At 53.0% G+C, this 71,102-nt stretch overlaps 1 protein-coding gene across 1 annotated transcript; it reads right to left on the bottom strand.

Moving 5' to 3' along the window:
* Positions 1–11,569: 11,569 nt before the first annotated feature.
* On the bottom strand, positions 11,570–45,950 carry CUNH14orf132 (chromosome unknown C14orf132 homolog). The gene is made up of 2 exons (XM_036247522.1): positions 45,828–45,950; positions 11,570–11,794 (listed from the first exon to the last, which is right to left on the bottom strand). Exons 1-2 carry the CDS (start codon positions 45,852–45,854, stop codon positions 11,570–11,572), a joined length of 252 nt encoding a protein of 83 aa, XP_036103415.1. The 5' UTR covers positions 45,855–45,950.
* Positions 45,951–71,102: the final 25,152 nt, after the last annotated feature.

Here is a 71,102-nt window from a genome sequence, read left to right as displayed (position 1 = left end):
TTGTAATTACCCACGATTTTAGATGTCCCCTGGGGTCTTGGGCTGTATCCCCCAAGGAGAAGGGGGCCCACTGTACCTGCTGGTCTGTGCGTGTGTACCCTACGCAAGGCCAGTGACATCACCTCAGGAAATCCACAGGACACCCCCCATTTCACAGACAGCTGTCCTTGCCATTGCCCTGGGGCCTAAATGTGCAGACACCTATGGCCATCTGGTCTCAAGAGTACCAATCACCCCGCTTAGGGGAGGGCACAGAATTCTGGGGTCCTGAGTACTGAAGTGTGGTCTAGAAGAGGACACGAGGGATCCATGTGGTCCTGGCCCCTCGGCCTCCTTGTCCCGCAGTACGCGGCCTGTAGAGGACAGGGAAGCCCCCTTTAAAATGTGGGGCTCAGGGCCGCCTCTCGCCTGGGCCTGACGTCTCCCTCAAGCCGCAGGGACCCCCGCTCCCTCCACCCGAGGGCAGGCAGCCGCGGGAGGACCCTTCCATCTTGTCGAGAAATCCAGATTTTCCATTGCTCTTGTTGGCAACAAATCCAGTCGAACCGTCCAGCACTGTGCAGGCCGAAGGGGTTTCTGGATGAGCTGAGAATGTTTGCGTCAGTGACCCGAGCCCTTGGTTTATGAATGTGACAACTCAGAAGATTTACAGAACTGTACACGTAGGGTATGTGCATTTTTTGGTCTGTATGACATACTTCAGCAAAAAGCTTGCCTGAGACAGAACAGAGGCATGCCCAGGCCCTTGGAGAAGAGGCTGAGGGCTGGGTTCAGCCCGGGACCCACCATTGATTTTGTGGGGCGGGGTCTGGACGCATACAAGGACCTTTTCATCAATCGCCTCTGTGGTTTAGAGCTACGCCCCGTGTGGGGACGTAAGTTAGCAAGATACCATTTCAGAGCCTCTGCTTTCTGTAGGAGGCGTTTCTCATGCAGTGAAGGGCAGAGATGGGCCTGGAACCCACCCAGCCCCATTGGCACCTGGGCCTGTTCACATTTCTAATGCCACACTGCCCCCTGCTGGCCAGGGCTCACTGTTTTCCCAGGTCCCGCAAGTCATGGTGCCCTCTGGGGGCAATTTTTAGGAATGAATTAAATGCACTGTAGGTTTCTGGGCAAAGCACACTTTTGAATGGGTTTCTAGAGAGGGAGCATCAGTTTGTTCTCTGTATCTATGGTCACTTTCTGTTTTGTTTACTCTTTTGTTGTAAGAACACTTAACACAAGGTCTACCCTCTTAGCAAATTTTAAGTATATAATATAGTGTTGTAATAGACACTTATATATTTCTTACTATGTCACAGATACAGCATTATTTAACTATCTCTTTATCTGCTCTGGTCTATGTTTACCACCAGAAGGTGGTAGATAGACTTTCTTTTGCTTAGTTATGCAGCCCAGTGTCTGGATAGTGCTTGGCACATAGGTGTTCACTCATTAGTACTGAATAAGTGAGTACATGGACTCGTTTTCTTTTCTAAAGACTTGAGACTTTCCCTGGCCAGTTTGGCTCAGCGGTTGGAGCATCGGCCTGTGGACCAGAGAGTCCCGGGTTCGGTTCCCGCTAGGGGCACGTACCAAAAAAATAAAATAAAATAAAGACTGGAGACTTGGCCCGGCTGGTGTGGCTCAGTTGATTGAACATTGTCCCGTGTACTAGGAGGTCGCTGGTTTGATTCCTGGTCAGGGCACATGCCCAGATTTCGATCCCCATCCCCAGTAAGGGGCGTGCAGTAGGCAGCTGATCGATGTTCCTCTCTCATTGATGTTTCTCTCTCTCCCTCTTCCTTCCTCTCTTTGAAATCAGTACAAATATATATATATATATATATATATATATATATATTTTTTTTTTTTTTTTTAAAGGAAAAGACTGGAGACTTGGCCTCTGGCCCGGGTTGCCAGCCTGCTTGGGAAGCCCTCCCTTGGTTCCCCTCGCCTCTGGCCCCCAGGCTTGTCCACACTTATACCCTGTTGTCTTCAGCTGACAATTTGTACCATCACTTTCCCCTGAGAGGGGCCCTGCCTTGTCCCCTGGCATCTCAGTGCCCCGCCCACACAGGCGGTGTGGTAGGCCAGGCAGATGTGGCTGGGAGAGGCCAGCACAGGACCCCTGTCCAGAGGATCAAGGCTGGATGGGCAAGTGCTTTGCAAAGCCTGAATGCAGCTCTGACAGGTGCCGGCCCTGGTTACCGTGGTAGCTAACGCTGTTTGTGTGGTTTGCAGCCAAGGCCCCAGCAGCCGGCTGGTATAAACATGACTCACCAGGCCGTCTCTGCTGCCTGCTCAGGTCAGCTCGGCAGGGGCCGGGGTGACTGGGGCCTGATGAGGCCCTGTGGAAAATTACCCACAGGCCAGGCTCCCAGAATCACTAGGGGGCTCATCATTGTCCTGGGAACCTGTTCCTCTGCCCCTCCTCCTCTTGAAGCCCTCTGGGCTCTGGCAGCTCCCAGGCTCTGAGGGGCGGGGCGGCTGCATGTGCCATCTCAGCTCCTCTTATTTTTTCTTAATTTTTTTTTCTTTATTGATTTTAGAGAGAGCGAAAGGGAGAGGGAGAGATAGAAACATCGATGAGAAAGAACATTGATTGGCCGCCCCCTGCACACCCCCCACTGAGGTCTTGGCTCACAACCTGGGCATGTGCCCTGTCCGGGAATCAAACCAGTGACCTCTTGGTGCGTGGGACGATGCTCAGCCACTGAGCCACAGCGGCCAGACCCTCTTATTTGTTCATCCACCCTTTTGTGTGAAGTGTGAGGCTGTGCCATGCCAGGGCGGGGCATCGTGGGGACACAAGGGTGATCCTAAGGGGGCCTTTGCCCCTAGTGGGATAGGCAGGCTTGTCCAGGAGAGGGGAGCACACCCGCCCCACCAACTCTAGCAGCTCCTGGTCCAGAGTAAGAGCCGTGGCTGTCTGGTTATTCACTGGCCGGCCCCATGCTGCCTACTGACAGTCTGCTCCGGGAAGCCACTTCCAACCACCGAAATACCAAGGCTCGCCGGCAGCAGGCAAGTAGAGCATGGTCCTATGCAATTGCAAACTAAGCTTATGAAACCCCCGGATCTATTAGCAGTGCCAGCAGGGAGGGTGGCGGTGAGGAGCAGGGACGTTTCCGGTGTGGACTGGCCCGGCTGCCGCATCTCGAAACAAACCCAGCGCGCTGGGCTGCGGCTGCGCCTCCTTCCCGGAAAGCCACCAGCCTCCTGTGCTCTTTCAGGACGATGCCCTCAGTCTTGAGAAGACGGTCTCGGCTGGGTGAGGGGCCGCGTGCTGGCAGGCAGCCCCGGGTCTGAGGGGGTCAGGGGCACTTGTCAGCTCCCCCCGCCTCCCTGCTGCAGACACTGCGTGGGTACATCTGACGGCAGCCCACAGCCCCCCTGGCTTCCCGCACTGACATTCGGGACTTCAGCCTGGTCTGTTTTTCTTTTTAATCCTCACCTGAGGATATTTTTCCATTTTTGTTCAGATAGAGTAGGAGGGAGAGAGAGGAAGAAAGGGAGAGAGAGAGAAGAGAAACGTCAATGTGAGAGGGACACATCGACTGGTTGCCTCCCGCACAACCTGACCAGGGCCGGGACGAACCGCAGTCGAGATATGTGCCCTTGACCGGAATTGAACCCGTGACTCATTGGTCTTTGGGCTGACGCTCTAACCGCTGAGCCAAACTGGCCAGGGCTTAGGCTGATTTTAATCACTGCCTTGACCTCCAGGTTCCAGCCTGGCTTCCCACCCACCAGCCAGTCCAAGGCTGCAGTGGTGGTGGTGGTGGGGGTACATCTGCAGTCCAAGACTTCCTGGTCATCACACCCTTGACACCTGACCCGTGAATCTCTGGACTGGCACACCCCTCCCGCACCTGCCCGGAGGCGGACCCCTCCCACAGTTTAGAGTGACCAGTCTTCACGCTCCAATCTCCACTGGCTGTCCGCTCCTGCATACGCCACTGTCCCCATCAATCCTTTGCACCCCACCTTCTCCCTTCAGTAGGTCCTGGCCCCCATGGCGGGCCTCCTTTGGGGCCTGGTATGGATTCTTCAGAAGAGACCCTGGGGCAGAACCTAATACTTGGGTCCCTATCACTTCAGCGTGAAACACCCGACAGTGACATTATCTGTGCCCCTCTCTCACGAAAAAGTGTTCCAGGGTAGGGGCTGCTTGTGGGCCCAGCGTCCCTGCTCCCGGCATAGGGCCCCCAACAGTCAGTGCCCAACAAAGGCTGAGGGGGCATGTTACAGCCATCGGAACGGGATGCCGAGCCAATCCTGGGTTCCAGCTCTGGTCCTGCTCTCACCAGCTGCACGGTCTCGGGTGAGACACCGCTCCGTGACTCAGTTTCCTCATCTGTGAACAGGATCGCAGCAGCTCCTCCTCCACGCAGTGTTGTGATCCAGTGGGTCACCATGGGTGTGAAGAGCTCGGAGCGGCACAGAACACCCAGTGAGGGCTACCTGCTTGCTGCGAGCAGGAAGCACATTAATAAGATGAACCGGACACTGCCTGCCCGGCTTGGGTCGCGCTGTACTGAGCAGGTCTTGCAGACGTCATTCATTCACTCCCGGGGTGTCTGCTGGGTGTTTACTGAGAGCCAGGCACTGTACGAGCTGCAGGGGACAGCAAGCGGACTACGCAAACCTGGCTCTCAGATGACTCGGAGGGTGGGGACGATGGGTGACGGGGAGGCGAGTGGAGCTTCTGGGATTTACTACAAGAATGACGGGGGGCTCAGGAGGGCACAGGGGACAAGGGGGCTGCCCTGCCTGGGGTGGGGCAGAAGGGACCGCCGAGCGCAGGTGATGCTGAGCTGCGCCTTGCTGAGGTGTGTGGACTGTCTCCTGGAGATAAAGCACAGGCCGGACTCAGACACTTTCTTCCCTTTTAATTATCACAATAGAAAATGACCACAACAGCAACAGTGTAACAGTCAAAGGGACGCCATTCCACAGCCACAGTTTTACATCCGTGAAAGTTAAAGATTCTTAATCAAAAGAGCACATGGAAAACCTACGTTAGAAATAGCCTTTTCACCGTAGTAAAAGTCAGTGGTCTCATCTGAACCGGGGGCTCGAGGAGCAAAGGACTAGGGGAATAGTTAAAATACCCTTTTATTCAGTCAACGACGCACATTTACAGTTGATTATGAAAATGTTAGTAAAACCCCAAACACTGCTGATCCTCTGGGAAGAACTGGACTCTGGAGGGTGATTAGTTACAAGAATAAGTTTTGTGTAAAACCAGACAGTGGAGCGACGATTCGTGAGCCCTCTGCTGGGGGAAACAGGGCGGGGCGTGGGGAAAGGGTCAGGAACAAGAGAGGTGTAGGTTCCCCCAAAGGCTGTCAAGCAGCCCCCGCTCCCATCCCTTCTAAGCTTTCCCCCAAACCGAGCTTCGCAGAGACACCGGGGGGCAGCTAGGTCCCTCCAGGTCCCGGAGACACAGCACAGGGAACAAGTTCAGCACCCCCCCCCCCCCCCCCGCTTGGTAGAGTTTTCTCCATCCAGGCGGAGATGCCCCATGAGAGTGGAAGACAGCGGCAATGAAGGGTCCCAGGGCTTCCCCGAGCGCTGACCTGTTGGAACCGAATGGACATGGCAGCAGCCAGGGTGGTAGCTTCGCTCTGAAGAGCTTGATGTACTCAGCGACTAGCAGAAGGGAGAGAATGGGCCTCTGGGAAACGGCATCGTTTTGGGATCAGAGACAGTATGGCCTGGTGCCAGGTCTCCCCACCTCAGCACTATTGGTGTTCGGGGGCCAGAGAATTCTGTGGCAGGAGCTGTTTGGCTGCGTTGCTGGCTTCTATCCGCTGGATGCCAGGAGGACCCCGCCCTCCTCCCCTGGAAGTTGTGAAAACCTAGTTTGCAGACATTGCCAAAGGTCCCCTGGAGGACAAAACGATCCCCCGTTGAGAAACACTGGCCCAGCCGTTCAGAAACTTTGTAGATCGATGCCCTGGGCTCAAGACCCCACTCTCTTGCTGACCAGCCTGGCCTGCCAACCCTCCCCCAATCTCTCAGACACTCAGTTTCCCCAAGAGTAAAAGGTTGGAAGCCCCCTACCTGCCAGTTTACCCAGCCCTGGTCAGAACTGTCTGGATTGTTGAGACAAGGCTTTGAACGGTTAGTCCAGTGATTGCCCAGCAACAAGGCTGGGGAAGATGGCTAATGAGACAGACGCTGGGCCACTGGTGGCGGCTCAGCCAGGAAAGAGGGTCTGGATCCCCCTGGAGAAGGAGCGGTCCGGGCAGGACCCGTCGGCCCACGCACCATGCATCCCAGGTCCCGTCCACTGTGCAGCCTGCCCGAGGGCTTTCTCTGCCTTTATTGTGTACCTTGATACAAATTTATAATTTTCACAGTGACTCAGAACGAGCGACACAGACTCATATTCCAAATTTTATGTAGTCAGTTTTATGTACTTTCGACCATTCCATTCCGTTCCTGATAGCTAATGTTTTCTCACTCTGGGGCAGTCTGTTCTGTCTTCAATCTTTTTTTTTTTCTTTATTGATTTTGAGAGAGAGCAGAAGGGAGAGAGAGATAGAAACATTGATGAGCAAGAACATCCACTGGCCGCCTCCTGCGTGCCCCCACTGGGCAACGGGCCCACAACCCGGGCATGTGCCCTGCCTGGGAACCGAACCAATGACCTCTTGGTGCATGGGTCAGCGATCAACTCGTGAGCCACACCAGCCAGGCCCTGTCTTCAATCTTCAGAGTTTGCATTGTTTTATTCCCTGCCACCCCACCCATCCCTGACCCCCCCCCCCCCCCACACACACACACAAAGGGAAATGCTCAGGGTCTGATCGCGGAAGCGCTTCGCTGGGACCATCTGGCCTGTGTTTAGTTCCTGTTCCCTGTTTCTCCAGGTGGCTTCTTCTGCACAGACTCTGTGTCCTAGGCTCTCAGGGCTTAGCTGGCCCACCCCTCCTGTCTCCTCACTGGATGCCCCGGGCCATCGGCCGTGCCGCAGGTAGGACGGGGAGCTGGGCTGGGCGAACACAGTGCGCTCTGGCCCCGGCTGCTCCGTGTGGGCGCCCCTCACGGCCCAGCCCACTTGCTCTAGGGACAGTCTGGCTCCAGCTGCTCCGTGTGGGCGCCCTTCACGGCCCAGCCCACTTGCTCTAGGGACAGTCTGGCTCCGGCTGCTCCGTGTGGGCGCCCCTCACGGCCCAGCCCACTTGCTCTAGGGACAGTCTGGCTCCGGCTGCTCCGTGTGGGCGCCCCTCACGGCCCAGCCCACTTGCTCTAGGGACAGTCAAAGGGCCTTTGCCAGGACCCGGAGAAGGGGCCAGGTGACATCTGGCAGAGAACGTGATGCCTGACCCAGCTGGGGCTGGTAAGCCAGGGTCACCCTGCACTCCCCGCTGAGCGCCCAGCTGGCTAGGCGGTGTCTGGGCCAGGTGTTCGGAGCCCTGCCAGCCCTCCACTAACTTCCTGTGTGGCCCCAGCTGCCCTCCCCCAAATTACAGTCCCGGGTAGAAGCTCTCCAAGGCCTCTCGGCGATGGGACTGATAAACACGCACACGCTGCCGCCGGCCCTTTCCAGCTCCTCGGCGATCCTTCTCCGGGATCAAAGCAGCAGCCTCAGAGGCCCAGCCTGGGACAGAGCCCCAGAGGGCTCATCACGCAGGGCGAGGACGCAGGGCGACCTCCGTGCCCACAGAGTCCAGTGCCAATCCCGCACCACGGGTCCGCGGGCACATCGCGGGGCCTCAGATTCTCAGCGGGAAAGTGGGGCCATGACAGTAACGGAGCATTTCTCTGCACACCCTCTCCTGCCCAGCAGGGGGCGGCGTGCGGGGCGAAAATGAGATGCAAACGGTGCTGGGGGGTAAAGGGCAGCAGGAAGCACCTTTCTTGCAGGACTGACTGCAGGAAGGTCATGCTCGGAGCAGAGAGCCGCTGGCGGCAGGGATCTGGAGGCCTCTCCAGTCTCCGGGGAGGGAGCCCGGCGTCGGCTAGAGGCTCGGCGGGCGCCCAAGCCATCCAACTAGAACGGGCTGCAGGATGCCCTCCCCCGGGTCCCGGATGGTGCCTGAAAGGATACAGTCATCTCTCTCTGGGGGCACAGAGGGTCAGGGGAGCCTCATTCACCTCTTGACCTTGACCTCATGGGAAAGGGGAGGGGCCGCCGTGACACCCGGAGCCGGCGGAGGGGTCACCTTGCTCAGGCCCCAACAGGAGGTGGCATCCGCTTAGGGCACGCCAGGCTAGGGGCTTCAGTGACAGGCCCCACGACCACCAGCAGTAGGCGTTGCTCTGTCCAGCGAAGTGTCCCTCACGCAAACAGACCCTGGTGTGGGGCCCTCGCAGCTTGCAAAAGGGCAACGGAGTAAAATGTGCCCAGAAAATGTAGGACCCCTTCTCTGAGGAGCAGCCACTGAAGAGGCCAGACTCTCTTCCTCAGCACTGGTTCCTCAAGTCAAGGCGGGCTGTGGGCCACCTCACCCAATGGAAGCCCGAACGGGAGCCCCAGGCTACGGTGTGAGAGAGGGGCACCTGTCCCCCCTGCTCGGGGGAGCCCTGGGGCTCAGCAGGAGGCCCGAGCCCTGGCTGGAGCACAACCGGCCACAGAGACTGTCCCATACCCTTCTCAGCAATTCCAGCGGCAGAAACCCCACTGCTTGGGGCCCTCTATGGAGCTCCCCTCTGCACGTGTCCTGAGAAAGCTGGTCTCTGAGGACTTCTCGAACCACACACAGAGGTGTGCTCAGCTTGACAGAGGGGAGCAGGCTGGAGAGATCCCCACCCTGCAGCCTGGGCAGAGGGCGTTGGGCAGAGGGATGAGTGTGCCCCATTCCAAGGACAGTCAGCCTCCTACCTGTGGAAGCCAGAGCCGGCCCAGGCCACACCACGATGTGGGACCTTGGGAAATGGCCTCTGTACATCCAGGGCCTGGTTGAAAGGTGCCCTGGATGCACCACCCAGCCACTGAAGGCAGCATGGTGTTGCAGAAAGAGCTTGGCTTTGGAGCTGGGTGGGCCAGTCCCATCCCAGCTCATCCCTTCCGTGCTGTGTGGCCTCAGGCGAGTCACCCCACTGCTCTGAGCTCCCGGTCCCTGTCTACGTGTTGGAGCAATGATGCCGAAAGGTAACTGTAAGCACGAATGACTTCATGTGAGTCTGGCGCGGAGCCTGGATAGAGTCTCAAACAATGATGTCCCATCTCTTTTTGTCTCCTACCTAAGATTCAAGACAGAACGCCAACTCGCTAACTTGGACGGGAAGGACAGCTCACAACACTCTGGCTACAAATGTACCCCACACAGCGATCCTCACACCACGGCAGGCTGAGATGAATGACCCTAAGCAAGTCGCTGTCATCTGTGTAATGCAAATCTGGGACCAAGTGTGGTCCCTACAGCTCCTGACTACCCATGGTCTTGATGCTGAAAAGAGATAAATACATGAGAGTTGAATTTAACTGACATTTATGTCAGGGGAAAAAACCTTCATGGGAAGACCCCATGCCCATACCCAATGAACAGCAGCCCTGAGGGTTGCCCGGGAGGCTGAGCCCCCGTCGTCTCTCCCCTCCCCGCCTCATGGCAAACACAGAACTCCCTCTCCAGTGCCAGCTCCACAGACCATCTGGGGACCAGGGCACTGACACCTGCCTCCACCAGGGCTGCAGGCACCCCAGGTCAGCAGACAGAGAGCCAGCGTCCCTGGGCTGCTGTGATCTCCATGACGACGCACACAGCCCCCCTCCCCAGCCTGCCGTGACCTCCCTCTTTGGGCTCTCTGTCTAGGAAAGACCTTGCTCGTGGGCGGACACGGGGAGGCGTTTGCTGGGGCGACGGGCACGCAGTGGCTAACCAGCCACCCAGTCTCCAAGCCGGTCCTGCAGCGGGCAGGGCCCCGTCGGTGGTTCCAGAAGGTGTCCAGGCAGAAGGTCCACTTCCCTTCTCCTCGGCGCCGTCTCATCAGCTCCCCGAGCCCCTGACCTCCACGAGGGCTGAAGGGTGGCGGTTTGGCCGCAGTGACGGATGGGACAAGTGCTGGCTGTCTGCCGGCGCTGCCTGGAGGCCGGGCTGGTCATCCTGTTATCACGGCAGCTCAGCTCCCGTCTCCCAAAGGCGAGTGGCCGCCTCTGGACAGTGAAGAAGTCCCTCTGCTTGTCACCAGACACTCATTTCTCTCGAGGCCACAGTGACCAGTTCGGTCTTGTTGCAATTGTGCCTAAACATGCACAGGGCTTCCTACGCAGTGTCTAGTTTCTCAGCCACGCGGGGGGAGGGGGGGGTGCCGTCTCTTCTGTTTTGCACAGCGCAGGGAGAAAGCAGGGAGACAGCCACCCCGGCCGGTAGGGGTGAGCCCCCCACTACCACTGCACCGCTCAGGAGGCCGCCTCCGGAAGGGCGCCCCGTGCACTAATGACCTTCCCTAAGGTCAGAAGGAAAATGAGCCCTTTCCCATACTGCTCCCCCTCGAAGGTCCCGTCCTGCTCTGGTCTTCACGGGGGGCTCCTGTGTGGCAGGCCCCCAGCCACTGACTTCTAAGGATGGAGGGAACCGGCGTGGGCAGAGCTCACTCACGCCTGCAACGGAGCACACGGCAGCCAAGCCGAGTTTACAGAGCGGGTGTCTGAACGTCCTGCCACCTCGCACACAGTCTGAGACCCGGGGGATGCCGTCGCCCACGGGGAGAAGGCAGGAACCTGCTGGAGAAGAGGGGAGAGCGAGCCCCGAGCAGAGTCAGGGAGCACCCCTCCTGACCTGCCCCCCCCCCCTGAACTAGACGGGCACCGCGGGCAAACCACGCCCCTCCCACCCGCCCATCGGTGATTGGGTGGACGGAGCCCTGCCGGCCCCTGCAGCTCTGATTTCTCCGAGAACAAAGGGCATCTTTGTGTGGGTGGTCTGAAGGGACCTGACCGCAGAGCTAAGTTTGAACGGTGCCTTCTGCTCTTTTTAAAAAGAAGAGAAAGTCCATCCAGCAGGTGAGAAGCCCCCTCTGGAATCTCACCACGGCACAGTGATCTCCCCATCCTTGGGTTTCCTGACGCCTTTGGGTCTCATAAGGGGCCAGGTGACAAAGGTACCATTTGCAAGTGAGCCGAGGAGTGTCTCCAGCCATTCTGGTGACCGCCACCACCATTCCTGGGGGCTGAGACTAGGGGGGACGGCACTCAGATTCTGAGGGGCCTCTCGCCGGCACCCCATGCACCAGGCGTAATGAGTTTGTGTGAAGACAAGACACCTATGTGGTCATTTGTTGCCAGCGAACCATTGTCCAGCTATGTCTGCATCTCGAACCTACTGGCTGTTCCCTCGGGTCTCGTTCTCGGAAAGCAGTGTTAAGAATTCCCCAAAGTGCCCCCTGGAGGCCTCGCCCCGTCCGTCAAGCTTCGGGGGGATGGGAGCTCAAGCTCCCGTGTTTTCTGGATCGGCTTGACCACAGCATGGAAATCAGGGCGGCTCGGGGAACTTCCAGACGCATGGTCGCCGTCCCTGGAGGGCCGTGCGTGTGGCCGAGCTCCGGGCTCTAGAACGTGGGCACAGCCAGAGGCCAGCAGCCCCGGGCTCTGTCCCGAGCCTCACCCGCGGTGACCGGCGCGGGGGCGTCCTCAGAAGGTGAAGGCGTACACCACCCCCACCACCACGATGTTCCCCAGCGTGGCTATGATGGCGATCCAGAGCAGGACGGCGTCGTTGGAGGACCGCGGCGGCTCCTCCGGCTGGCCCTGGCCGCTGGAGGCCGCGTGGATGTTGGTGGAGGAGTTGAAGAGGGAGTACTCCGTGCCGAAGTCCTCGTTGGGCGAGTCCATGAAGGCTCCCCCCATCATGGGCAGCTGTGAAGAAAGAGAGGAGAGTTACTGGGGCCGAGGGCTGGGAGAACTGCCCTGCACGGGGACGGGGGCCTGGCCAAGCCACCCCATGCAAAGAAGCAACGAACAAGGACTTGCTTTTGTCCTCATAACTGACTGTGTGTTTAACCTGTAACACTGAGTGTTCACAGACCGTCGGAGGCATTAAGGCCACGAGCCGCTCAGCATCTCCTCCGACCGCCGGCTGGCATGGTCCCTGAATGCCAGGCCCCTCCATGTCACCAGAGGTTGTAAAATGCCTTTAACTTCCTTCCGATTTTAAGTAATATGCACTCAGCAGAGAACATTAAGAACGTATAAAAGAGGATATGCCCTGGCCAGGTAGCTTAGCCGGTTAAGGGGTCCTTCCGACGCACCGAGGTTTCAGGTTCGATCCCTGGTCAGGGCACATACAAGAACGAAGGCATAAACAGGTGGAAGAGCAGATATCAGTGTTTCACTCTCTCTCCCTTCCCGTCTCTAAACTCGAAAATATAAAAGAGGATAAAGAGCCTGGCCCGTGTGGCTCAGTGGATTGAAAGTCATCCCATACCAAGAGGTCACTCATTCAATTTCTGGTCAGGGCACATGCCTGAGTTGCAGGCTTGATCCCCTGTAGGGGGCATGCAGGGGCAGCCGATGGATGTTTCTATCTCCCTCTCTCTTCCTTTCTCTAAAAACCAATAAAAACATATTTTTATTAGAGGGTAAAGAAAAAAAATGAGACTCATAATCCCACCACTTTGGGATGATAACTGGTAATATTTTGATATTTTTCTTTCAAATCCTGTTTTCTCCATGTGCTTGCACATGTGTGCGTGTGTGTAAGAGAACACATTTAGAGATGTGTACAAAAGGTCCATCAAAATACCATTCTAATAGTTGTATACTATCCTTTCATAAATACAAGCCATAATTTTTTTTTTTTTTTTTTTTATCCTCACTCGAGGACATTTTTCCATTTTCTGTTCAGACAGAGTGGGAGGGAGAGAGAGGAAGGGAGAGAGAGAGAAACATCGACGTGAAAGGGACACATCGAGTGGCCGCCACCCACACAACCCATCCAGGGCCGGGGACAAACTGCAACCGAGGTACGTGCCCTTAGCGGGAACCGAACCTGGGTCTCTCCGGACTTCAGGCCAACACTCTAACCGCTGAGCAAAACCGGCCAGGGCAATATAAGCCATAATTGAACTATTCCCCTGGAACTGGAGATGTGGCAAGTTAAATTTTTCCTGTTGTGCACAAAGCACCAGCAGACTTCCTGTCCATACGTTTGGGTGCACACATGAGCATGCACAAGGCACCAACAGACGTCCTGTCCCTATGTTTGGGTGCACACATGAGCGTGCACAAGGCACCAGCAGACGTCCTGTCCCTACGTTTGGGTGCATACATGAGCGTGCACAAGGCACCAGCAGACGTCCTGTCCATACGTTTGGGTGCACACATGAGCGTGCACAAAGCACCAGCAGACGTCCTGTCCATACGTTTGGGTGCACACATGAGCGTGCACAAGGCACCAGCAGATGTCCTGTCCCTACGTTTGGGTGCACACATGAGCGTGCACAAGGCACCAACAGACGTCCTGTCCCTATGTTTGGGTGCACACATGAGCATGCACAAGGCACCAGCAGACGTCCTGTCTGTCCCTACGTTTGGGTGCATACATGAGCGTGCACAAAGCACCAGCAAACATCCTGTCCCTACGTTTGGGTGCATACGTGAGTGTGCACAAGGCACCAGCAGACGTCCTGTCTGTCCCTACGTTTGGGTGCATACATGAGCGTGCACAAAGCACCAGCAAACATCCTGTCCCTACGTTTGGGTGCACACATGAGCGTGCACAAGGCACCAGCAGACGTCCTGTCTCTATGTTTGGGTGCACACATGAGTGTGCCCAAGCATTTCTTTTCATGGGGCACACTCCAGGCACAGAGCTTCTGAGCCAGTGCTACAGAGACAAGCTCCCAGAGACAGATTCTAACTCCCATGCCCCCCATGGCCACCGAAGAGAAAACAAACAGAGAGCTCAGTCTCAATGCCATCGTCTGAATGTTGGGAAGAGAAGCCCAGGAGCTGACTCATGGCCAGGACAAGGGAATGAAGAGGGAAGTCGCCTGGGAAATAGATTGTAAGAGAGAAGCATCTGGAAGGTCCCTGGGGATTCCTTCTGCCAGCCCCATCTACTTTTTAAAAAAAATCCTCACCCGAGGATATTCTTCCATTGATCTTCAGAGAAAGTGGGAGGGAGGGAGAGAGAAATTGAGAAACATGGACGTGAGAGACACATCCGACTGGCTGCCTCCCCCACGACCCCACCCAGGTCCAGGGACTGAGCCGCAACAGAGGTACGTGCCCTTGACTGGAATTGAACCCGTGACTCTTTGGTCCTTGGATTGATGCTCAACCACTCAGCCACACCACCCAGGGCAGCCCCATCTACTTTTAAGCCACGTTTTGAGATGTCATCCAGATGGCAACTGGGTATCATCACATCAGTGGCCAGGTGTAGTCACTGGCCCAGGCATGGAGCAGACTTGGGGCACAGCCCCAACATCAAGCACTGGAAAGGCAGCCGGCAAAGGAGAGTGTTGCCCGAAGCCGCAGAACAAGAGATAAGTCTCCTCTTGCCGAGTCAGACACACAGTGACACGGGGCGGGGGAGGGGCGGGCGCGGGGGGGCCTCATCACCCCGTCAGATCATGTCAAGATCGGAAAAGCATTTGTGGACTTGCTGAAGGGGGGACACCAGGACACAGCGGACCTACGGCCAACGTTCAAGGTCAGTGCTATCAACCAAGGCTGTGCTTCCCGAACACGACTTCCCTTTCCCCACGGTGTACCCGGTGCCTAGAACCGAGCCTACACGCAAAATAAAGTATTTGGTGAACGAATGAATTCTAGGACCGTCAGCCAAGAACCCTAAGGACGTGATGAGAATGGTCCCAGAGCCAATGCATCCTTGCTGTGTGATCCAGGGCCACTTCTTACCCTCTCTGAGCTCAGTTTCTCTCTTTGAAGTGGGGACATGAGCATAACCTGCCTCAGAGAGGACAGCAGTTTCACGACATGCAAAATGCTTTCTAGCGGGAGGGGGCAAGTCACAAAGCAAACCCAGTACCACTCCGGACGCTGAAAACACGCCTACACAGAATCCTCTGCTGCACACGCATCCACGCGCAAGTGGGCTGTGAGCAGACCCGCCGGCTCGTGACAGCAGCTGCCCCTGAGACAGGGGGGCGGGCGGGGCACGGGACACTGGTTTGACTGTAATATTTGATCCTAAGAGAAGATGAGCAAACTTGATGAAATACTTTTTAAAAAAGATCTATGCTGGTCAGTGGGCACAGGAAATGCTTTGAACACTGGAGAGCGCCAGGCGAGCCGGTCATGATCGCCACAATAGGACCAGCTGCTCCCCGAGTCCGGGGTGGTGCCCTGGCCACGGGGTCCCGCCCCCCCCCCCCCCGTGTCGGAGTCGCCACGTGGCGCGCGGTGGTGCAGGCTGTGTGGAGGGTTCCAGGAGGGCACGGTTGTCGTGGACACTGGGGCATCGTCCCCTCGAGGCCACACAGTCTCCACCCTGCCCCCCACAGCAGAGCCGCTCAGAGAAGGAGGTGGCCTCCTGGTCCTGGCTGTTCCCACTGAGGAGGCAGAGGTTACAGACATCCCCGAGCTGGGTCTCTTCTGAGCAAGGAACAGGGCGGGCTTTTCAAAAGGGAATCTTCCAAAACGTGGCTCAGGCACCTTCCCGAACAATGACCGTGCTCCAGAGGAGGGAGGAGAGAAGGGGCTCTTCCGTGAGGCGGGCTTGCCGGCCATGCCCTGGTGCCCACCTGCTCCCCGAGGAGGCCATCCGCAGGGCCCTGGCACAGCAGCCTGGCCACAACTCTGCAGGAGGAAAATTGTTCGTACAGTTCCTGGTTTCCTTGGGGCCAGGAGAGGGGGTTCTGGCCCCAGTGAGCCCTGCCGCCCTCCCAGAGCGTCGCTCACTGGACAATGGGCTCTGGGAAGGATCGCCAAGGTCCAGCCCCGTGCCGGGGTCCTCGCCAGCTACGGAGAAGGCAGCACCCGCTACAGCTGGCCCTGCGGTGGGAGTCGGGTGGCAGGGATCGTCAGATAAACCCTTAGATTCCATCCTCAGAGAAAAAGCAGGACACCCAGCTAAGTCTGAACTTCAGATAAACAACATGATTTTTTTTTAAATCCTCACTTGAGAATATTTTTCCATTTATCTTCAGATAGAGTGGGAGACAGACAGAGAGAGAAAAACATCAATATGAGAGAGACACATCGATTGGTTGCCTCCTGCATGACCCCGACCAGGGCTGGTGACAGAACCAAGGAAGGTGCCCTTGACCGGAATTGAACTCGAGACTCTGTGGTCTGCAGGCCGATGCTCCAAGCGCTGAGCTAAACCAGCTAGGGCAATAAAATACTTTTTTTTTAGTGTAAGTGTATCCCAAATATTGTATTGGACATAACTATAGTGAAAACTTATACTTAACCTAAAAAGTTAACCGGGGGTTTTGTATTTTTATTTCCCAATTCTGACAGCTCTCTGCATGGTCGATCTGAGAACCAGCTGCAATTTGTCTGGTCGGAGCGTGCCATCAGTAGCCCTGGCTCTCTGAGTGACCGAGTGCATCAGAAAGGTCCAGGGCTGCCTCCTGCCAGCCTGCAGACATTACTAAATCATTCCTTGTATCACTAAAGTCTCGCAGTTTCCGCGATCCAAGTATAAAGGTTGGACAGATCCCGGGTGCCACCCACCCATTCACTATTCAGACGTCGAAGGCCCCCCCTGCTCCGGAAGGTGCTGGACAGGCACTGGGGATGCCCAGGGTAACCTGTGACCTCTGACCTTGAAGGACTCAGCTCTAAAAAGGAACACAGACTGCAACACAGTCATAAAACAGTGTTCCACGCACTGTAACAGAGGAGAAGGAGGACTGGGGGTCTCCCGCATAAAGCAGGGTGGGTTCGGGTTAATTCCTTGGACGGAAGAGTCAGGCATGAGGCTGGGCTCCTGTGCTCCCCCTGGGCTGTGTGACATGGGAGAGTGGCCGACCCTCTCTGGTCCTCAAGTGCCCTGTCTATAAAAGAGGATGACCATGGGGACCGCCGGGTAGGGCGCTGTGGAGTCTGAAGTGGTGCCGGTGGGCGTGTCAACACGCGTGAGCTGAAGCGCAGCGCCGTCGCTGTCATGCCCAGTGGGCCCCGGAGCCCAGGGCAGGCCCGTCCTGTCCAGGCCTCACCCTGGTGCAGCTGAAGCACAGCGCCGTCCTCGCTGTCATGCCCAGTGGGCCCCCGAGCCCAGGGCAGGCCCGGCCTGCTGTCCTCTCCAGGCCTCACCCTGGTGTGGCTCTTTTGCTTTTCTCCATTCTCCACTTTTGGAGCTGGTTCCTTTTAAGTGAATCCCGCTGGGAGCTGAGAAGGAATGGCCGTCCGCGAAGGTAGAGGGCGTGCCTGACAGTGTGCTCTGAGGGGAGGCGGGGACCCTCGGGGTGGGGCACTGGGGAGAGAAGGCCCCCAGCTTTCCTGGGGCGACCTCACTACTCAGCAGCGTGCCCGAGGCCCTGTGGGGACCCTGCTGCAGCTGGCGATGCGTGGGCTCCGGACCCGGAGGGAGGAACCCAGGGCCGCAGAGGAGGGGCAGGAGGTGCGCCCCAGGAGGACCTGCCGTCCCAGCTCCAGGCCCGCTGTGCCTGCTGGACTGGATGGGGCCCCTGCTGAGTCTGTCTCCCGTCTAAACAGTGAGGATTTCAGCCCCAGGCCCAGGGCATCCTTATGAAAACGTTAAAACACAATGAAAAGGCTCTGGGTGCCTGCCAGGCGGAGTAAGGCCATTGCAGAGGACAGCGAGGGGCTCGGGACAGGACTCAGAGGCCCCGAGACTCTGCCCAGCAGCAAGTGGCAGGGGCTGGAGGGAGGGGAAGCCCTGAGGACAGAGGGCCCTGAGGACACACTTCTCTCTCCTTCTCTCCCACCTGCCACAGCTGAAGCCCCACGAACCCCCTCCTTGTCCATGGAGGACTGAGAGGAGGGGCTCCTGAGGCTGAAGACTTTGAGGGGAACCCCAATTTCTTTCCTTTTTCTCTTCTCTCTCCCCAGCCCCGCCCTAAGGCCAGACTGGATCTCTGGGCTGCATTTCTGACAGCGATGGTGGCAGGACCCCAAACAGAAAAGAAGACCCTTCCCTCTGGCCCGAGGGACGGAGGAAAGGGCCCCACCCCTGGAAGAGTGGGGGAGTCCCCCTGCCTTTTCTTTCTTTTGTCTCCTGCTTTGCCCCGAGGGCATGTGGCACTCCTGAGCTGGACAAAGCACAGGACAATGGAGTTGACAGAAACACTGAATTTCTAGCCAGAGGGCTGGGAGCAAAGGCCCCTGGGAGCCAAAGAGTGTGTTTTGGGGGGCTGGCAGAGGGGAGCCCCTGTCTGTGTGTGAGTCCGCACAGCTTCCCAGCTCACTCCGGGCTGTCCACGCAGAGAGGTGACACAGCAACAGGAGCTATACTCTGAGAGTGGGTCGGAGACCCGCCCTGCCCAGGTCCAAGCACCGGAGAGGGCGTGTGCGGCACAGACGGAGCCACGGCCCAGGATTCCAGTCGGAACTGTCGTGGGACCACAGAGTGCAGACGGAGGCAGAGTTTCCTGAAAAAGGAAGACTCCAGGTGGTTTCATTGGCAAATTCTACCAATACTGTAAGGAGGGACAATACCAATTCTACACAGTCCCTTCCAGAAAAGGAAGAGGAGAGGACACCGTCCCAGCTCACCTCATGGAATGCTTCCCAAACCGTGCGAGTGTGGCCGGCATGACCTGCCACCAAAGTCAAAGACGCGACAAGAAAACTGCAGGCCACTGTCCTGATTAAACACAAACAGTAGACACAGATCTGAGCAAAGAGAATCCAGCAACATATAAAATGAATAATGCAAGGCTGGCTCAACATTCAAAAAGCAATGAGTGTAGTCCTGGCCAGTTTGGCTCAGCGGTTGAGCGTCGGCCTGCGGAGCAGGGAGTCCCGGGTTCGCTTCCCACTAAGGGCACATACCTCAGTTGCAGTTTGTCCCTGGCCCTGGTTGGGGTCGTGGGGGTGGCAACGACTCAATGTGTCTCTCTTACATTGATGTCTCTCTCTCTCCCTCCCGCTCTATCTGAAGATAAATGCAAAAATGTCCTTGGGTGAAGATTAAAAAAAAAAAAGCAATGAGTGTAATCCACCACACTAGCAGAAGAACAACGCCTAACCGCATTAACAGATACAGAAAAAACATTTGGCAAAACGAAGCATACATTCCTGGTAAAAACTCTTAGCAAACCAGAAGTAAAAGGGAACTCCCCAAATCTGATAAAGAACATCTAACAAACAATAAACAAAAAACAGCCTAGAGCTAACATCATACCTAAAAGATTTTTTGAAAAATGAACTGTATAATTCAAGCAGTAAACAATTAGAATTAAAAAAAAGTCCCAATTACAAGAGAGCCAACATATAAAACACTAAGTATAAATCTGGCAAAACATGTATATGATCTATCTGCTAAAAGCAATAAAATATTGATGAAATAAATAAAAGGATACGTAAATGCAGGGAAATACCAGGGGGCATGAGCTGGAAGATTCGATATTGTTAAATGTGATTCTTGCCCAGCCAGCGTCTAGATCGAACACAATCCTAATCAGAATCCTAACAGGAATCTTTATACACATACACAAGCTGATTCTAACACATATATGCAAAAAGAAAAAAACAAGTCTAGCTGAAAAGTTTTGAAAAAGAAAAACAAAGTGGATGACCTCGGAGTTCTTTATTTCTTTTTTATTTATTTATTATTATTTTTTTAATCCCCACTTAGGATATTTTTACATTAATCTTCAGACAGAGCTAGAGGGAGAGGGGGAGGAAGAGAGAGAGAGAAACATCGATGTGAGAGAGACACATCGACTGGCTGCCACCCACACGACCCAACCAGGGCCGGGGACGTGCCCTCGGCCAGAATCGAACCTGGGACTCTCTGGTCCGCTGGCGACGCTCTTACCGCTGAGCCAAACTGGCCAGGGCGCTCAATTGTTTATTTCAAATTGTCGCTGGAAGCCAGAGACACGGCTCCCCATCCTATAGAGCACAGGGCAGCCCCTGACAACAGAATTACCCAGCCCCAGATGTCCACAGTGTGCAGGCTGAGACATCCTGTTTTCATGAAGCTCAAAACCAGCAAAGCTGGCATCGGATCAGGATACCAGTTGTCCCCCAGGGGAGGGGCGTGATGCCTGGGAAGACACACAGGGAGTTTCTGGCGGTGGGGAGGTTTCTATTGGTCCTGGTTATACGGGTACTTGGAGGACCTGCTAAGCTGTTCACCTTCCTGTCTTTCTGACACTTCACCAAGAAGATGCAGGGACGCGCGAGTCTTTTGCAGGAATCGGGGATTTGACTCAGAGGACTGTGGCGAGGAGCCTGCACTCAGACTAGTCACACCACCTGGGAGGTCACTTCCCTTCCAGCGCATCGCTGGCAGGATGAGCCCACCTGTCCCACACGCGTTTACCCCGCGGCCCGAGGATGGAGACGGGATGCAGAGAGCAGGTGAGCAGCCCCCACCCACACACACCTTCAGTCTGGACGTTCAGAGCAGCCAGTGGCTCAGGAGGGTGGCTCTGACCGATGCCCTCAACAAAACGGGTGAGGAAACTGCCCCAGAGAGGGGCCGGTGTTCGCTCAAGGTCAGTCCCTCAGCTGGCAAGGGCAGGAGTCAGAAGTCGTGTGCGTGTTTGGGTGGGTGGGGGTACTGGCCAAGTGAACTCACGCACACAGGTGAATGAAGCGTCGCCATCCATTCCCCGTTCAGGCTCAGAGCCTGGGTCCGCTGGCACCACGCCTTAAGTGATACCTCTTCCAAGCCCTGCATTTCTACAAACAGCGTTTGCATTCTGCCTGCAAGGTCTTCCCTGGGGAGCTGGGAGCCAGCTCAGCGGGGCCGCGGAGGGTGAGGACAGGACCGGTGAACAGCTCCAGAGAGACGGTGGGGAGCCCAGCTGCAGTGACCCACGGAAAGGGCAGCTGCCCATGCTCTGAGGGACACTGGGGGGACAGCCCTGCTTTAAAAGTAAATATGTGGGCCCTGGCCGGTTTGGCTTAGTGGTTAGGGCGTCGGCATGCCGACCAGTAAGTCGCCGGTTCGATTCTGGTCAAGGGCACATACCTCGGCTGTGGTTTGTCACTGGCCCTGATTGGGGTCCTGTGGAAGGCAGCCACTCGATGTGTCCCTTTCACATCGATGCCCACCCCCCCCCCCCAGCTGAAAAAAAGAAAAGAAAAAATGTCCTCGGGTGAGGCTAAAAAAATAAATAAGTAAAAGTAAACAAGTGGGGTCCGGCTGGTGGTGCACCAAGAGGTCTCTGGTTCGATCCCCGGTCAGGGCACATGCCCAGGTTGTGGGCCCGATCCCCAGTGGGGGGCATGCAGGAGGCGGCCAATTGATGTTCTCCCTCATCGATGTTTCTCTCTCTCTCTGTCTTCCTTCCTCGCTCTCTAAAATCAATAGAGGAAAAAACATTTTTAAGTAAACGTGGGCGAAGACCCTAGGACTCTGGCGGCTAAGAGCTGAGGGCAGTGCACAGTCCACCAGGACACCAGAGCCCACACAGGGGAAATCCTCCTTTGGCCAAAGAGCCCATGGCACGGGCTCCTGGCCCAGCTCCGGCCACGGTGGTGAGGTCCGGGGGCATTTCGGCAAATCTGCCTGGCTTAGTGCAGAAGGTAACTGCTGTTGCAACAGCAGGGCTCTGGGGAGTGGACTGTGACGTGGAGGCAGGACGATACCTTGCTCTCTTGATTGCTTCATGGGAGACCCTTGGAAAGCGCTAGAAGAAATGCTCACGAGCGTAGGTTTGACGACTTCTCCATAACGAAGGGAGCAGGCCAAGGACACCACAGAATCCTACAGGTTGTGGAAAGACAGGTTGGCACAGCTCGTGCTGGGCACAAGGGACCCTGAAATAAAGCAAGAGCACCCCCTCTGAAACAGTACACATTTAGGTCCCGTAAGACGTGAGATACAGGCAGCGTCTCCTGGAGGCAGCTCAGCACCGTCAGTTTCCTTCAACTCCGTCTCACGAGTAACTCCGGAAAGCCACGGACAGATGTCCGGCTCGGAGCCCTGGGCCTTCGAGGCCAGGGAAGAGGTTGAGTCTTCAAAGCTGTCACACCTGCCCGGGCCGGCTGCCCAGCTCCACGGGGGCCCTCTCATGCCACCGGCTTCATGTCCATCCCATCCCTGCCTTGGTCGGTGAAAAGACTTTGAAAGGAGGTGGTACTTCTCCATCTTACAGATGGGAAAATCGAGGGTTCCATAGGTTCAACATTTCCAAAGCCCCAGAGCCTGAATTCGAACTGCCTGAGTATTACGGAACGTGTTGTACCGCTCCAGGGTTATCATCAGGGAGAGAACAGTCTCCACCTACCCCAGCGCTCGGCGCCTGGAACATTTAATGTGTTAAAGGAGACAAGGTACCAACGAAGAGAAACTGTCTACAGTAGCCCGAGCCACAGGCATTTGCTGACAACACCGTGTCCTGCCCACTGGGCAGCCCCGCGGACGCTCCTGACCCACACACGTGCTGGTTCTGATGGAGGCGGAAACAAGGAGCCCCAGGCCCCGCTTTGGCCCAGTTTGGAAGTGGGGTCAGCGGACGAGCTCTGCCTCCTTCTACAAATGCTGACGCTGGAGCCCGTGCCGGACGTCTGTCGTGAGCGTCCCCGGCCCCAGGTTGTCCGCATCCTTCGATGGAACGCCCCAGATCCGGACCGACGTCCAGGCGGCCTGACCCAAAGCCTGCAGGCTTCTCATTAAGGCGTCCAGCCCCAGGACACTTTGGGATGACGCCCTGCAGAGAACTGGCCTCCTAACTGGGCTGTTTTGTTGAAAGACCCAAGGAAAAAAAGCAGTTGTCCTTTCTTCCAACTGAACACAGCGGCCAGTCACCAGTGTTCTTCCACGCGGGCGGGAGCTCATGGCGCTGTGTGCGGCTTGAAGCCCGTCTGACGCTGATGTTCACCTGCTTAGCAGCTTTCCATTAAATAAGGTGCATGAAATAAACGTCAAAGCCGATATCTGTGAAGAGCCTGCTCTCTGCCAGACATGGGCTGGGCACTTTATTGGCAGGGGTGCATTTTACCATGAAGCCTATGAGGTGGGTACCATCCTCACACTTGTTTGATTGGCGACAAACCCCACAGCCATCTCTGTGACCACTCTGAGTGGTCGCCTCCGCGTGCCAACACTGCTGCGCATAGAGGAGAGACATAGAGGGGGTTCTGGGTTCTGTGGCCGAACGTGTCTAGACCCACTGGGGACTCAGGAAAATAAGGATATTTTCGGAAAGGCAGAGAGCATTAGAGAATTAAGAGGAGAAAGCAAATTCACTGCTTTTGAAACTGTTGCCATAGAAACTCGGCACAACACAGCAGGAGAAACGCTGTCTCTTCAGAGCACACATCTTGGGTTCCAGTCATAGGGAACGCTGGCCTTGGGGGGCCAGGACGGCCAGGCAGCGGCGGCCAGGGCTCTGGGAAGCTGTCCTCCCCTGCGCCGCTGTGCACTGCGTGCAGCCTCTTGGGTCATTTTAAATCTCCCCTCCTCTATGCACCCAAATCATTTTAAGTCGTAACCATGACTTAAAGCACATGATTATAATAATAAAAGGCCAGAGTCTCCCTGGAGAAGCATCAACATGTCCAGGGGAACACTTAAAAAAATTTTTTTTTCTTTATTGTTTTTTAGAGAGAGAGGAAGGGAGAGGGAGAGAGAGAGAGAAACATCGATGAGAGAGAACATCGACTGGCTGCCTCCTGCATGCCCCCCACTGGGGATCGAGCCCACAACCTGGGCATGTGCCCTGACCGGGAATCAGACCGGCGACCTCTTGGTGCATGGGTTGATGCTCAACCACTGAGCCACATCAGCCGGGCCAGGGGAACATTTTTTAAAAACCCAGAGTCTCTTACCTCTCACCAATGAAGCTGCACCCCTCCCCCACAGAGACCGCTATGTGAGCAGGAAGAAGGGACAGAAAAGACACATGGCAGGGCATGACCTGGAATGTCCAAGGAAGCTTCTGGAAGGCTCCCATGAGGAGGTGTCCCTTGAGATGGGACCTGAGCGATGGACAGGAAGGAGTCTGTCAAGCAGAGAAAGGGGTAGTTCCGTCCAGTACTTGCTGGTGGTGGGCGTCGGCCATGCTGGGCATGGTCTCGGAGAGCCGGCTCCGTGCAGGGTGCTCGGGGCATGGCAGCCGCACGCACAGCGGTCACTCTGCAGGCCCGGCTGCGTCAGAGCCCGAGAGACGCTGCACCCACCTGCGCGCAGAAGCACGTCACAGCCCTGTCCGTGCACGGCAGGGGGCGCCCTGCGTCTCGAGAGAAAGAGGCTCAGAGAGGCCGCGAGCCTGACCCCGCAGGGAGCAAGGCTGCTGGGCGTGGGCCCGGACGGAGGCCCGGGAGGAAAAGGCCCAGGAAAGCAGAGACTGGGCATGACACCTGTTCTTCCTCCAGAAGACCCCACAGTCCTTGTCCTGGGGCAAGAGGACAATTTAAGAAGAACCCTGTGCACTAGAAGGGGTACCCCTTCTGACCCCTGAGGGCGACCACCCACCGTCGGGGGCTCACGGCTGCTTCAGAACCCCTCTGGCCTCAGCTCACCAAACTGTCACACCAACACGATGGTGCCGGCCTCCCTACTTCCCCGAGACTGTGAGCATCGGGTGAGAAGATTTTTCTCTCTACGTGACGAAAGTCGTGGTCATTTCGGGTACTGACACCCTTGCATTTTGTGATTCAGGGCAGGGAGGGCCCGAGCCGTCACCTTGGGTCCTGAACATCCTACGCACAGCAGGCACTCAACGCTCACTGGCTTGTTTGGGCAAAATCAAGCCTGCACCACGGGAACTCTGCCTGTTGGGGAGACCTGGTCTCCGAAGCAAGTCTGGGTCCCTCCCAAGAGCGCGCAAGGGCCGGGGGACCCAGAGAGGACGTGCTCAGTGGCCCGGGAGCGAAGGAAACATTTCCATCCTCTGTTGGAAAACCCCGGGCCAGTTCCCGCTGGAAGTGTGAGGTCTGGGCCCGCTCCCGAGCGTCTGGCAAGGGGGCCGCCCCGAGGAGCAACCCTTACCGGCGGCTAGAGGGAGCTGGGGAGCCGGGGTCTCTGAGAAGAGGCGGAAGAGGCCTCCTTGCCAACGGGAAAGCAGTCCTGGCATCTCCGCTGATTGTGCTGACGCCCGTGGGCGGCTGGATCTCGACATCAGCTTTTGCAACAGCAGGGAAGAAAGGAGAGAAGGTGGACCAGGGGGCGATACAAAGATCCTCCCGTCTTTCTGGCTTTTTTTCTTTCCCGATGAACTGCCAACAATCAGAGACCGTGATGCCTGTCCCGGGGCTGAAGGGGAAGGAGCAGGGCTGGGGTTCAGGCCCGGGTGCGAGTCAGGCTCTGCGCCCAGGACGCTGCAGCCACAGAGCACTACCCCACCACGCCCAGTTCCTCCTGCCCTGGGGGCCAGCTCCGCGCCGCGGGGCTCAGAGGTGACGTGCACACAGCAGACCCCCAGGGGCTGGCTGGAGAGGCAGCGAGCACCACAGCTGCCTCAGAGGGCTTTGACGTCACACCACGCGAAGGCCCGGGCCAGCTGGATGGACGATTTATCTTCAGGGAGTTTGTGACTCCTCACTGAGGAGGGATGTGGTTACCGAGACAGAAGACGAAGTATCAGAATAATCGTCCAGCTGAGGATTAGTGAGAAAGCTGTGGAATTATGCTGAGGCAGTTATTTCTTTGCGTCTTGCTCACCCAAAGGCACCATCTGTTAGATGCTGACTGTATGGTGGTGAAGGAGTTCTACTTGAAAGAAAATACAGTGACACACACACACATGCACACACACACATGCACACACACACATACGCACACACACACACGCACACACACACACGCACACACACACACGCACACACATACACACATACACACACATCTCTTATTGAGCCCAGCCTGTTTGTCAAATACCTAACAAAGAGCAAGGATCTCCCCGGGTGAACTTACGGGGCACTCCACATGTGCACAGTGGCGACAAATCAAACCAAACCCCAACTACTCCAACAGAGAGCAAGTGTAGGACTAGCGGCTGGGTCGTCAGAATCCCATGGGAGATTTGGCTACCAAGGCGCTGCGTGACTGTGGACCAGTCCATCACTGTCCACACTTTCCTGAGCCTCACTTTTCTCATCTGTAAAATGGGGCTGAGGACACCTCTCATCGGGGTGCTGCAAGGACTTCAGGAGCCGACAGACGTGAAGACCAGAGCTCAGGCCCGGCTCCCGGCGGGTAATAATTTAACACAAGCCACCACATTTCTTAGTGGCACTATTGTCATCAGCGGTCCCAGTCGCTGGTGGCAGGGTCTTTGTTTTCACTACTTTATGATGTACATGCTCTGGAGGAAACATGTTCGAACCGTGGAATTATGAGCTCAATATTCTCCTTCCAACTTGAGCACAGCGGCTGCGTGATGAGCTGGGGCGACCGCGTCCCGGAGCCTCTGATGCTTGCTGTGACGGATGTCGGGCTCATTCCTCTCCAGACAGACATGTCGGTGTGATTCGTGGGGGTGGGCAGATCCCCTGGGGCTGGACTTGGGTGGGAGGGCAGAGGGCCCAGGCCAAGGAGGGAAACAAATGAGTGGGTGAGGCAGGAGGAGAGTGAGGAAGACAGAGGGACAAAGGACACTGCCCTGTGGGTCAGTGGAGTCCTGAACTGCCAGCCCCTAGTGAGAGAGGATGTGGCGGGTGCCAGCCACCTGCTCAGACAGACTCAATGCGTGTTCATCCACGGGGCACGTGTGCACAGCACGGAAACGCCGCTCGCCGCAGAGCACGCCTCACTGGCTCAGCTCGCCCAGTGCTCCTGTACCCCGGGCCCTCGCATTCCACCTGCACCTCCGAGGAGCCCGTGGCTCTGGGGGCCAGCTCAGACCTGGGTCTGCCACCCCAGTCCTCCCTGCCGTCCTCTCTGCGGAATCGACGTCATCCCAGCCCCGAGTTCCGTGCTTGGAAGAATGGCTGTAACCTTTCTAAGGGCTGTTGACTTACAGCCTTGGGCCTGTGAGGTTTGTCTTCCTGTGGCAGGATATTCGCTGTAGGACACTGCGTGGTCGCCCAGGCTATGCTCCAGGCCACCTCTGCTCCAGGAGGCTCTTCTCCACTAACCTGGTCCCCCGAGCCCCCTAACCGCCATTCCCTGAACTGGCCCCAGTCCACTCGGCCACGCCCCATGCCGAGGAGCCGGGAACACCCCAGGCTCTGCGCCCTGGCACACGATTACTTTGCAGGTAGAACAAGGTGCAGGATAGAGGAGCTTTCACACGCAGCCTTGACTCGGACCTGCCACCCAGCACCACCCCTGACCACAGAAGGCGCTCAAACAGTGGGCACGGGGTTTTCATGCCCGAGACAAGGTTCTGGGAGGAGGGGTGGCCCGAGTTGGAGCTTCGCCAGCTGGAGCCAGGCTGGTCAGCGGGGGCACGAGGCTGTCAAGAGACCCCAGTGTGGGTGACCGGCAACCACAACCCCACGGGTTTGTGTCCTTGAACCAGTGATGACACACAGGGTCACTCCCCGACCCTGCTCAGTGCCAGGCTCTGTGCTCTTGTTCTTCATGCCCTCGCCACCCTTTCAGACGCGTCTTTTGCTAGATTTCCCGGGCAAGGAAACAGGACCAGAGCCGTTAGGTGGCTGGCTCAAGCCACACCGCAGCCTGATGGCAGAACCAGACTTTGAAGGCAGCTGGGTGCTCCCCCGGAGAGGGTAAGGAGAGGCAGGGGGCAGCATGTCCCTCCAAAGTGGAGGCTTTTCAGGGCATTATGAGGACGGGGCAGTTGTTAGACTGACCAGAAGAAGGCAGAGGAAGAGCAGGTGGTCTAAGAAGGCATTGCTTCCAGAGGCTGGTTCCAAACAAGGGCGCAGAGCCTGCCGGGCTCAGCTCTGTGCGGAGGGACCTCCAGTGCCAAGTCTGGGACTGAGGTCTGAGCCTTGAGCGCTCCCCCTTTCAACATCTCCTACCTGAACTGGGAACCAGCTCTCCCAGAGACCTGAACACATGGGAGGGGTCTCAGGAAGGAGCCTGGGCCCAGCCCAGAAGGAGCCGGGCAGGCAGAAAGCCCCCAGGGCTCGGAGCCGGCAGCTGACAGCAGACGTGTGCACTGCAGTGTGATGAGCAGAGGGACACATACAGGGCCTCTGGGCTCCTCCCAGCGGGAGAGACACGTGAACTTCCCCCTACTCGCTCCAATGCCAAACGCCGGATGCCCCAAGACAGACAGAATCTGGCACAGGCTGGAACCCAGAATTACAGAACTCAGGGACCTGCAGCCTGTTCCCTGGAGAGCCCCTGGCCACACCAGAGCTGCTGCGACTACCAGGTAAGCTCGAGTGTGCAGAAACAGGAAAGGAAGCCCCCAGACACCACCTCCTCCAGGAAGCCTTCCCAGAGAGCCCGCCTTGCAGACCGCTTGAGGTGCCCTCCTCACCCTTCTCTCTGGGTATGGTCAGTTCTCTTGGTTCTTCTGCTCACCCACCAAGGGCTCACTGCTTGGTAGCAGGGACTGTCCTGGTCACCTTTTCTCCCAGTACTCAGCATGGAGCTGGGCCCAGGGCCCAGGGGACAACTGCAGAATGAATCCGGTGGATCAAAGAATGAAGACTGAGTTGGGCACAAAGGCTGGAGTGGCATCAGTCTGGTCACTGTGGTCTGGGCACCTTTGCCTTCCAGCCCTGGAGGGGTTCGTCCTCAAAGGGCACAAAGCCAGAGGGGCCGGCATCTGACTCCCTGCGGTCAGGAGGGTTCCCTCAGCCAGCCCCCAGCAGAGCACAGCTGCTTCTCACTCACAACCACGCCACACTGCCTTCCTAAACGGAACCCCGACGGGGGATGTCAGTCACCGCGCCCCAAGGTCATGCAATATGGGAGCAGGTCCCAGGAGGTCCAGTCCCAAGTTCCGTCCAGCTCTCAGCACCCTGGAAGGAGGCCTTGGGCGGTCCTGTACCCCCACACGCAGGAGGCGCACAGGGGGCCCTGCCGGGTGAAGGCCAATGCACTGCTACCGAATCCCGCAGCGTGCCGGGTGGTCCTGCGGAGCCAGCTGAGCCCCGAGGCCCTCTGTTTTGCTTTCCCTGATCAGTTCTCTCCAGGAGCAGCTGGAAGCCCACTCTGCTCACCAGGCGGCGACGTATGGATTCAGCCCCACACTGCGCCCCAGGCGCCTCAGCCCACCCACACGCACCAGGAGGGCTCTGCCGAGCTCTGGGCACAGCGGGAACGTCTCAAGCATCCCACGCTTGTCATCTCCTCTCATTCTTTCTGAAATCCCAGAAGGATGATTCTGATACAGATGAGGACACGGAGGCTCGGACTGAACCAGGCATTCTCTGCTCCAGGCCTCCCGACACCAGCTTCCCAGGGCCTCATCACCAGCTGGCGGCTCGGGGCCAGGACGGTAATTCTGCCCCATTCAGCATGGGAGAAGGGACAGGAGCCCAAGGACCAGGCCAGGGAGGGGTGGAAAGACAGAGGAGAGACTATTAGAGGGTGTGCTCCAAATGCTGGGGGGTTCTGCCGCCTTCTCCCCGCGGCTGAAGCTATGCCAGGCCCCTGAGGATGCTCCAGGGACGCCGTGTCGGGGAATCCCTTGCGGCACTCTTGGGAGGCAGGAGTTACATCTCTGCAGGCTGTAGAACTCAGGATCAGACGCCTGCAGTTCGCCCACGGTGACAGCTCCGGCGTGGCCGAGCTGAGACGCAAGCCCGGCTCCGCAGTTTGGAGAGATGAACAGCCACCGCTGGGAGACGATTCTCCACGGGTCTCCGAGGAAACGCGCTGTCAGCTCTTGTTCTCGATGATCTTTTCAGAGACGTCTGTACAGAGAACAGCCCTGAAGAAAGAGGCAGCCCGTGTCTGCTCGGGGCAAAGGGCACACCTGTTTCCTGACCAGGGTGGTATCCCCCTGAGATGGAACTATCCACCTCTGAGACAAAGGCTGGGCAGGTTGTCAGAAGCTCCTTTGAAAAGAGTGGGGTTCCCTAAGCGTGGGGCTCCCCAGCTGATACACAAACCCACTGCAGGCACAGAACGCACCCGGGCTGCTCCGCCTGGCTCCCTGAGACGTGTGGGTGAGGGGCACCGACGTGCACTTGGAGCCCTTGCTGCTGGCTGTGCCCTTTATCCGGGGCCTCATGCCTTCCGTCAGCACCATTTGAAGTGCGGCAGGCTACCTTGCAAGCAGGGTAAAATGTGTGGCCCCTCACAGTTTTTGACACATCTGTGCTAAGGTTCGAAAACCTCAGTTGCACAGATTCCGGAAGGGTGAGCCGATGAACAGCAGCACTCAGGAAAGACAGACCTCTCATCAGTGTGAGTCCAAGGTACGGCATGACAGAAGGCAATATTCGGCTCTCAGGGGCCATATTAATGGGTGTATCAGAGCTAGATCCAAGGAGGGGATAGGTTTTCTCCTGGAGCATCATGTCTTGTTCTGAGCAAACTGATTACAAGAATATTGACAAACCAAAGCCTGACCTGGTGAAGATTCCAGAGACAATAGTCAACTGGGAAAACAGTTTAGGGAAATGGCAACATTTAGTCCAGAAAAATGAGATTCAGGATGATGGTTCAAATATAATAATTACTGGCATCTGTGCAGTCCTGTACCACGCACGGTACTTCCATGATTTCATTTTCCTACCCATGCTGTAAGCTAGGTTACTATTCCCATTTAACAGACAGAGAAACGGAGGTTCTAAGAAGTAAAGCATCTTGTTCCAAGTCATGATTGGCAGATCCAGGCCTGGAATTCAGGCCTCCTGCTTCTCCATCTCAGGAGCTCTCCGTGACCCTGGGCAACCACAGGACTGGCTGCCACGTCCCAGCAGGACCCTGTAAAAGAAGGGTGCCACTCTCTTCACAGAGCCTGGGCAGCCCAAGGGGAATCAGCCTCCTGAGGCCAGAGTGTGATGGGTCCCCCTCGCTTTCTGCCGCGGTCTTTGATGAATCCAATCAAAGTCAACATTTCCTGGGCATCCCTCAGGTGGCTGCTGGGACAGAGGTAGGTGGACAGCAGGGGCCTATAAGGTTACCTGGTCCTTGGTTACTTTTTATGGGAGGTGACGTGGTGTCAGGACCAGCCACACACTTGTTCACCCATGCATTCATTACCTGTCCCGACCTGCAGAGCAGGGGTGCCCAGTGCCCAGTGCCCAGAATGGTGCCTCACTCATCCTCAGTGTTCATGAAATATATGAGAAATGAATGGGCCCATTCGGGAAAAGTTTCAACCATCCCCATTCATTTTTAAAGAGCAAGAATATTAGTGAAACACACGGTGAGGTGTGCTAAGCTCTGGAAGAGCATTCTGGTCATCCCCGAGGTCAGAAACCCTTCTGAATCCCAGATGACCTTTGGGTACGGTGCCCTGGTTTGCCTGGAAATGTCAAGGTGTCAGGACAGAAAGTCCTGCATCTTAGGAACCCTCTCAGTCCTGTACACACCTGAATGGCGGGTCACCTTACATCTGAGTCACCATGTTGACGGTGAGGTCTAGGGGTTAAGAAGAGCCAGTCTTCTATTCAACCTGAGTCTCATCAGCTGTCTGCTGCAGAGGTCTTAACTTCTCTGGGCTCCATTCCTCACTGGTAAACTGGGGACACCATAGATCGACACCACAGCCAGCACAGGTGGGCACCATGACCAGCACAGGTCACACCATGGTCATCATAATTCACACCACCATCATCATAGGTTCCCACCATGGTCATCATAATTCATGCCACCATTATCATAGGTTCAATGCTCATCATAGTTCCCACCATGGTCATCATAATTCACGCCACCATCATCATAGGTTCACACCATGGTCATCATAATTCACACCACCATCACACCATGGTCATCATAATTCACGCCACCATTATCATAGGTTCACACAATGGTCATCATAGTTCCCACCATGGTCATCATAATTCACACCATCATCATCATAGGTTCAATGGTCATCATAGTTCCCACCATGGTCATCATAATTCACGCCACCATCATCATAGGTTCACACCATGGTCATCATAATTCACACCACCATCATCATAGGTTCACACCATGGTCATCATAATTCACGCCACCATCATCATAGGTTCACACCATGGTCATCATAATTCACGCCACCATCATCATAGGTTCACACCATGGTCATCATAATTCACACCACCATCACCATAGTTTCACACCATGGTCATCATAATTCACACCACCATCATCATAGGTTTACACCATGGTCATCATAATTCACACCATCATCATCATAGGTTCAATGGTCATCATAGTTCCCACCATGGTCATCATGATTCACACCACCATCATCATAGGTTTACACCATGGTCATCATAATTCACACCACCATCATCATAGGTTCAATGGTCATCATAGTTCCCACCATGGTCATCATGATTCACACCACCATCGTCACAGGTTCACACCATGGGCCTGTCCAGAGGATGGCACAAAATGTTACCTGGAAAGCTCCTGGTCTAGTAAGCAGCATTCACCTCGCAGGGGACAGGGGAGGGTGCTGGGCCTGGGATGTTCAGGGACAGGGTGGGTGCAGTCGCAGGGCTGGGTGTTGCTGGTAACTGGTGGCCTTGGGGAAAGCTATGCCCCAGACCCCGGGAGGAAGTGCCGGCAAGCTGGTGCACGACATGCTCCTCCATCCAGCTTTCCTCCTGCTTGTGCTGGTCCCTCTCATTTCATTTATCAAACATGTACCAGGCTAGCCCTGGGCTGGGCAGCACTCTGACGTAAACGAGACAGGATTTTGCCCCAGGGAACCTCAGACTCCGGGATGCCCTGCTGGAGCCAGATGGAGCTTTGGCAGCAGAGGAGGAGGGAGGGAAGGCTGCTTGCCGAGGGAGCAAGCCTGGGCCTCCAGACCTCTGGTTCCTCTCCACCTCCCGGAGCCCCGCCCCCGGCTCTGGCGCCAGCCTGTCTGCACTTTGGGACAATCTGTTTCAGCCACAAGCCTCGCTGTCCACACGAGCAGCAGGAAGGAAGACCCGAGCTGACAGGGCTGGGCTGCAGAGGTTTGCAACTCGGGACCACGCGCGTTCCAGCCCCGACCTCGCCCCCTCACTCTCGCTTCCACCCATCGCTGCTGTCCAGCTCGGGCACGTGGGCCCTGGGCTCAGACCCAGACTGATCTCATTGCTCCTACCTGGGTGATTGGGGCCAGACCCTCAGTTTCCTCCTCTCGGCAATGGGCGTGTGATAGTGCCACCCTCACGAGGTGGTGGCAGCACAGAGCCTTGCCCTCATCTGCCCCATCGTCCCTTTCCTCTGCCACCCGAGGGCAGGCTCCTGCCTCACCCGTCTGCGTGCCCGAGAGCCGTGTTCTGTACTCAATGTGTGACAGAGAGGCTGGCGGCAGCTCCTTTCTGGCTCCTCGACACACCCAGCATAGCACGGGGGTGTCTCCGTGGCCCACCTGCCTGATTGACGTGGTGACGGGCTCTCCACAGGGAGGGAAGAAGGGCTGCCAGGGTGTCAGAGAGGAGCCAGGCAATGTGGGCGCCACCGTCACGGCTCAGCAAAGACAGGAGGGCGAGCAGGGGCCTGGAGAGCACATTCGTCACCTCCTCTGGTCTCCCTCAAAGCCACTGGAAACCAAATTATAAAGAACTTCTTCTCATCAGCTCCCGGTGCTCATGCTGAGATGGACGAGGGCTGTTGCGAGGCCTGGAGAGGACGTGCAGGGCCCAGCTGCTGGCCGCCACCTGCGAGGGCGAGGCTGGAGCGACCTGCTCCCCGCTCATCATCCTTCGGGAAGAGGTTCGCCAGAGCCCATGTGCCTGGGACGGTCCCTGAGGGGACCCAGCACTGGCCCCTGGCACACGGCCCAACACCTGGACCGCCCTCGGGCTCACAAGGCACCCTGCAGAGACTCACACGGCACGGGCAGCGGGGAAAGGAACTTGGTCCGTCCACAGCCTGGCTCTGCCATCTGGTATCCGGACTCACTGTGAGGCAGGTGTGTACACTACTTGCATTTTAGGGCATTCGGTAGAGACAGGGAAATGCTGGACCAGGTCCCCAGTGGGGAGGAGGAGGTCGTGGGCCAGAGTCAGACTCAGATGTTACGTTCTTTTCCACAGGGGAGGGGAGGGAGTGGGGGGGAAATAGACTTATTAAAAACAGAGGCTTAAGAAAAATCTGCTTCCGGCCAAGATGGAGAAACAGGGACTGGATTTACCCTCCCAACGTAAACAACATCAGAAAAGGACAAAATCTATGAAAATGGCTGTCAAGGTATTGGACCTCAGGCAATGAAGGACAGTGAGCCCTGAGAGATGGAAACAAGCAAGAAGAGCCTACAGTGGCCTCAGTTTACCGCCTGGGGAGAGTTTCTGGGCTGCGGAGCAGGACAGGGGAACCAGGCAAAGGCTGGGGGACTCCCGGGTTGAAGAATGGGACTGAGAGGACAGGGACACCAGGGCAGAGTGTGGAGAGGAGGGAGCTGAGACAGACCACCCTGCAGGTCTTCAGGGGACCTCTGGTGTTTTCAGCAGAGGAAGGATGGATGCATGTGTGTGAGGAGACCACTGGGGACTGGAAAGAATCACCCAGTGCCTGGTGCACACACAGGCCAGACACAGTGCCCATTTCCGCCGGCCTTTGGACAACCTAGCAACGCACAGAGCATGGGTAGGCCGCTCAGAACAGCCTTGCCTCTGTGGTGAGGGAGTTACTCAGACTAAGCATGGCTCTGGTCCCACCTGGCAAACCCTGTGAGCAAGACTCCTAGGGATCCCACTGTTTCCCAGCCACAGAACTGCACCCTGGAACAAACCTTGAGAATATTCATAGGAACACGAGAATACCCAGTATCCAACAAGGTCAAGTTCACAATGCTTGGCATCCAACCGAAAGTTATCCGCATGCAAAGCAGCAGGAGAGTGTGACCCACAATGAAGAGAAAAAGCAATCAATCAAAACCAGCCCAGAACCGACCCAGATTTAGAATCAGGAGAAAGGACCTTAAAATGTTGTTATAACTCTATTCCATATGTTCAAAAAGTCAGAGGAAATATTGAACATGTTAGAAAAAAAAATATGAAGATATCAAAAAAGACCCAAATTAAGCTTCCAGACATGAAAACTACAATGTTTGAGATTATACACTGGACAGGATTCACAGAGATTAGATTTTCAAAGAAAATACTGGTGAACTTGAAGACATATCTATAATAACTAGCCAGTACAAAACACAAACAGAACAAGTGTCTAAAAAGAGTGAACAGCATCGGGGAGCTGTGACACCTTGAGGCAGCCGGGTACATGTGTAAATGGATTCCAAAGGAGAACAGAGAGCAGGGAACAGGAAAAACATGTGAGGAAATGATGGCAGACTCAACTCAATGGCAAAAAATAAACAATCCAATTTAAAAATGGGCAAAGGACCTGAGAGTCATTTTCCCCAAAGAAGATATTCAAATGGCCAACAGACACATGAATATGTGCTCAACATCATCAATCATCAGAGAAAGGTGAATCAAAATCACAATGAGATGTCACCTCATACCTGTTCGGATGGCTACCATCAAAAAGACAACAGTGTTGGTGAGGATGTAGGAAAAAAGGAGCCCTTGTGCACTGTTGGTGGGAGTGTAAACTGGTGCAGCCACTATGGAAAACAACATGGAGGTTCACAAAATTAAATTAAAACGTTGAAAGCAGAACTACCACATGATCCAGCAATTCCACTTCTGGGTATGTACCTGAAGGAAATGATATCGGTATTTTGAAGAGGTATCTGCAGCCCCCTGTCCACTGCAGCATTATTTGCAGTGTCCAGGACATTGAAACCACCTATGTGTCCACAAACGAATGAATGGATAAAGACAATGTGATACACACACAATGGAATACTATTCAACCATCAAAAGGAAATCTTGCCATTTGTGGCACCACCACGGAATAACCTTGAAGCCATTATGCTAAGTCAAATAAATAAGACAGAGAAAAACAAAGACTGTATGATCTCCCTTATATGTGAAATCTAAAAACAACACACAAAAAACCCCACAATAGAAACAGAGACCAAATGGGTGGTTGCCAGAAGCAGGGAAATAGGGAGATTGGGTGAAGGTAGTCAAGAGGTACAAACTTCCAGTTATCAAATAAATAAGTCTTGGAGATGTAATGTACATCACAGAAACTATAGTTAACAGGACTGTATTGTATATTTAAGAGTTGCTAAGAGTAGATTTTAAAAGTTCTGGTCACACACAAAACAGGTGTAACTATATGAGAAAATAAATTTTAACTAAATTTATTGTGGTAATCATTTTGCAATAGATACATAGATCAACATACATCATGATGTTGAACACCTTAAACTTACGCAATGGCATATGTCAACCATGTCTCAACACAAGTGGAGGGAGGGTGGAGAACGAGAGAAAAACTTCCGAAGGTAAAGAAAAGTGTAAACCCACAGATGCAGGAAGCTCCCACACCCTAACCACAAGAAGCATGAAGAAAATGACACGAAGGCACATTATAATCAGCACGCTCAAAATCAATAAAGAGAAAACGGAAGAAGCAGCCAAAGGAAAAAAAAAGACACATTATGTTCAGAAGAATAATTTAAGGATGACAGCAGATTTCTCACTGGCAGCAATGCAAGCAGGAAGATGGTGGAGTAATAGATTCAAAGTACTGGAAACCAAACTGTCAACCTAGAATGCTATTAAAATATTATTTTTAAATTAAAGAAAATTGAAGTCAAATAAGGTTTTCTTTCAGACATATAAAAGCTGAAAGAATTCATCACCAGCCCTTCTGCACTACCAGGAATGTTCCAGTCCGTTCAGTAGAAGAAAAATAATACCATGTGGAAATACGAATCTACACAAAGGGATAAAGAACACTGAAAATAATAACCATATGAGAAAATATGTAAAACTTCTTCTTCTTTTTTTTAAAAATCTTTACCCAAGGACATTTTTGCATTTATCTTCAGATCAAGTGGGAGGGAGAGAGGGAGGAAGAGAGAGAGAGAAACATTGATGAGAGACACATCGACTGGGGTGCCACCCACACAACCCCAACAGGGACCAGGGACAAACTGCAACTGAGGTACCTGCCCTTAGCAGGAACCGAACCCAGGTCTCTCCGGTCCATGGGATGATGCTCTAAGCGCTGAACCAAACAGGCCAGGGCATAAGACTTCTTATTATTTAAATCTCTTTAAAAGATAGTTGACTTTTAATAAGCATAACAGTGCCGTGTAAGTTTTATAATATATGTAGAAGTGGAACCTGTAACAATAAGAGCACGGAAGCTGAGAGCTGAGAAATAGGAGTATATTACCGTAAGGCTGGTCCTTGCCCTATATGTGAAGAGAAACAATCTTACTTGTAGAGAGGTTGTGATAAATTAAAGATATAAACTCCAAATCCTAAAGCAATCACTATAATAACAAACAAAGAGTTATAGCTAGTAAGTCAACAGAGGACATAACGTAAAATAAATGTTTCTCGATCCAAAAAGAAGGCAGAACAAGAGTGAAAGGCAAACAAAGAACAGACAGGACCAATAAAAAACAACAAGAGCGAGACAGTAGATTTAACCCAACTATATAAAAAGATCACATTAAATATAAATGGCTTAAATACTCCAATCAGGAGGTAGAGACTGTCAGATTAGATTTTTAAAATAAGCTGAAGTTGCCCAGAGATACGGGTTTGAATTTTAGCTGTGTGCCCTGGGCAAGTGTCTCCACCTCTCTAAGCCTCAGTTTCCTCCTATATAAAATGGGTCTTAAAACTGTTTGTTCCATGGGGCTCTTATAAAGACTGAGTTCAACACAGGACCTGCCTGGTACCCTCTAAGTATGTGATACATGGCAGCTGTGATGGGAATTTACCTTGAGGGGATAGAATGGGGAAAAAGTGAACAGAGTTAGGTTTCCATCATCTTAGAATAGGAGGGGGTGGGGTTCAGAGGCCCCCCACCCCCACAGCAGGGCTGAGCACACAGCAGGTGCTCTAAAAAACACTCAGGTTCTTCATTGGAGACTTGCAATCCGCCTCCAGATGCCCCGGTTTTCTTAGCTCGGTGAGATACAATAATTGCAAGTCAAATGGAATACCTTGGCTCTTAGAACACTGTCTGAAAATCTGGTCTACAAAAAAGCACTACAGATTTTTACTTTTTCCTTAACTGCTCATTACACCCCTGCAAACATATAGCCCTGTATTCTCTCCCGAGGCAGGTCTAATTGGAATGATAAAACATTTCAATCTTTTCCATGGGAATTGGAAGTACAAGACCGGCCCTTCAGTTAAAAACATTTGCGATAACAGACAATTTGTATTTTAATGAAAATTCTGGCTTTAAGAAAAAGGAGCAGTCCCTGGCTGGGGAAAACCTTCTCCGAGGAGATCGCCAGGGTCCCCAGAATTCTGCTTTCCTGGGCCGTGCTGGGCCCCTCTGAGGAGGGAGAGCTTCTGCTAGTTTCCTGCAGATCTGTTGGAAGGATCCAGGGTAAAGCTAGAACCGGTCTACCAGATGTCTCCTGTGTTTGTTTTCCCCTCCATGAAAAACAATTAAAATGCAAATTAACTGCAAGTCTCCCCAGATCAGAGGGAGGGAGAGATGGAGAAAGGGGGGCTGGCAGGGGAGGGATCAGCCTCTCAGCTATGATTTGACCACACATGTGGTCTTCCAGAAAGGCCCGCCCAGGGTCAGCGTAATGCTCCCGGTGTGTCTGTCCTCCCCAGGGGGCTGGGGTTCCGGGAGCCGGCTGCGGGGAGATGTGGGGAGCGGTGGCCCGCTCCTCAAACACGGGAAGTCTCCTCAGCCGTCTCCAGCAGGCAGTGAACCCACCACTTCCTGCCATGGCTCCTCCTTCCTCCATAGCACAGGGCTCACTGCCGAGCTGGTGGTACATATTAGGCTGACCATATGAAACTGTCATTTCGTAAATCAAAATGGTCAGATATCAGCTGCTTCATATGGTTCGGCCTCCCAGGTCACTGCCTACCTCCTTAGGGCTAATTTACTTCTCTCCAGGCCTGGGTGTTTGCTACAAGGTTTTGTCCAGTTCTATCCACCGCTGTCCAGTCTCGAGAGAGGATGCTGGAAGCCCCGGGATGAATCCAGCCCACACACCTACTCGGAATAGCCAGTCTCCACAGCTGGCTGCCACCGGGTCCTTCCCCCTCCTGGATGCCCATGCTGTTCCCACATCCAGGGTGAAATCTGACGCCCCCTTAAATCTGGGCTGGTCTCAGCACTTCCTTGGCCGAAGGAGAGCAGAGTCAGGGACACTCCGGGCCTTCTCAGGCGAGGTCATGAGGTCTGTGGCTTCCACCTGGGAATGCTCTTTTGGAGGGAAACAGTGCCACACAAGGAGTAGACCCCGCAGCCACCCTACGGGAGGAAGCCCAGCTCTCTGCAGAAACACAGCATGAAATGCCAGGTGGAGAGAATGGTCAGGTTGCTTGGAGGTCCAGACGTGTGTGTGAAGAAGCTGGACGTCTAGATACGGCCCAGCTGATGCCATCGGAGCAGAAACACTCTGCTGAGTCCCTCCCCAATTAGGGTCCCACAGAATCGTGAGCATAGTACAAATGATCGCTTTCAGCGGCAGTAACTGGAATGATAAGCAATAAGTGACCGAAACAGCTCACATCATGGTTGGTTGGTTTGTAAAAAGAATAATTAGCTGCCAAGATGTGAAAATCCAGACTGTGTGCACAAATCAGATTTTCAGTTTTCTTGAAAACCCAGAAGCCGAAGCCCTGGAGCTGGAGGGGCTGGAGCTCAGGGCTGCCTGGGTGTCCCCTCCAGGCCGGTCCCTGCTCTCCAAGTCTCCACAGCCCCTCACCCCATTCTGTTCCAGTCCATGAAGTCACCTGCCTGGCTCCAATCTCCCTGGTTTCATGGCACTGACACCCCACCCCCACCAGGAGACACTGTTTCCAGCCCCATTCCCTTTCAAGTCTCTGTGTGCGCATTCCCTCCACACGGGATGTCCTCTCTCCTGGTCTCTGTAAGAGCTATACCCCCTCCAAACTCAGCTCCGTTCAAACCTCCAGGAGCCTTCCCCGACCTCCGGAGCTGGGCTGGGCGCCTCCTCCGGGCTCCCAGGGCACCTGTGTTTACCTCCACCCTGCCATGCATCACACAGCAGGGCCTGTGACCCCTGCCTCCCCAGCACTCCAGGTAGAGAGGCCTGGCACACAGGAGACATCTGCTGTGACTAGATGAACGGCTGGGAAAGCAATTTTGTCCCCATTGCACAGGTGATGAAACCGAGGCTTAGACAACTGATCTGTCTACTGCCTCTCTAGGACCAGTGGCCAGTAACACAAGAACCAAGATCTTTATTCTTTACTGGTCTTCAGACCCTGTTATGAGTTGAACTGTGTCTCCCCAAAAGATACACGGAAGTCCTAAGTCCTGGTTCCTGTGAATGTGACCTTCTTTGGAAATGGGATTTCTGCAGCCATGTGACAACGGAGGCAGAGGTTGGAGTGGCCCAGGACTGCCGGCAACACCGTGAAGCTAAGAGAGGGGCATGGACACACTCCCCCTGAGGCCTTCAGAGACCACGTGCCCCTTGATTCTGGATCTCTAGCCCGCAGACTGGGAGAGATGGCATTTCTGTTGTTTTTTTTTTCTTTATTAATTTTAGAGAGAGAAGAAGTGAGAGGGGGAGAGAGACAGAAACATCGATGAGAGAGAACATCGACTGGCCGCCTCCTGCACGCCCCCCACTGGGGATCGGGCCCACAACCTGGGCATGTGACCTGACCAGGAATCGAACTGCTGACCTCTTGGTGCATGGGTCAGCGCTCAACCACTGAGCCACAGTAGCCGGGCAATATTTCTGTCGTTTTAAGCCACTCAGTCTGAGGTCTTTTGTGTGGCAGCCTAGGAAATGAATACAGACCTCTTTAATAATCTGTTTAAAATGTACACAACCCAACACTTCATGTACCTTGGAGGACCTGTAAGTCCCTGAAGCTGACCCGTGGGGTCCCTGGCTGTCCTGGCTTCCCCCCGCACCTGGATTGCTCTTCGGGGTGGCAGGTAGCAGAAAAGGATGCCGTGGTCAGCATCGGGGCCCCTCCTGGCTCCTCTGCCCTGCGGCCCCGTCTCCCTGGCTCTCCACATCTTGCCTGCGCCTTGGGACAATGCAGGCGCCCACCCCGGACACAGGTTTCCCGCCTGTGACAGGCGGGGCTGCAGGAAGGGAGAATCGTAATTTTGGAGCAAGTTCCCAGGCTATGTTACTTTGGACCCCACTATTTGAAGTTGCTGAATAGATACTGGGGTGACTTCCAGGGACCATATGACTTTTATGACTTAAAAGGGGCCAAAGGGCCCTGGTTGGTTTGGCTCAGGGGTTAGAGCATGAGCCTGCGGTCCAGAGAGACCCGGGTTCGGTTCCCGCTAAGGGCACGTACCTCGGTTGCAGTTTGTCCCCGACCCTGATTGGGGTCGTGTGGGTGGCAACCACTCAATGTGTGTCTCTCTCACGTTGAAGTTTCTCTCTTCCTCCCTTTCTCTCTCCCGCTCTATCTGAAAATAGATGCAAAAATGTCCTTGGGTGAGGATAAAAAAAAAGGGGGACCAAAGGGCCAAGGATCTGCTCCATCTTGAGAAGGGGCGGGAACAGCCCTGCCGAGGGTTTAAGCTCCGGGTCTCAACCTTGGCCGAACACCGGATCAATCTGGGAATGAGAAAGAAATGCTGCCGCCCACGCCCAGCTGCCGACTCCGCTGGGGGTGACTGGGAGGGGCCTGGGCAGCAGGACTCTTAAAAGCTCCCAGGTGGTTCTAGTGGCCACAACAGAGGACAACTCCTGGGTTCAGACTTGTCACTGTGGCGACCGTGCCAGACAAGACAGGACAGCGCCAAGCCACAGGCACGCAGGTTCTACAGGGTCACAACCAGGAAAGTGTGAGCGGGCTCCCCTGGTCCTTCCGGCTCATCCCCTGCGCTGGCCCAGCACACTGTCCATTCCCTTCCTGCAGCATGGAGGCCTCAGCCTGGCTGGCACGATGGTGGACTTCCCTCGGAGCACGCGTCCCAAGAGTCCCAGGAGGAAGCGGCAGGCTCCCTACAAGCCAATTTAAGAAGTCCCGGATTGTCATTTATGCTCCATTCTCTCGGTCAAGAAAGTCACTAAGGCCAGCCCAGCTTTAAGGGGTGAGGATAAGACCCCCTGGTGTGGGGAAGGAATGAATGAGGCCATCGGTGGAGATGGGCTACCCCACCAATGACACAGGGATTTGGGGCTCAGTCCTCAAAGTCTGTGATTGTCCAGCCCCATAGGGGTCTGGGTAGCCTTGCCCTCCTGACCACCTCTGGCCACAGAGAAATGGATACTCCTGCTCACTGTCCAACCCTCCAGAGTCTCCAGGGACCCAGGGACTACGTCGTGTGTGGCTGGGTGTTTTTAGGGTGGAGGACGGTGGTGGCACCTCCAGGGCTCAGGGTGAGGGGCTCATGAGTGGAGTCTCTACACTTCCAGAACCCACAGCTGCTTCTAAGCCCTAACACACCCCGTGTGCCTGGGCCAGGGAGGGCACACCGGCCTGGGAGGGTGTGCCAGATAACCGGCGTCCACCCTGTACATCCAAGGAGGGTGTCTTGGTAAGGCTTAGTTTCTGAGAGGGAACCCTTTCTGAAGTAGCTTATGCCCTCTCCGCCTTTTAAAGCCACGGCAGGAATCACCCTTTACAGCATCCTGAGGGGGTAGAGGCTTGGGCTTGGGCAGGAATCACACTTTACAGCATCCTGAGGGGGTAGAGGCTTGGGTTTGGGCAGGAATCACACTTTACAGCATCCTGAAGGGGCAGGGGCTTGGGTTTGGGCAGGAATCACACTTTACAGCATCCTGAGGGGGCAGGGGCTTGGGTTTGGGCAGGAATCACACTTTACAGCATCCTGAGGGGGCAGGGGCTTGGGTTTGGGCAGGAATCACACTTTACAGCATCCTGAAGGGGCAGAGGCTTGGGTTTGGGGCTCGCAAGGAAGGATCTGATTTCTTTTGCTTAGTCGGTCAAGCTTGTGTGTGCTCCTGACTCCGCCCAGCCCTCTCGCTCCCGTCCTCTGCTGGGCTGGCGTTTCCCAGACTGCTGCCTCAGTGAGAAACTGGTCCCTGCTCATGACCTGCAGTGGCTCCCAGTGCTCACTGACTAAAGCGAACTTCTCATCCCCACCTGTCGGCACCTCTGTAACGGGCCCTGGCCCTCTCTTCCAGCTCCCTGTCCCCTACCCTCCAGCTCCCTGAAGGATTCTGGGACCATATTCTGGGCCTCCCTCCTTCGTGCCTCTGCTAGAATGCCCACCAGAGGAAACCTACCTGTCCTCCTCCATCAGACCCTCCACCTCAACTTCCTATGATGACAGGTGTCTGGGAGGAAAGCATCTGACACCTCCAATTCACTGCCTTTCCCTGAGAATGTCTCTTCGTGCACGTACATCTTGTCCAACCCTCATCCAATCATCTAACAGACACCTGTGAAGGACCTACTATGTGCCAGCCACCTTGGTCACCCCTGCTGGGGATGGTCTGGCTCATCATTTCTCCAATAGCCTGGGAGCACCCAGAAAGAAAGTCTGCATTCAACTCTGCCCCCCAGATCCCCGTCCCAGTGCCTGACACGGAGCTTGGCACAAGCAGGGACCCATCCGCTGAACAGCTGGATGGCGGCACTGCCATTTCTCCACCAAACTGCCCACTGCTGAGGTGTGGGGCAGTGATTTGCTCACACACAGCTGGTGGTCACTGCACCCTCACCGCACGTGCTGAGACTCCTGCTGGCCACGCACTGTTAATGCTACAGATGAAGGACTAGAAGTCCCTGCCCTGTGGACAGGGCAGCACCAGAAAGCCACGGTGAAGTACAAGGCACCATGGTCAGACCACTTCTGGGGGGAGAAGAAGAGATAAGTCATCTTTAAATACGTCTGCCCTGTCCCTTACGTTGTGTCTTCAGGGTGAAGCAAGAGGTGGAAATCTGGGTCTGAGGATCAGCTTAGACACGCAGACCCAGATTTAAAACCCAGTCCTTCCCCTTACTAATGGTGCGCCCTGGGCAAATTAGCGAATCGTGTTGAAGTTTGATGTCAACACAGTTCTGTAGAATGAGGCCAGCCGCGCCTCCGTCACAGGCTTGGAAGGGCTCACTGTGAGAAAGGGGGCACCAGTCCAGAGACCGGCACAGAGCAGCTGCTCAATAAACCTCAGTGCTCTCACCACTGAAGGGCACGTCGTGCTTCTGTTCCTCTCCCTTAGCTTAGGACTGAGCATGTAACTAATGCCCTAACATCTGTCCGTGGGAATCAACTGACCACATGAAACTTGAATTATAAACAAAAAAGAAAAAAAAAAAAACCCCACGAAACCCAATCTCTGGGCAAGCTCAGCCTATAGCTAAAAAGCTCTGTTTATTTTGTCATGTTGCCATAGCAACTCATGATGCTCCAGCCAACCCCAGGGTTTGCAGAGATCAATTTATTTCTTAACCACAGAAATGCCAGCCCTTCCATGGGGTACAGAGGTGAAGGCAGACAGCTGTTGTGTCAGCTCCTGTCCCCTCTAGAAATAACCTACTGATGCTGCCTCAGTTACCAAGGAGCTCAAGTTACCACTGGATAGCAAGGTGTTCACAGGACAATATTTTAAACATGGGGTTAGAAATAAGAGACAGAAAACGTCGGGGGAAAGACCAGCATTGCTCATGGGAACAATTTGCATTATGGAAAACTTGTCCAAAGGCTGTCAACTGGATTTGGGGTCCCGGAGCCAGTTTGGGGATTCTGCACCCTTTCATGGCTTCACCTGGGGGCTCGCTGTCCCTACAGCCTAGATTTTACTGTTACTTTTAAAACAGGCTTCCACCACAATGAAGTTGGGGGGGGGGGAAAATGTCCCCTCAAACTCCACTCCCTGGAACATTAAACAGCAGCAAGTGGACGCCTGCCACACACCCAGGGGACAGAGGGAATCTCAGTGGCCTCCTACCTCTGGGCTCCCCACATAACCAGAGATGGTGCAAGGTCTGAATCTGGTACATTGGGACCTTCTTTCCCAGACCAAACAGTGGCCCTTCCCTGGAGCCAGACTGGCACTGACTGGGTGCTGGGAAAGGCGACGGGCAGCTACAGAAAGCGGGTGTGTGCCTTTGTTCTGGTTCAAGCGAGTTAAGGCTCAGAAACATCCAGATCGCCCAAGCTCAGAACTCAAGGGGATTCTCTCTGAGCAAAGATCAAGCGGTGAGAAGTCATCTGTTTTCCCCGCCCCAGGAACCTATTTTGCACTGATGGCTACAGACTCAGCACAAAGCAAAACGGGATGAAACGACGGCTGTGTTTGGCGCTTGGCCGGTCACAAAGCAGCCGCCTTGCTCAGGCTCTGGTCTCCGCTTAAAAAAGAGAAGAACGAGGTGGAGGGCAAGTGACAGATTACCCGGCGCCTCCGGAAGGAATATATAGACTGGGGGAGAGCGAGGTTGCCCGCCCACCTAATGCACACATCTGGGCTGCTGGGCCTTGAAGGCTGCAGGGTATCCGAGGTGAACAGCAGGTGGTGATGGGGGGGAGTAGGCAGGGAGGGGGCGACTCGCACTGCTCAGGCCCTTCGCAGGCTGGGAACAAGTGAACCCAATGAGCTGGGCGCAGACGGTCCGCCCCACCCCCCGGGGAGCCAAGCTCGCCATCCCGGACGCGCACCAGGTGGGGAAAGCCTGGTGCTGGACAAAGGACCGGGATGTGGATCCCCGGCTGGCGCTACAGCCCGGCCAGAACCCTCCCGGCGCGCCCAGCAACAGTAGGGAGGGCGAGACCGTGGCCCCGAACCTGCCTAAACTTAGTGGCCCTGGGCGCGCGGAGGCGTCCTCTTACCTGCGCAGCCATAAAGGACAGATCCATGGTGCCTCTGCAGCCGCTGCTGCCGCCCGCGCTCGAATCGTCACTGTTCCTGCTGGTCCAGCCGCTGGCACAGCTGGCGGGAGCGGGCCGAGCAGCAGCCGGCGTTCCCGGATCCCGCGGCTACGGCTTCGACCTCAGCAGCCCGTTCGCGGCGGCGCGCCCCAGCCGATCGACGCCCGAGGCTGGCTCGGCGCTCTCGGCTCCAGGCAGCTGCTGGGCGGAGGACCCGGAGTGCGGGGGCGGGGCGGGGCGGGGCGGGGCTGGGCTCTGGGGACCGAGGGTCCCTCCACGTGACCACGGCCAGCCCCACCCCCGAGGGCGGGGCGGTGGAACACTGAGCGCTCACGATCCTGTCTCTGCGTGGGCCAGAAGGAGAAACTGAGGTCCGGGGTCGCCCAGCTGGTTGGTGCTGGACCAGCCTTGAACCCAGGTTCTTGGTGCCCCCTCGCCGTGCTGCTGAGCCCAGCCCGTCAGGGGTGGCGAGCAGTGCTTTCCCCGGGCTACGTGTTCCCAGGCCTGAAGACCAGGGTCTGGGTGACCCAGCTTTGCCGGCCAACTCCGCGCACGGAGTCCAGCATGCCCGGCGCTCTGGAAATGGGCAGAGGGAAGTTTAAATCCTAGCTCTGCTCTTCTGTATGTCTTGACCAAGGGAGTGCCTTTCTGAACCTGGGCTCCCTGGTCTGCAAAATAAAGATAACGAAGCTGAGAATTAAATGACAAAATACACCTGACATGTAGTGTCTTCAGGAGGCTGGGTGACAGAGGCTGGGCCGTGAAGGGTGCGGTCCAGGACTGCACTCCTTGGCTGTGATCTCCTGTACCTCAAGCACGTGTCCCAAGCCAAGCCGTGGGATGAGGATGATAGCAGAGATGCCCAAAGGGCCCTATTCCCGTGTGCGCGCGCGCGCGTGTGTAGACACCCCAGACTTGGTTGCCGTCCTCAGAAGAGAAGAAGGACAAGAGCTTTGTCCTCTAAGTATTCCCTGGGAGGGAACAGCTGTAATCCGACAGGTCTCAGTGAGTACTACCTGGTCCCTCTGGGTGGTGTCCCTCCCAGGGCCTTTCACTCCCCAAGAGCCTCTAGACTGTCTGTGAAGAGGTGGCCGAGGGACTCAGGCTTCGTCAGGGCACGTAAGCCATGGCACAGAGAGATGGAGCGGTTTGTTCAAGGTCACCCAGCAGCTTACTATCAGTGCCTTACTATCAGAAACCGCATGTTTGTGTTCCCCTCAAAGTTCATAAACTGAAACCCTAATCCCCAATATGATTGTATTTAAAGATGGGGCCTTTGAGAAGTATTTAGGTCTTGAGGGTGGAAGTCTCATGACGACATTAGTGCCCTTATAAGAAGAAATACAGAACAGAAGGTCTTAATATTAATTTGGTCAAAGTTTATTAATACTTTCTGTACAATTAGCCCTTGTTTAAGAAATCCTTCCCCGACTTGAGACCATAAAGATACTCTCCTGTAGTTATTTTATTTTTTGTATTCAGCCTGTTGGTAACTGATTATTTTTTGGTACGGGTGAAGGAAGCACTATAATTTTTCTCATATGAATAATCAAGTATCCAGCTCCTTTATTGGCCACTACAGCCATTTCTGTTTGTCAGGGTTCCATCGAGGTGTGGGTCTGTTCCTCTTGTCCTGTCCTGTTGTTTGTTCATCTCTCCGTATATCAATTCTAATCTGATTTTGTTGTCCTGATGGTTCATATGATGTGGTAACTTGACTGGGCCACAGGACTCCAGATAGCTGGTTAAACTTCATTTCTGGATTTGTCCATGAGGGTGTTCCCGGAGGAGACCAGCGTTTGAATTGGTGGACTGGGCAAAGCAGATGGCCCTCCCCGGTGTGGGTGGGCATCATCCCACCCCTTGAAGGCCTGAATAGAACAAAAAGGAAGAGGAAGGTTGAATTCTCCCTCTGCCTGCCCACTAAACTGTCTTAAATTGGGATGAAACCCAATCTGTTGACTTTTATGGATTCTCCTTTTGGTGTTAACTTTAACTTTAAAAATGCTTTGCCTACCCCCTAGATCCTGAAGATTTTCTCCTGAAATATTTATGGTTTTATATTTTACATTTGAGTCCATGATCCGTTTGAGTTAATTTTTATATCAGGTATGAGACTTCTGTAGAGGTTCATACTTTGCTTATGAACTGTTTGTCAAAAAGACGATCTTTTGTCTGTTGAATTGCTTTTACACTCTTTCAAAATCAGTTGAGCATATTTGTGTGAATCTATTTCTGGGTTCTTTATTTGGATATGCTGAAGAAAATCCATAAAGTGCTTCTTTATTCCATGCCATTGATTTATGTGTTCATCCCTTTGCTGAAACTACAGTCTTGACGACTCTAGCTAGATGATGTCTTGAAATTGAATAGACTGATTCCTCTTACTTTATTTTTCTTTTTCAAAAGTGTTTTAGCTATTCTAGTTCTCTTTTGTCTCTCTATCTTGTCTGTATGTAAGAAAAAATCTGTTGGGGCAGATCTGTTAAATTTATGTATCAAATTGGGAAGAAATTACATCTGTACTATGGGAGTCCTCCAATCCATGAAGATAGCACGTCTCTCTGTTTATTTAAGTCTTATTATTATTATTTTTTTAATCTTCAGTGTTGTATAGTTTGCAACATGTAAGTCCTAGGCATTTTTTTAACTTCACATCTAAGTCTTCCTTCCTTCCTTCCTTCCTTCCTTCCTTCCTTCCTTCCTTCCTTCCTTCCTTCCTTCCTTCCTTCCGTGACTGTAAATAATATTGCACTTTTAATTTTGGTGTTTGTGTGTTTATCGATAGCACAGATACAGGTTAAAGGGTCCTGAACACACCCATGCAACCAGAACTCCAGTAAAAATAGAAAACATTCCACTCACCCCTACAAGTTCTCCACTGCCCGCTCCAGCCTCAGGTTTCTGTTCTCCAAGTTATCCAGCCATTGATCAGGTAGGTGTCTCTCACTATGGGTTAGGTTTGTCTTTTCTAGATTTCTCTACAGAACGTGTCCTTTTCTCTGTCTGGCTGTTCCGCTCAGCACAGTGTTTTAGAGAATCACCCACATCATCACATATATTGGTAGTTCTGTGTTTATTCCTGCAGAACGTTCTGCCGTATGGATGGTCCACAGTGGGTTTACCCGTTCTCCTGGCGATGGGCATTTGCATTGTTTGGGACTATGATGAATAAAGCACCTGTGAACATCTGTGTACATGTCTCAGCAGAGGCGTTTCGTGTTCATTTTCTTGGATAGTAACAGAGGAGTGGAATTGCTGGGTTTTCTGTTGATGAGAAATTGCCAAACTGTTTACCAAGTGTTTGTACATTTTATACTCTCACCAACAGTGTATGAGAACTCCAGTTGCTTCATAGTCTCACCAGAACTAGTGTTTTCATTGTTTCTAATAGAGCTGTTCTAATAGAGCAGTACTTAATTACAGTCTACACGTGCCCCCTGGTGACTGATGGTGTTGCCCATATCGTCCGTTCATGTATTTTCTTCTGTGAAGGGCCTGTTCCAGTCTTTCTCCCATTTTTAAAAAATGCGTCATTCATCTTGTTATTATTGAGATTTAAGAACTCTTTATATGCTTTGGATACAATGTCTCTGTCAGATATACACACTGCAAATGTTTTTCCTCAGTCTGTGGCTTTTCCCATTTTCTTTTTTGTATATGACTTTTTTGTTGTTGTTACAGATGTTTCTCTTTTTTTCCCCCATCAACACCCTCCTTGCCATCCCCCCCAACCCCATCGGTCCCGGCATTGTTGTCCGGGTCCATTGGTTATGCGCACATGCATATAAGTTCTGTGGTTTATCTCTTCCCTCCCCCCCAACAACCCCTCTTCTGAGGATTGTCAGTCTTCCCATTTTCTTAATGGGTTTTTTCATAGAAAAGTTCTTAGTTTTGATAAAATCCAATTGTCCTTTTTTTTCTTTTATGACTCATGATTTTTGTGACCTAAGAAATCTTTGCCTACCTCAAGGTCATAAAGATTTTCTCTGTTTCTATTTCCCCAAAAGTTTTATAGTTACAGCTTTTATGTTTACATCTCTGATCTATTTTTAGTTTTATATATGACATGCAGTAAAGCATGAGGTTCTTTTTTTTTTCTGTCCTTCCCAAAAAGATGTCCAGTTGTGCCAGCACTATTTACTGTAATGACTTCTCTTTTCTTCATTGAATTGCCCAGGACTGAAACGAGATTTAAGGAGACACAACATTTAAGGTGGCACACATTCTCAGGTGCCAACTCTACACTGTGCGACTCTGAGAGTGCGTGTTTCCTTAACTGCCGATGCCTAGGCACCTTGCTGGCTCCACCCACTGACTGGTAAGCACCTCCAGATCTGCACATTAGAAATGTCACTCTCTTCTCTGCAGCTGTGCCTGTGTAATGATCCAGTGAGGACATGCAGCCCTCTGTCCTGAGCTCCAGACCGGCACAGCCATCCCTCTGCTCAGCCCCTTCTCCTGTGTGGCCAGAGGCGTCTCGAATGTAACCTGGTTTGTGATGAGCTCTGACTTCCCCCTTCCGCTGGGCAACATCACAGCAGATCATGAATGGTACCACCAGGCTCTCCATGGGCACCTGGCAGGAAGGCGGGGGGTGGGGGGGCCCAGGACGTGGTTAAATCCAGCTGTGCGCCTCCAGTAGGGTCCTGTGCTCGGGGAGGGGCTGCAGCTGTCAGAGAAGGCGGTGCCTTTGCTTATTCCCAAAGGCTCCCAAGGGCCAGTAGGTCCAGGGGTCACTCTGCAGGCTCCACTCCCTTATACCCACTCTCAGCTCACTAACCCTACAGGTCCCTGTGCTGTGGCCACACAGCTTCTTTCTGTTCCAGGAGCACAGGACTCTGTCCCTTCAGGGTCATAGTCTTTGTTATTCTGTCTGCTGGGAACTTTCTTCCTCCCCATCTTGCTGTGATGGCTCAGGTTTTGTTTCAAAAGCACCCCCCTTCCCAGCTTCGCTAACTTGCCTGTAAAATAAAAAGCTCCTTATTTTATTGTTTCCATAGCATTTCTCCAGTTTTGAATCCATTTACTTATTGGAAGGGGCAATCGGTCATTCGCCCTAAGTGTCCTGGTTTCGGGCCATCTGCTGGCTTCCTGTCCCGATGGGACGGGAAAGGGATGCACAGCACACTCAGAGGGTTTGGGTTCCAGGGACCGTCTCCAGCATGCTGAGATGCCAAGTACTGGCTACATAATTCATGTGCTCCTGGGACCCTGTGAGGGGGGACATGCCATTCCTTCAAAGACTCTCAGCTCGAAGGCCACAGCAGGGGACCTGACATTGTCCTTTGAGCCTCATCTGGGAGGAAGATGGAGTGGGCAGGGGGGTCACCGAGACCCAGGGGGTGATGCCCTCCTTTCTGGGAGGCTCTTAAAAGGGTTTAAGAATTCATGAGGTTCTCACTGAGTGACTCGATAAATTATTCAGGGTACATCCCTGGGGTGGAGATGGCCCAGGACACCTTCTCTTTTGATCAGGTGGACAAAACTGAGGGCAACAGCAGGGACAGCAAAACGCACAGGAAATCCTGCTGTCCTTTGAGGCCTGGCCCCACACGCCCTCCTCTGTCAGCTCTCTCAGTAAGACGCATTTTTGTTCCGTCTATTCACCGCAGGGTCTCCTCCAGTGTTGTCCAAATAGTGATCCCTTGATCAGTAGCCAGATCACCAGGGACCATGTTAAAAGGCCGATAGATCCCTCCTGAGTCGGATTTTCTGGAAGGTGACTGTTCAAGCAGGATCGGCCACGCTCCCCAGATAATTCTGAGGCAGGCCCATCTCCCTCCCAGCCAACGACCCTCCTCTGCTCAAGGCCTCTCTGGACTCCGCTCTGAAATTGCAATCCGGTTCCATCCCATCGGGGAGGCCCTACTGAGCACTGCTGCTACGCCACACAGACGTAACACCTTACACACGTTGCCTCCAGACCGTAGAAAACACAGGCTCAGAGAGGTTGAGGAACCCACTCAGGTCACTCAGCAAATAAGGGCCAAGCCAGGACTTGAACCCCAATCCAGATGACTGCGGAGTCCACTTATCTTCTACCCTATGGTCTTGCCCATAAAGAACCTTTATTTTATTTTTGTTTATTTGTTTTTTTTTCCTTTATTGATTTTAGAGAGAGAGGAAGTGAGAGGGAGAGAGAGATAAAAACATCAATGAGAGAGAACATCGATTGGCCGCCTTCTGCATGCCCCCCACTGGAGATCAGGACCACAACCTGGGCATGTGCCCTGACCGGGAATCAAACTGGTGACCTCTTGGTGTATGGGTCAACGCTCAACCACTGAGCCACACCGGCCGGACAAGGGACATTTATTTCAGTCAGATCAATTGAAAATAAATCATTATACATCGAGGAAGAATTCACTCATTCATTCTTTAATTCAGCAAATATTCCAATCATCCATTCAGAATGTATTTCCAGAGCGCCTACTGTGTTCCGGGCACTGTGTGCCTGGAGGGGGTGGCGGGAACTGGGCACAGCTTCAACAGGGATGCTATGGAGCCCTAATATGTGACCCAGGACTTGCTGTCTGGGAAGGCTGGAGTATAGCATCTGCATATTGGCTCTGCCACTTGCTACCTGGGTGACATCAGGCAAGTTACTTAACTTTTCTGAGTCAGAGTGTTCTCATCGCTGCAAGTAGGGGTTGAATGGGATGAGGAAAAGAATGCCTAACACTGAGCCTGGCACACAGTAGGAACACTGTCAGTGGAAGGGGAGAAGGGAGCTGAGTTCAAGTCAGCGGGGAAGGGAGTGTTCGTTATGTAAGGCGATTGCTCATCCGCTAGGCTTATTCTAGTTTATTCACGTTCTCCTAGAACAAGTGCCCCAGAGGATTTCAGAGCGGGACGCAGGATGGGTTATTTATCCGTGAGATGCACCAGCATCTAGTAAAGGCCTGGCTTCAACGAAGTGCCTTGAGAATGTTTCCTAAATGAACAAACTAAGGAGCTAATAAGCATTTACGATTGAAAATGAATGGATGAGATGAAGTAGGAGGATCTAGGAAGTACAGTGTCTCCTTCTGACCCCCTTGATGGCTTGATCTGCTTTCTCTTCCCGCACACACACATCAGGGTGATGTTTCAAACGAGTGAACGCCAGGCGCTGGAGCTCACTGGGGGTTCCTACGGGTCCCTCTTAGTGCAGGGCTCAGACAGCGAGGGCAAAAAGTGGAAACTGGGAGCAGGATTCCCGGGCCTCTGCCCACCCAGAGAATTAGAAGCACACATCTCTTAGTGCCATTTCTTAACGCCAGGGCAGAGGGACCCTCACAAATTATCCATTCACTCCACAACAATGACTAAGCTCCTACCAAGAGCCAGGCACTGGGCCAGGCTCCCCGGAGGGGTGAATACACCCTCCCTGGGCCATCGCTCCACAGGAGGGAAGCGTGCCAAGTTGATAGATGGAGACGAGGCCATCACCCCACGCTAGCACAGTACAGGCTGCGTTGTCCACTATGGTAGCCACTGGCCACATGTGGCTTTTGAGCACTTGAAATAGGGCCAGTCTTAATTATGTGTAATACACAGAGGATTTGGGAGAAATAATATAGAAAAGTAATAATGTTTAATATTGATTATGTATTGAAATGACAATATTTTGGATATATTGGGTTAAATAGACTGTATTATGAAAATCAGACCGGCTGGTGTGGCTCGCTGGTTGAGCGTCGACCCATGCACCAAGAGGTCGCTGGTTCAATTCCCGGTCAGGACACATGCCCAGGTTGTGGGCCCGATCCCCAGTGGGGGGCAGGCAGGAGGCGGCCAATTCATGTTCTCTCTCATCGATGTTTCCATCTCTCTCTCCCTCTCCTTTCCTCTCTCCAAACATCAATAAAGAAAAAAATATTAAAAAATAAAATTAAGTTAAATTAATTTCACCTGTTTCTTCTTGCTTTTTAAAATGTGGCTCCTAGAAAATGCCACATCCCCTTCCAACCACATTGTCTGACAAAGTGCGGGTGTGGAGAGGAGAGCTTCAGGGATGCATCTTCTAGGAGGAGGACGTGGCGTGGGGGTGGGGTTAATCAGTGTTACAGGAATTATTCTACTATATGACTAACCTGGGAGTTACAAACAAGGTATCTGAAACCGTGCCTCTTCAATAAATTCTGAAAAAACTCCAGCTTCCCCTGAAACAGTCACCACGGCATGTCCAGACTGTCTTAATAATTTACTAATTCAATTAGGTAAAAATTTCCCCCCAGGAGTCCCTAATAAACAATTCACGGATGAATTATGACAGGTAGAACTAATGGAGGCACCTTATACTCCTGTGCCTCCTTCCCAGACAGAAAGTATTTCAAGAGAATAAAAGAAAATTGTATCGACCGCTACCCACTGCTCAAGAATTTCCTTATATAGCTTATTGGATAAAAGGAAAACTATGGTACCCGCCTGGAGGGGCTAGAGGTATACAAAGGATTCCTGACCCTCCCCTTGCCCTTACAGGAGCATATAATAAAGATGGAATAAGAAGGGTTAACAAAGACGGACTCCATGTTCCTTACGCAAGCTGACTTCATGGACCGATCCGCACGCCAAGGTCCCCCTCGGTGCTCACACACAGGGGAACAGAAGAAATCTCAGTCATTGCAACTGAATAGGTTTTATAAGAAATGCTGCCCTGAGTTAGCTAGGGAGGTAAATCAAAAACTAGCTGATCTAAACACCCAGAACTAAATTTTAAATAAAGGTCAACTATTAATCTCAGACAAAGGGCCTATGGAAAACTCTGTCTCACCTTACAGGTCACTCTACTCCCTTCTTTGTATCTATAAACACAAAAAGTTATCAATTAATTCTGATGAAAAAAGGAAACTAACATCCTGGTACTATGGAATGTAACTCCCTGCTTCTTTAACCTCAAATGTTAAATTTATGCCAAAAAAAAATATATATAAGCACATAGAAGCTTGTAATAAATCGGAACAGTGTCACCCTTCCTCTGAGTCGTGTGGTCATCTGTCTCCCGGCACCGATGCCTCACCACCTGCGCGACCCCCGGACCCTGCTCCAGCTGGACTGCGGCACGAAAACGTGACGCTGTGAAAGTAGCCTGCGTCCTAAGAGCCCTGGGGAGACAGTGCAGAGCAGAGCCCTGTGGTGGGGGGCGCAGCAGGGCCGGGGGCGGGCCGCTCTGGCCCTGACGGTTCCTCTGGTTTGGGGCAGGTGAGCAGAGAGGGTGGCAGACAACTTGCCTCCAACCAGGGAGTCATTTTAACCCAAATAAGTCCCCAGTTTCCCACGTAGACAAAACAGAGGGGGCATTTCCAGTCTAGCCACACTCACTTAAGTATCGGGGGCAGATAACAGCCCACTCCACCCTGGCACCCCAGGCCTAGACCAGGGGCCTTGACAGGGAGCTGGGGTGCGGAACACTTAGCCTCAGAAATCCCGCCACCCCCTCAGAAATCCAGGCGCAGAGGGAAAGGTGTCCCCCCTCCTCAACCCCCCAGCTGAATCTTCCACCCCACCCACGCTGGCTTGTCTTCCTAGGAAACTTCCAAGGCTCTGGGCATCGTCCCCAGAAAGTAATTGCTGTTTTTCTGCCTTTGTTCCCTGCGCCTCCAGACTCTGATGAACTCATTTTAATTAAAGCGCTGATTACATCGGGCGGTGGTGGTGGGGATGTGCAGGTCTGCTGGGGAGACACCTCCTCCTCCAGCCTCTCCTGCCCAGGGCAGCCAGGCCCGACTGTCTCCCAGCAACCACAGCGACGATGATGGAGATGACAGCAATCATGAGGTCACCAGGCTCCCCTTTTTCCCATGTCCAAGCCTCTTGGTGGCCACCACGTGGTTACTCCTAATTGCAGTGTTGCAAGACAAGGTGTCTCTGTGTTAGAGCCATTCAGAGAAGAGCAACAACTCCCTGAAGTCCAATGAGTAAAAGAGCAGGACCTGAGCTCAGCATCGGGCAGGCGATCTGTCCACCACCACGGCCTCATATCCCCGCTCCTGGGAGAACGTGTCACCACCGGGCTCCCAGGCGCAGAGCTTGGCCACATTCTGCCTCTGCCTCTCCCAGCTGACGTGGTCTCCGGAGCCTCGATTTCTGTGTGTGTCAAATGGGGCGGATATCACTGACCTCCCAGGACAGAGAGGATTTAATTAAAATCAGCTCTTGCACCCCACTCCCCCGTGGTTCCTCCAGGACAGAGTGCGAGCCCTGGGCTCGGTCCCCGCCCCCCCAGTGCAGCCTCTGCAGCCCGTCAGCCTCCTCTTTCCTTTTCCGAACCTGCTTTGAATTCTCTGCTCCGCCGCACTGACCTGTTTCCGGCATCTAACGAGCTGTGCCCCCTCCCTCAGGCTGCGGCCTCCCCTTCCCTTCCACCAGGGACACACCCACCCCGTCCGCCTGCAGCCTGCTCCCCCCTCGGGGCTCCATCAGAATGCCCCCCCCCTGGAACCTGCCTGGGCCTGGGCAGTGCCCGCCTCGTGCCCACTGCTCCCCACACGGAACGGCTCCCTGACTTTGAAAGCCCCCAAGGCACACCCCACCTTCATCACCAATGTCACCCGGAGCTGTTCCCAGACCTGAGGCTAACGGTGAGCAAGGACTTTGGTACCAAGCCTGGCTTGGATGCTGTTATGGGCTGAATCATGTCCCCCTAAATGATATGTTGAGGTCCGAACCCTCCTGTTTTTGAAAGGATGGTCTTGTAATCAAGTTAAAATAAGATCGTCAGGGTGACTCCCCTCCAACACGATTGTTGTCCTTCCAAGAAGAGGAGAAGATGCAGAGATGACCCCCGGGGAGGAGATGGCACGTGGACCGCGGCAGAGCCTGGAGTGATGCAGCTGCAGGACCAGTGGCACCAAGGGTGGCCGGCAGCCACGAAGGAAGACACGAGGAAGGCTCTGCCCAGGCTCAGGGGGAGCGCGGCCCGCCGACACCTTGACTTCAGGTGTCCAGCCTCCAGAACTGTGAAAGAACAAACCTCTGTGGTTTTGAGCCACCACCACCAGCCCTATGAAGCCACGGCAGATGCCCAGCTCGAGCACCGACCATCGGCTTGTGCTTCAGGTTCTTGTAAGAGGGGGATCCTGATGGTCCTGACCTTGCAGGGCTGTGAGGATGGAGCGAGTTAACGTGTGAAGCCGATAAACCGTAAGTACTATATAGGAACGCATTGTTGTTATGTATGATAACTGGTGCTCAGAGTTTTGTTAAAACATAAGCAGATGAAGAGGCCGGGCTGGGAGGAGGGAGGAGGCTGTCAAAGGGGAAAAGGAGGGACATCTGCAATAAAAAAATGTATAAAGTAAAAAAAATTACCCTCAGGGGAAAAAAACAAAAAGAAAAAAATCATTGGGAGTGAGTGGGTGGCATTTAAAATGACAGTTCAAGTTATTTATACTCTAGTTGTTATTTTCTTAATAAATGAATTGTCTTTGCAAGAGTCACACGGTGGGGGCTGCAGGACTGTTTGCTCCCTTTTCCCTTGCGCTCTCCAGGAGCAGCTGCCACTGAACTCTGGGGACTCCGTGATGGGCGCTGTTGGTGCCCTTCCAGCATCCATTCTCCCTCTCCTGCTGACAGCACCCCACTTTCCCTCGGGAACCCCATCCTCAGCTCTCTGATCACGTGGCGCAGCCAGGGATGACCCCTCCTCCCACTGCCGCAGGAATCTGATTCAGGAGTGGACATGTGATGCCAGGTTGGACCAATGAGAGTCAGCCCCGGAATTTTCACTGGAAAGAGAAGCTGCTTCCTGTGAGGTTTCCAAGCTGCAGAACGTAAATCGGAAGTTGCCAGCAGCCATCTCCCCGCCAAAGCCAACCCACAGGGAAGCAGAACCGAGAGATGAAGAAAGTTCTCCATACCTTCCTTTGAACACCTGGATCCTACAGTGCCTGAAGGTGCGTCTGCCTCCGGACTTCTCGGTTACCGGAGAAAATGAATTAGAGTTTTGTCTTCTGAAACCAAAATAGCTGACTCAGTGTTGAAATTGGTAGCAGAAGTAGGGGGTTGCAAGAGACAGAAGCTCAAATGAGGAGTCAGCTGAATGGCAAATGGCATGGAGCAATGAGAATGTCCCCATCTGCAGCGGGGACGTTGGCAGTCCGTTACGCGGGAGCAAACTAGCTGGCTGAGAGTCACTTGCTGGTACTGGGCTGGAAGAGACGTGGCAGGAAGGGTACAGATGCATGCTTCTTGTGGGCTCAGGGCGTCCTTACAAGAAAGAGATGCTTTTGAGGGCAGCTGGCCATCAAATAAAAGCTGGCTTTCCTGAAAGGGGCGCTTCTGCCTGTGAGCGAGCCAGACAAGAGAACAAAGGAAGTCTGTTTCTGATCTGTGGAATTTCCCACACCGTGACCTGCATGCCAGGTCCCTCGCCTCGAACAGAGTGGCAGCTTTGGGTGCTGTTCCGAGGACTCCTCCTGAAACAAGGGGGCCAGGATCACAACGAGCTTGTAAGGTCATTGGGCTCCTGGAGAACCCTCTGCTGGGAAGCTGGAAGGCTGGGATGCTCCATGCTGAACCTCAGCAGCAGGCATCGGGTTGTCAAAGGCATGCAGCTTGCAAAGGGGCATCCTTCATGACACAGGAGCGAAGGTCGGCAGATGTGGGGGCTCTCTCAGACATGAAGCAGGGACAGCCCCAAGTGGTTGACCAAGGAACCCGTCCACCACCAGCGTTCATACTAAATAGTATAACAAGGGGCAGTCTTTTTTTTTTTTTTAACTCATCTTTATTGTTGAATCCCCCCCCCCACTTTTTCCCCATTGACCCCCTCCTCCCTCATCCCGCCCCCCTCCTGCCTTCTCCACACTATTATCGGTGTGCATTGGTTACGCATATATGCATAGAAGTTCTTTGGTTTATCTCATCCCGCCCTCCCTCCTCCCTTCCCTTTAAGCTTCATCAGTCTAACAACCAATTTGTACTTCTTAATTTCTTTATTTTTTTCACCCATCCCTCCAGCCCCCGCCAGTCTGGCAAGCAACAAAACATTCTCTGTATCTACAAGTCTGTTTCTGTTCTGCTTGCTCATTTTGTTTGTAGATTCAATTGTTGGTAGATATGTATTAATTGCCATTTTATTGCTCATATTTTTGTTCTTCTTCTCCTTCAAGAAGACCCGTCAATATTTCATATAATACTGGTTTGGTGGTGATGAACTCCTTTAGCTTTTTCTTGTCTGGGAAACTCTTGATATGGCCATCGATTCTAAATGACAGCTTTGCAGGATATAGTAATCTTAGTTGTGGGTCTTTGCTTTTCATCACTCTGAATATCTCTTGCCACTCCTTTCTGGCCTGCAAAGTTTCTTTTGAGAAATCAACTGACAGTCTTATGGGAGTCTTAAATAGCTTCTCCTATCATCTTTTCCCAAAGGGATTTTTGTTGCAATCTTTCTTTTTCTTTCTCCACTGTTGTACAAGACATATGTTAAGAGAGAGTTAATTCTTCATTCAGTCTATGCTGCTGGATCTCTGGAAACTACACTCAGACATGGTCAAGGTCAATGGCATTGACCCAGGGATGGAGGACTCATGTCTGTCTATGGACATGCTGTTAGGTTGTCTCTGTTTGGGGTGCGGGAGAGGGCAGTGTTTGCACATGGTTTTGTTGCAATATGTTAGGTGAATGCATTTTTGAAGGCATGGGAAGACCGGTCCATGTTGTTGGTAGTCCAAGTGCAGGATGAAGTTGACATTTGATGTTTTCACCTGCCTGACACTCTGTCATTTCCTCAGGGAACAGACCTTCTCAACTGTTATGCAGACGGTGGTTAGACCAGGTTGATAAGTCCTCCACCTCCCACCTTCTCAGCCTGGGGGTTTCTCCCATGACCCAAACCTGGGCAACCAGTGATTACATTCCATAACCTATCAGGGATAGACCAATTACTCCAATAAGAGTCAAGCAAACACTTTCTCTGGAACTCCTAGGACAAAAGAGTCTCCTTTCCCTTGAGGCCATGGAGCTGGGAGACCCAGCTGCAGGCAGCATCTACTCCTACGAAGTGAGAACCTGTCTGACAGCCGAGGTAGGTGATCGGAATGGAAAGACAGAGTGAGAGTGACTTAGGACAACACCCACAGAGCCCCTGACCCTCTGGGCCTCGGGACTTGCAGCTAAGTGAGCGGACGAAGCTTCTCTTTGCAAAGCCGGCTTGCATGGAGTGTCTGCCATTCGCAGCCGGAAGAGCCTTGACATTTAAGAGGCCAAGTTGGTCCTTGGGGTAAAGAGGGTTGGAACTCAAGAGCACCGGGCATTCTGTGAGGGTGAGCGCTTCCTCCAACCACGTGTAAAGGCTTCGGAAAACTCCCCGTGGCCACTGCTCTGCTTCCACAGCGGTGCGGACCCGACGGGGACGATGACCTAGTTAGCCACTGAGCTGTGGGGATCTCACTACCTGGCCGAATGTAGCTTTTCCCCGACACAGGGGCCGTGCACGGGAGGGTAGAGTTATCTGTGGATTTTATTAGGTAGTTTTTCATTTTGACATAATTCCAAACACCAAAAAGTTGCAAAAATAGTACAAAGAACTCTTCTATGTCCGTCACCCAGATTCATGAATTATTAGTATTTTGCCGTGTTTGCTTTGCACGTTCTCTCTCTACATATATACACGTCCAAGTTATGGAGTTTTCTGAACTATTTGAGAGTAAAATGGCACATTCTGTGGTTCTCTACCCATACATAGTTATGATGCATTTTTCAGAACAAGAATATTCATCTTACGATATAATTATCAAAATCTATTTAACTGCCCTGGCCGGTTTGGCTCAGCGGTTAAGTGTCGGCCTGCGGTCCAGAGAGACCCGGGTTCGGTTCCTGCTAAGGGCACATACCTCGGTTGCAGTTTGTCCCCGGCCCCGGTTGGGTCGTGTGGGTGGCAGCCACTCGATGTGTCCCTTTCATGTTGATGTTTCTCTCTCTCTCCCTCCCACTCTATCTGAACAAATTATCAAAAAATGTCCTCGGGTGAGGATAAAAAAAAATCTATTTAACTATTTAACATTGATATAATCCTATGATTTAATCTATAGAACTTATTCAAATTTCACTAATTGTCCGATAATGTCTGTTTTGGTCATTTTTATTCAAATACAGAATCCAGTTTTGTGATTCAACCTTGCCTTTACCGTTTACTGCCTGTTAGTCCCCTTTAGTGTGGAGCAGTTCGTTAGTTTATCTCTGCTGACATCGGCACTTCTGTTTGTAGACTGTCCCCCAGATGGTGTCTGTCCACTCAAGCCCCTCTAACAGAACACTGCAGGCTTGTGCTTCATAAGCGACACAGATTTATTCCTCACAGTTCTGGAGGCTGGGAAGTCCAAGTCACGGTGCCGGTAGGTTCTGTGTCTGGTGAGGACCCACCTTCTGGTTCAGGTTCATAGATGGCTACCCTCTGGCTATGTCCTCACATGAGTGGGGAGAGAGAGATGGAGAGGGAGAGGAGGGGGGAGAGAGAGAGAGAGAGAGAGAGAGAGAGAGAGAGAGAGAGAGCGCGAACACTCTGATGTCTCTTCTTATAAGGGTACCAATCCCATCACGAGGGCCCCATCCTCACAATCTCATCTAACTCTAATTCATCGCCAAATGCCTCATCTCAAAATACCACTGCATTGGGGTTCAGGGGTTCTACATACAAATTTTATTTTGGGGGGGGTGACAATTTAGTCCAAAGCAACTATATTATTCCTGGTGCTCATATTATCTCAGATTTGGCCATTCAAGTTGGTTTCTATGCCTTTTTACATGTTCTTATCTCTTTATATTTTGAGCACTTCCTTGTGAACCACAATCTGTGTTACAGACCCATGTCATATTTTTTTCTGCCCCGGCCTGGGTTTAGTGGGGCTGGTGTTTAGAAACCAAGACCTAGAATCACTGGGCTTTGAGCCCAGAGCGAGGTGAGTAGGGCGACATCTCAAACCCTAAGCAGCTTCTCCTGAAGCCCGGAGACCTTGGGAGAAACTCTTGGTCTCTCACCTGTAAAAATGCAACATTTTCCAGCTGTTCCACCCTTTTACTGTTAGCCTTGGTACACTGTGTTCAAAGATGCCCGGTGGGTAAAACCGGTGTGACAGGGTGAGTGTCTGGGAAGTTCGTGGTGTCTGGCTTCTTTGGCTGCTGGGGACACTTAGCAAGGTTTGGAGGGATTGGTCCCCTCCCCCCGCCCTGCAGGAGGAACGGGCCAGGCTTTGTGCTCCAAGTCGTGGTTCTCTTGCTTCAAGGAGGATTTAGTAACTTCTGAGTTTCGTGCTTGAGAGGAAGGGGTGGTTCACTCCTGAGCCATGGAGTAGCTCTGAGTTTGGAAGGGGGCAGATTCTCCATGTTCCTGGGGTGGAGGTGCCTGGGCCCTGTCTCCACAATGGCAACATGGGCTGGGCTAGTGAACAGAGGATCCACGGAGGAGGGTGCCAGGGTGCCAGGTCTCTCCCAGTTTTATGGTCTGAATGAGCCTTGGCAGTTTGGGTGTAACTGGAAGGAGTGTGTGTGCAGGGGAGACCTCTGGTGGTAGACACTGGACTTTCGGAAATGTTTGTGAGCACTCAGAGATGGATCTAATTACTTTTTAAAATTTGATTGTTAAAACATGGCATTTTGACTTGTGGGTGTTGGTTAGGGGGCTGTTCATACTTGGCAATGATGCAGCGGAGGCCTCTGTTGAAGTGGGGTGTCCAGAGGCAGACTTCCGTGTTCCATAAACTCTGTGAGGAGATTGGACGTGTGTCATCACCACGACCAGCCTCAAATACTGCAGTGGAGACGTCCCAGGACCCACAAACCAGAGCTTCCTCACTGGTAAAGTGGGCACAATGATAGTGTGTCACAGGGCTGTCATGAAAGTTAAATAACATGATGCGTGAAAAGTGTCTGGCCCGGTCGGTACCTGCTTGTACGACACGCTCCGTAAAATAGACCATTATTCTTAGTTTACTAGTTAATTGGCTTCCTTTTGGATTCATTCATGGGGCTCCAGGCCCTTGTTCTTTTCAATATGTTCTTAAAGCATTGACCTGCTTGACCAGCTTCCTGGTCTTTGATGCAGGGTGTTCTATGGACAGTGTCCCAAGGCCACGCCCAGGCCACCATAACCGGTATCATCTTCGACTCCATCGGGAGATCTTGACCCTCACTCCACATGTGTCAGCCAACTTGGACATCGCCACCTTGAGAAGGGTGGGCTCAGGCATGTGTGTTTCAGCCACTGGCATCGCCAGAAAAGTTCCACCTGACGTTATTTTGGGAAGCACACCCTGTCACCTGATAGGGTACAGCTGGGCATCGTGGGCATCCTGCCTTCTCCTGGTTTGCACACCCCAGGAGGCCTGGAAGCAGGAGGGGAGAATCCCAGGACTGCCCCCTGATTTCCAGCAATGGATAGTACTAATTAGGTCGCTGATTCCCAAGCTGAAATCCTCACTTCTGCCAGCTGCTGAGCATCCAGTCCTGGTGAGCTTGCATCATCGCCGCAGATGTCTCCCTGGCCGGCCACTCGGCATGGGGAGGACTCGGAAGCCAGCAAGACACGGCCCTGGCGAGTGTTCTGCAGCGAATGAGGCAGAAGATAGTGCTGCAGAGGGTCCCTGCCCACATCAGACCACTGGACTGGAAGAAAAGCTATTTTCAAGAGCCACAGTGGTGACTACAGTCTCAGAGGTGGCATGTGTGGCAAGACAGCAGTTGAAGTTAGAACACCTTCCCAGTGCTCCCCAGACGCCCTCAGAGGAGCCTGGGGAGGTAGAAAGAGCAGCCGGATGTCAAGAGGCTAGGGTCCCACCCTGCTGTCCGGCAGCGCATGAGGGACCCTGCACGTCCCCTCGCTAACTGGACTGGATGCGAGGCCCTCAGCCTCTCAGCGCCGATGTGCGGCTGTGGTTGACCTCGCCTCCAACCCTTACCAGCTGGCCACGGCGTCCGCCTCGCCTCGCTGCCCTTTTCTCTCTGTCAGTGGGCGGCCCATAGAAGCGGTGTCCTTGGTGGTGGTGAGGACTAAGTGAGCTCGTGAATTCAGGTGGGTGGTGCGTGCTTAAGTCTGAGGAGTCGTTTCTACTTTATCTCCTGTGCTGCTCACTTGAGCTCCACGAATGACCTTCATTGCTCCCCGGAGAAAGTCGAGGAGTGTGTTCTGCTCTTCTGCAGTTGCTCATCCCGCTTTCCCTTCCCACGTTTGCTCCCTAGAGACCCTGCTCCACGCTCAGGCCGGAAGGGGCGGGTCTGGCCCTGGGGGCCCCTGCGACCTGCCCCTGCCGCGGTGCGTTCGGGGCTCCTGTCTGGGATGTGAAGGCTGGGTCGTCATCACGGGGAGCGGGGCCGAGGCTGCACTGAGCTCTGTCGGGGGCAAGCAGAGAGCCAGGCAGGAGAAGCCACGCCCCTGGGAGAGGAGAATGAGATGGGGGTTCCATTAGAGGGGGCAGGGTGGGGAGTGTGACATTTAGGACGGACGTCCAGCTGCTGTGGTAGGAAACCGACCTAACAGTGGCTTCCACAGGCCCAAGTGCATTCTCTGTCACGAACAGCCCAACTAGATGTGCTGGGCTTCCCTCCGCACAGTTTCTTAGGTCCAGGCTCCTCCCATCTGGTTACTGTCTACCCCTTGGTGCTGCCCTTGACCCTGTGGTCCGAGAGCCTCCCCGCCCCAACCACGTCTGCACGCTAGCCAGTTGTGTCCAGGTACTCCCTCAAGTGAGGCCCGCGTGTCTCCCTTCGACACTTCCCTAAGCCCACCGGTGTTTGTGCTCCTCTGAGTGGATTTCCGTTCCTCGCAGTCAGCGTGTCTCTAAGATGGACATGGACGTGGAGAAAGATGTTGGTGTGCGGGGTTATAGTAGACAGAGGTCCTGTGAGGGCAAATACTTGAATAGACTGGCAGGACCTCTGTCTACTATGACCCTGGAGGGGTTTATATTCAAATATACTGCACACCTACTACCTATCGGGCTCTGTGGTAGACACGGAATTGTCCATAGGGAATAACTTCATCCATGGCTCCTTCCCTGACGGGTGCAGTGAGTCCCTGCTACTTTCGAGACTCCATGGCTAACGGTATATAGTTATGTGCATGGTGTTTACAGCTCCTTGGGAAACCAACACTTGCTAGGGTTTCCAATTAGGCACCAAAAATCCCTCATGAATCATCGTGCGTGGAATAGAAAGCCATCGACTGTGGTAACCGAGGTTGTCCAGCGTCGCTTAAAAATATCAATATTGCTGCCTCGAAAGTCCTGTGCAGCTTTAGAATCGAATCTATCAGCCACCTCCCGAAGGAGAAGGTTGCTGGAAAGTAAGATAAATGAGCCGCACAAGGAATATGTATCAGTCGATTCACCCCGCCGAACAAAGCTACAGCGCCGGGGAAAGTCCCTGCCGCACACAGGGACCAGCCTTAGAAAAGGGAACTGCGCAGCCGTGCTCAGCGTCCACGGGGGGCTGCCGGGGTGGGGTTCCAAGCTGTCACCTGGCAGAAGAACCCCCAGGTTGCCTATGTCCCGAGTAACACTGAGGGTAAGACAACAGAGCATCTCTGTGGACTCTGTCTTAGGGAAATAAAAACAGACAGAAGAAAGCACATGCAGGATGTTCATGGAAACAATGTTATAACAGCAAGGACAGGAGAGACAGCCTGCGTGACCAGCAGTTCAGGACTGGCTGAATCGACAGGCTATACCCTGTGTGGCATGCTCTGCAGCCCGGCAAGAACGAGCTAGCGTTTCCAGTACTGCCACGGAGCATGTCTAGGACTTTAAAGGAAAATCAGCCACATTTTTAAAGGTGTAAGGCACAGAGAGTCAAATGTATTTGTCTCAGGGAGCAATTCTGAGTGCTGACAAACAGGCAGTCATGCAACCAGCACTGCCATCAAGATGTAGCAGAGTTCCGTCCATCACCCCCAAGGGACCCCACCGTGTTCCTTTGTGGTCAACCCCTCCCCCAAGCAACCACTGGTCTGGTAGTTACCCCTATGATGTCATCTTTGCAACGCTGCTGTAGAAATTGAATTATACAGTATGCAGCCCTTTGAGTCTGGTTACCTTCGCTTGGTCAGTGTAATGCATCCGAGCTGCAACATGCTGTCGTGTGTCTTAGTGGGTCAGCCCCGTTTATGGTGGAGGAGGGTTCCATGCTTGCTAGTCCCAGTTAATCTGCCCGTTCCCCTTGTGGGGACTGGACGTGTTTCTGTTTCTTTTTAAGTATGTTTTATTGATTTATTTATTTATTTTTTTAGAGAGAGAGGGGAAGGGAGAGAGAGATTGATGTGAGAGAGAAACATCGATCAGCTGCCTCCTGCACACACTGGGGATCGAGCCCGCAACCCAGGCACGTGCCCTGACCAGAATCAAACCAGGACCTCTCAGTCCGTGGGATGTCGCATGTCGCTAAATCCACTGAGCCACACCGCTGGGCTGGACGTGTTCCTGTTTCCTTCTTTCTTCCCTTCCCCTTCTTTCCTTCCTTTCCCCTCCCTCCCTCCCTCCCTCCCTCCCTCCCTCCCTCCCTCCCTCCCTCCCTCTTTTCCTCCCTCTTTTCCTCCCTCCCTTCCCTCCTTCCTTCCTCCTTCCTTCCTTCCTTCCTTCCTTCCTTCCTTCCTTCCTTCCTTCCTTCCTTCCTTCCTTCCTTCCTTCCTTCCAGAAATTACGAGTACCACTATAAACATTCATATACAGTTTCTTTTACTTGAGTTACAACTCACCTATCTTAAAATTTTACCATTTTAAAGTATTCAATGAAGTGGGTTTTAGTATATTCACAGGATTGAGCAACAGTTACCCCTACCTAATGCCAAAACATTTGGTCCCACCTACAAGAACCCCCCTCTCTCTTAGCATTTACTCTCACCGTCCTCCCTCTTGCAGCCTGCGACAACCACCAACCTGTCTTCTCTTCCTACGGATGTGCCCGTTCAGGACGTGGGGATGGAATCACACGTGTGTTCCACAGTGTCTGGCTTCCTTTACTCCGCTTAAGGATTTTGAGGTTCGCCGGGTTGTAGCAAGTGTCCAAACTTTAGTTATTTTTAAGACTGAAAATATTGTATGGGTAGACCACATTTTGTTTATCCAGCAGTTGATGGATATTTGAATATTTGCACTTTTTGGCAGTAAGAAAGAATTCCCCTGTGAACTTTTATGGGTGACTTTTGTTCAGGGGGATGGTTTCAGTCCCTATGTGTGGCCATAGTTGATTGCTCTTGACCTCAGCTCTCTGAGGGCTCAAGAAAAGTGACAAATTTATGGATAGTCTGGTATTTTTGTTGTTGTAAAGGGAGAAGCCGTCCCCTTCCATTTTCCCACATCTTCAGTGAAGACTGTCTAGTGGAAATCTATGAGTATCTAAACATTTTTAACATGATGAATTGTGAAACAATGAACCCCATCGCCCACCTACAACAATTGTCAACCCAAGACCCCTCTTGTTTCGTCTATTTCCACCCCCTCCTCCCACCCCAGTGGGACATTTTGCAGGAATTCGTACAGGAAATTCTATATATCATCAAATGTCAAACACAATGTGTCATTAGAAGATATGTTTTAAAGCAATACATATATCATAGCAGTGAAGCAATTCAATTCGTTTGTGTTTAAACAGCTATGTGGCCCTGGCCGGTTTGGCTCAGCGGTTAGAGCGTCGGCCTGCGGTCCGGTGAGACCCGGGTTCGGTTCCTGCTAAGGGCGCGTACCTCGGTTGCAGTTTGTCCCCGGCCCTGGTCGGTTGTGCGGGTGGCAGCCACTCGATGTGTCCCTTTCACGTCGATGTTTCTCTCTCTCTCTCTGTTCCTCTCTCTCCATCCCACTCTACCTGAACAAAAAATAGAAAAATGTCCTCGGGTGAGGATAAAAAAATAAATAAATAAACAGCTATGTGTTTCCAGATGCATGAGCGAGAGAAGGCCGGAAGGAAGCAGGAACTGATATGAGCATGTGAACCCTGGGAGAAGAGCGGTTGGCTGGGAGTCCGGAGGACATACACTCTATCCTGAATTTCTTTATTAACAGTGGCAAGGTGTTCGTGTGTTAGCTGTGTAATCTGAAAAGCACGGAAAGAAAACAGGAAATGAAAATAATAAAAATAGACTTTGGAATCCTACATGGGTTTGAATCCCTCCTTCCCTGCCGGCCATCTGTGTGACCTTGGACAAGTCACATCAGCTCTGGGGCTGAGACTGAGTAGGGTTGGGGAGGGTGGGGAGGTTCGGGAGGCAGAGAAGAAAAACTCGCAGTACTAATTGCACTTGGAACTAATTGATTCACCCCATGTAAACTTTCCGGCATAGAGTAGGCACTTAATAAATGTGAGAAAATGAATTTCCTCCCCTCCCCACCCGGTGTGAGCAGCCACCAGAGACTGAGGAATATTAAACCCAAACTATAGCGAGCTTCTTCTGCCCCTGTGTGGCATGTTTCAGTTATTGCTAGGATTTCCCTAAATCATAGGAAAGTCAAAGTGAATATTTTTGATTTCCCCCTTGAATTAGAATTTCTCTGTTTTACCCCTTAGACTCCCAGACTGATTCTGCAGGGTCATATTTAGGCTTCTGGTACTGTCCAGTGTTTATAACATCCTGCTTTCTCCTACCAGCTTGTAACCTCTCAAGAACAGGACTATTTAACTCTCCCTCTCTCCTTAAAAAAAATTTTTTTTATTAATATACTAGAGAGATATAGGAAGGGAGCGTGTGAGAGAGATGGAAACATCAATGAGAGAGAACATCGACTGGCCGCCTCCTGCATGTCCCCCCTGGGGATCGGGCCCACAACCTGGGGATCGGGCCCACAGCCTGGGCATGTGCCCTGACCGGGAATCGAACCGCAGACCTCTTAGTGCATGGGTCGATGCTGAACCACTGAGCCACAGCGGCCAGGCTCTTTCTTTCTTTCTTTCTTTCTTTCTTTCTTTCTTTCTTTCTTTCTTTCTTTCTTTCTTTCTTTCTTTCTTTCTTTCTTTCTTTCAACAAAAATGGGATGAAACAGTATCAAGTCTGCAGGACGATGTGATGATTAAATCCCCTCCAGTCTGTGACAATGTTTTGTGAAGCACTAACTGCTCTCCTGGTCTAGCCACCTGCTCGTTCACAAATGTGCAGACGACATCCACCACCCGCACGTCCCACCGTTTGGAGGGCACAGCTCATTCCCATAATGGATTTGTGACCTTGGCGGGGTGGGAATGAATGACCGTCAAAACCACAGAAAAAATGTGGTTGGTGTTATACAAAGTCCTGTGGGAACCGAGAGAAAGAAGGGGGACTTTTGGGGGAGAAGGCAAGTCAACAGTTTGCCCAGAAAGAGTGTTTGAGGTCTTAGCAGCACTCCTCCCTGTAGACAAATAAAAGGGGAGGGAATCCGTGACCTCCACAGGGGTGGGGGAGAGGGAGGCACATTCTGGGGCCATCCTGGTGGGCCCCATGGCTGCACTTCAAGGGTATGGATGGAGAAGAATCTAGAAAGGTGGGTTGAGCAAGCTCATGAAGAACCGTGATTCTGTGTTGGAGAATGAGGACATAAATCACACAAGCCTAGTCTGGTGCCTTTGGAAGCTACATCTACAACAGTCTCTTGCGAGACTGAATTCAATGGCTATGAGTCATAGGGAGAGTCATTGTTTTTATCTCCAAGTGTCTATTTTCTTTGACTGAGGGGGAGGTGATTTTCAAAGTTTCAGCCTCACCGAGTCTATCTGGGCAGTAACATTTCTCTGAATATTCTCACTATCCCAACGTGTGAAATTTACATTCATTATATAAAAAGTCTCGTGTCTTGACAGTGTGATGATTTTTTTTTTCTCCCTGAAGGCAATCCTTTAAGAAAGATGACTTCTTTTAGAGGTTAGCCCACATGTACACTTTTTGGAATACAAAAGAGTCAGTAATCAAATGTGGATTTCAGGACACCTAAAAATGGAGTCAAGTGTCTTTTTGCTAGAAGATCAATTTCTCTCAAAGGAACTTGATGAACATTTTCGCAGTTGACAGCCAGCGTTCATCAAAGTCGCTGCCTTTGGGCTTCAGAGGAAAAGGAAGAGATTGGGATCCACAGGAATGTAGCTGGTTGGAAGGGAGGGTAAGAACAAATGAGAATGTAAAGCTTTTAAGTTCTTAAGAGTACATTTAAATCTTTATGACTCTGATTATGGATGAAGACAAGCCTTCAACTCATAATTTGCTCTCGAGTTACCTTTGTAGATTGGTTGTTATTCGAACGCCTACTTTATAGAGAAGCCGTTTAGTTAGTAGAAACGGGAGCAAGGAATTTGATAGGCATGTCACAAAATAAGGGAATATTGGTGAATAAAAGATGCTGTAACAAATTAAAACAGTGTTCAATTATTTACTCATGAAAACTGGCAAAGACTTAAAAGCATCAATCATATTCGGCCAATGTGGCTCAGTGGTTGAGCGTCGACCCACGCACCAAGAGTTCGCCAGTTTGATTCCCAGTCAGGACACATGCCCAGGTTGTGGGCCTGATCCCCAGTGGGGGGCATGCAGGAGGTGGCCAACTGATGCTCTCTCTCGTTGATGTTTCTATCTCTCCCTCTCCCTTCCTCTCTCTCTAAAATCAATAAAGGGGAAAAAACTATCAATCATTAATGTCGCCAAGGTGGGATTTGGTATAGTGATGGGGCAGAATGCCACTCAGATTTCCACTAAGGACAGAGATGCCCATCTCCCCAGCTGCCAGGCAGCTCTGACGGACGGCTCACAGCTGAGCATCTCTCGTCCAGTGACTGGATCATATGGAGACACAAAAGCTGGACCCTTTGCCTTGGTTCAGGACAGCTGGGTGGTGGTGGGGGCTATCCTGGTCCCAGAATTTCCTGTGTGGTCAGCTCTGTGGCAGTTCAATGTTCCCCTTGCCAGTCTTGCTTCTCTGACCCCTTCCTGATAGGTATCATTGTGCGAGCCCGCCCCAGGCAACCCACACACAATCCTGTCCTGTGTCAGTTCAACCCTGCACACTGCCATGAGGAAATGAGCACATCGCCCCTTGTCAAATCTGTTAATATTTTCCTTTATGAAATCTTGTTTCAGTTCTACATTTACAATGTGTTTGCCACCACGCACCCTTATTTCCCCCTGGTTCTTTTAACCGTCTCTGTTTCTGTTTGTGACTCTACCCCATCTGGAGTGCATACCCGGGTAATGTGCGAAGTGGAATCTGATGAAAACTCCCCCAGACAGCTGGCCCCCAGCACTTGGGAGTAAACCACCTTTTTCTCCATGGATTTTGAATGACATGTGATTAGATTTAACAAGTA

This window comes from Molossus molossus, unplaced genomic scaffold, assembly GCF_014108415.1.
Source record: "Molossus molossus isolate mMolMol1 unplaced genomic scaffold, mMolMol1.p scaffold_m16_p_1, whole genome shotgun sequence".
NCBI classification, from domain to species: domain Eukaryota; kingdom Metazoa; phylum Chordata; class Mammalia; order Chiroptera; family Molossidae; genus Molossus; species Molossus molossus.
Note: the sequence above shows the minus strand (reverse complement) of the source record. Positions and strands in the feature narration are given on the sequence as shown.

Coding starts and splice junctions, on each gene's coding strand:
- CUNH14orf132 (XM_036247522.1), bottom strand. CDS start 45,854: ATGGATCTGTCCTTTATGGCTGCGCAG. Junction 11,795..45,827: donor TGTCCTTTATGGCTGCGCAG/GTAAGAGGACGC, acceptor CTTTCTTCACAG/CTGCCCATGATGGGGGGAGC.